Raw genomic sequence first — 69,936 nt, 5'->3', positions numbered from 1 at the left:
AAGCGCATGTACCGGAAACCAACAAATGCAGAAAAACTAGTCACCCTCTAACAAACATATCTGTAAAGGGCTGTGTGGCGATGATTATTACGAGTACAAGAAGTGGTGGCATATGATCGAACACACCATCATCCAGTACGTTAACTAATAATTAGCAGTGGTCAGGCATTTCATAACTTCTCGGCGTCATATTCTTAAAACCTTACCACCAATGTCCTATGTTTGTGCAGGTAGTCATTATTTCGTCCCATGAAAACGGACCACGGTAAATCTCACCATGGTTGCTTTTGAACGACAAACTCAAAGGACGGGCTCCACAGAATCTGAGAGACAAGATTCATTATACCAATCGCGCCAAATACTGTATGAAGCGTGTTCAGAAACCTTTTAAGATGAAGTAAGTTGAGAAAAATATCGAGATTGCACATTTCACTGGTTACGGACTCACCAAAGGATTAAAACCTGTCCAATAGCACGCGATTCAGCATCACTTGTTGGGATCATGTGGATTTCCTAGACGATCTAGAAGACCTTACTGTGCTACGGAGAAAGAACGAATCCCTCCTGGATCGTCGAAAGTAATATACTGTCTGGTATGTGGTAAGGCCATACAGACTAGGTAGTGACGGAGTCAGGTGTGGTGCAAATCGGTTACCATGCTAGTGAGAACCCACATCGCGGACAAATAGATCCCAGTAAAAAGGCCATTTAACGACTTTTGTACCCTTTGTGGCTGACCTAAATCACCGAGGCCATCCATGGCCTATGCAAGGGAAGATGGACTGTAGGTGAGGTCCCCTGGTAGACCGTAGACCGGAGAAACGGCCGAGAAGAAAAACACTGTCACCAGTCACTGTAAATGACCTGTTGTATTATATATCAACAGTCACATATGAGAAATTCGATCAATCCCCGCTCTATTCCATCTCCCGTGCCCGTAATTAGAAATCAACGTCTTTTGATTGGACATACACGACGTTACGTACAGGCGTTCGCTTGGGCAATTAGTGGCTTAGAGGCCAAGGAATAATCATCCTACTTCAATCTTCTTCAAGACTTCAACGGAAACAGAGGGCTCCCAACCGTAGTGCTCTATCTTTTAATTAAAGAAATTTACAGGAAGTGTACTGGTTAGCATGCTCTACATTCAACAACGGACGAAAAAGATGGAACACGATGATGATTCAAACATGGTTGAGGCCACGATCCGTCTGGAAATGATGTACAGTAGATCGGGCTGTGCTAAAGCCATCTGAGAAGAACCTCACCAGTACTGGACTCGGTCACATTCAGAAATGTAGAGTTAGTCATACGTCGAAGCATGAGCACACTGACACCCTTAAATTCCAGAGTAAATTGACATCGAATATCATTTGCATGTTAAAAATCTAAGCTTTCCTTAAAAATTTGTCGCAGCCTCTATAGGACAGTCTCCTCTCACTTCAAAAACAGTCGACGCGAAGTGGTCCAATTTACATGGCCAACGCAACATGTCGTTTACGATGAACACGAGGCAAGTTCGCTTGATGTCCGCCAAGCCCCTTAAAGTTCGTCACTTCGGGCCGTGATGATTACAAATGATGTTTGTTTACACCCTGACATACAAACATGCCCTATCGATGCGTAGTGAAAGCTCTTTACCTTCCTTATACCATCTATGATGCCCTAACTCTTAATGCATAATGAATTAATGGGTAGTAAATTTCTTTTACCTTTTCACTAATGAATGATAGATATTTATTACTATGTTCTCCAGAATGCATACCGCATGATCTCATGGCGGAGCAGTCTCTTTAAACGAAGCAGGCTTTGACACCAGCACTCGTCTTTGGGCGACCAAAAATCGATGAACCAAGCTCTAGCACAAATTAACCGATATCAAGCTGCTTTTTTGTGCTTATAGACCGGAGGATATTAAGGTCTGCTTTCATTGCAATTGAATGACGTCGACCGGATCGTGAGAAGATCCAAGTTAAAGGATGAAAGCGCACCGCCGTCGCCCGACGCGTGAATTACTTTGAAGTCATTGTTTCCTGATTGCACGCTTGCGCTTCAATATGCTTTATGCCTCATTGCTAAATTAAATATGCTTTCACGACTGAAAGATGGTGCCACTATTTACAACAATAGAAATGTTGTGAATGACTTGCGCTTTCATCTGGTGTGACCCTTGGACTCAATGGATGAGGACAGTATGAGAGTATAGTAGCCTAGTAGTACTGATATAAGTAATGGGTTCCGTTGAGCAGCAGTAAGTATCATCTTAAATCGAGTCCAAAGTACGATACCCCTAATCACTAATATCTTTGCATCTAAAATGGCATCGTAAGTTCTTCAGTTCGTCGTTAATACCATTTATCGTTTCTAATAATCGTGATACTATCCAGAAAATCCGGCCTCTGCGTCCTTAACTCCCGATGCCCCAACAAGATGTACTCCAGCGCCATCGACGGCCCGACACGCCGCGAGAGCATCCGCTCGCACCTTCACCAGTGTCACAATATCGTTTGCAGCCCAGGCGACGCTACTCTCATTGCATGCATGGCATGCCCGCCAATTCATGGACAACCGACTTATATTGAGAAGGGGGCTTTTCCAGAACATATGAACCAATGGCATTGAGGGATCCGCTATGATATTTTATTCGACGACGATAAACACATAGTATATAACAGAATTAATGCTTATATCACGCCGGACAAAAATGCTGACCAGTTAGCCTGGGTCAGAAAGTCGGATCGACTGGGTCACAGGTCCAACATGGACCGTGGCCCAGACTTGGACTTGGACTTCGGGGCTTGACCGAGATAAAATCTCACCGTGGCCCACATATGGCCTTTGTGTAAACCTCCAGTGGACTAGATATGTTCCACATATATTCCTGTTGTTGTACCATGAGTGACAAACATGGAGCTTAAGGGGAACCTGTGGGATGAGTCACCTGATTGGATCAAACTCGAAAACTCAGCCGAAACTCAGCTTGAACTTGGAATATTTGCGGCATATTGAGACTCATTCAACTGCATTTAACATCATTTGTGGTGGTGCATTGCTCAAAAAGATTTAAATGGTTCTCTATCACCAGAAGAATTATTGTTTAGATATTTATGAATATTGACCAAATCTCTAGTGCTTTAAACAATATTAGGGCTCTTCAGAATGATCAATGTTATATCAAATTTATATAGGGAGTTACTTGGATTACTTAGAAAATTAATGCCATAGTACCATGCTAGTTTATAATGAGTTAGAGAAGCTACTTAATCCAATTTTTTAAATTCAGTGGTAATTTACTGGTTATTTATCAGATTCTGTCAGCTGTGGCACAAACACAATGGCAATGACGGGCAAAGGTAACACTAAAATAACACCTACGATGGACCTTGCCTTGGACCTTGGGAAAATCTGACAAATATTCCCAGATTCATGTGAGGGCCAAGTCCAGGTCCAGGTCCAGGTCCATTTGGCCCTCGCTCCCAGTCGATCCGACGCTCTCGCCTGGGTGTTGTCCTGACCAGTGACGTGACTAGTACGGTGACCAATTACATAGTGTCACATATATGTTGTCACGCTAATTCATTATTAGTAGACTCAACAGTAAATGGCAAATTACTTGATTGTCTTGCGTTAGAACTCAGTGCGGAGTAGGAAGAAATATTAAACAATCAAGTAATATGTTATTTACTGGTTGAGCCTACTAATAATGACTTAGCGTGACAACATATGTGTGACACTATGTAATTGGTCACCGTACTAGTCACGTCACTGGTCAGGACAACACCCAGGCTAACTGGTCAGCATTTTTGTCCGGCGTGTATTGAACAACACATAGTATTGGAGTTAGGTCATGCCCAAGAGATAATTAGTAACACACAAAGGCGCCGTTTAGATTGCCGGCGAACATTTTTTTTCGGAGATTTGCTTTGTGTTCCAAAGGGTGCCGGATTATCAGTCGCTTTGACCTTCAGAGCCGACGCCTACGTCTTTTCTTGCCAAGTCTACCAAAATAGCTTCAATGCGGCGAGTGGCTGAAAAACGCAGCCCATCCTAATTTGTGCCACTCAACGCATTGACGGAAGGAATATAAATGTACCTTTTCCAAATGGCTAGATAGCAAGAACTTCATCGACAACTCAAAGATACCAGTCTTGCATCCGACAAAATGAGCTCCTATCAAGGGTGAGTAATATCCGACTCAACGAATATATTTTATGAGCTAATTATGAAATCCCAAGCATCACTACTCCTTCTGCAAGCCATGCGCTTCCGAAAGAGAGGCACCCAGCATCCTGTGTCCTGAACAAGGCCTGCAAGTACAAAATGTACGGATCCGTCTTGTTCATGAAGCCTCTCACAAAGGCGCAGTACTACGAATGCAGGTACCAAGCTATCCTCCGCCACCTCCGGGACTGCCACGGCATCGATTGCACACCAGGAAACACAACCCGCATTCAATGCCTCGGGTGTGCCATGTTCGGCAGAGAAACCTGGGTCGAACAGCAGAATCTCGCAAGGCACATCAACCAAGACCACCAACCACCTCCCTACGCCATTGGATACTGCCCTATTGACGATAACTGTCCCGAGATGGTGTACGGAGACAATCTCTTCGCACATATCATGTCTGCAGAGGATATGTACGTCAAGCGCTATGGCTTCTTTGACACCCACACGCAGAATTGTCACGGCATGAATTGCGGAGGAGAACTGCGGTACTTTCTCTGTCCAGACTGCCAGAAAGTGGGCAAACAAGTGAGTATTCGGGAGGACGAATATGCGCAGCACTACAACACCTTCCACCAGCCTCCGCCATTCGCCTTTGACCCGAAAAGGAGGTGAATATTTAGATGGATATGTTTCTGGCCCGTCTACCTGGCTAAATAATATAGATCAATTTAATTATCAAGCATTTTATCAACACTTGCCGCAGAATCTCACTTTGAAGACATCGTATACATACTCGAAAATACCTATCAACTGTTTATCCTCACTGGCATACTTCAGGCAATGATAAAATATGTCTCGAGCAAAGAATCAAATTGATTATATATATTTAGTATCAAGTTTAAAGTCTGCATGGATAATCCCTTTACCCAAGAATCGTCAGCTGTAAACAATATTTAATGGTCAAAAAATGTCATGTCAAAATGTGCGGACAGCGTACACTGTTACCCCATGTCGGGTCCGGGGGTATGATGGCCTTCAAAGAATGCAAGCAATGGTGCACGATGTATACGCCGTGGTGCACTGTGGTATAGCTGTGACAGGATTGGAAGAAGAGGAAGCCGCAGTGGTGCAGGCGGTGAGTGCGGTGGTGCAGTCTGTCGTATGATATGCATGTCAGTCAATCACTTCCCCTGTCTAGACTCGACATATTTACCAGTGAGGCAACTCGTCAGGTCGGCGGCGACGAATTGGACCATGAGTGCGCATGATACGAGGGCAAAGGCAGCGGAGGTGAAGGTCTTCATTGTGATATCGACTTGCGACTTGAGAGAGTGCTGAAGCAATGAGAGATTCCGGATTATAACCCGCCTTTTATGCATATTCTGGAGGCTTGGTTCACGTATAAATGGAATTGTGTTCCTTTTCTGTCTTCTTCCTTCCATCTCTACGCCCTAGAATTTTCATGCTATTCCATTTGTGACTATGCACGTTGATCTGAACCTTACATGTTAGTAGAAACAAAATGTTCCAAAACATAATATTATTCCCTCATGCTCAACATATAATCACGTAAATCAGAGCTTAGCAAAATCACGAATAAAGTTCATTACGGTCCTTCAATTCTAAGTTTTTTCTATGAACAGAAGCTTTCTTGATGCCTGAAACAATTAATTAACATAAACAAAACGATAACTCAGTACACCAACGGTACAATGTTTCTCAGCCACAACCCGACCAACTGGGACTCCACAGAATAACTGTATATTGCATGCGTCCCTGTATTTCTCTCCGCCTTCGCAATGGGAACCTACGTCCGGAAGGTGAGGAGAGTTTACATGTCGTAATCACAGTTGGTCTCCGCAGATGTCATGTTGCGCCGAAGCGAGTAACACCTTCAATGTCGCATACGATGACTCAATTTTCGGCAAGAAAGTGCAGAGTTTGTTGTACTTGTATAACGTTATAACATCGCTGCCGCAACAAGACGCATAGGGTATGATCGAGTCCCCCTGATGTGGCCATAAAATGATAGTTATCCTGTCAATTGTCTATGCCATTATGACTCCACTTCGACACCGTTTGTGGTACCATGCAAAGCGGGGATCAACTGCTATGACTAGCATCGCAACGTTTACTAGAATCTGCCGCTCAGATGACGGTTGGGACCTTTCAATGGTACGTGGCCGGTGGTCCCACTTACAACCATTCTAACGTAAATTATTGTCCTTTTCGGAGTTGAGCCTCTTCCCGCGATCGTTGCAATCAATGCCACCTGTCCTGTTACTATTAGCCGAGTGTACACTCCCTTTGACATCATAGACCCCATTGAGATACGAGCAACGGACTAACTGATCAGGAATAGTTTGGACAACTTGAATGTGTACATTCTCGATGTTCTGAGGTCAGGACGACAAGGCTCTTCCTTCATATAGAATAATCTGTGATGACAATGAAGTCATGGTAGATCTTGCTCCCCATTTGTTAACCAGGTCAGAAAATGAGCGCCGAGGACATCCCGCTATGTGGTGGCACGGAACGCTCCCACCAAGGGCCACTAAGTCACTCAATCGCTGAAGTACATCATCGAATCAATTCGATTATAGTACCCTCGTTAAATTAATCAATGAGAGACTCAGCATGCAGGCACAGAACATACTCCCATTCGACTTGAGAACAATGGTATCCAAAGGAAGGAAAGCCAGATCATACATTATGTGGCTAGAATAACAAACTCATTCATAATCTGTGCAGTGGAGCCTCAAACTCAAACTGACATTTTTCTCTGTAGTGCCAGTGTGTAAAGAGGAATGCCATCGAACACCGTGTCGTAACATTCATGCATGCATATCTTTGCACAAAGTGGTCTATGTTCAAAGTACACCGTGTGCGGCGCGAGCATGTATGAAAAATGAAATTGCATAATCTCAAAAAGGCGCACCAGATGTTCATAAAAGGGGGAACACAATACAAAATCCCTCATCCCTCATCCCTCATCCCTCATCCCTCATCCCTCATCGCCTCAACAATCCCACAACTCGAAAAATCAACCTCACAATGAAAACATCCACCTCTCCTCCCCTTATCCTCCTATCACCACTCTCACGCTCCCATTCGTCGCCGCAGACCCAGCAAGTAGCCTCACAGATAAGCACATCAAATTTCTATCCCTAAAAATCAATTGACTCAAAATATCCCTTGTTCAACAGACTGCACGACACCGCTGACAGCTAACACCCTACACCCTGCACAACCGCAGCGTCCTCTTCTCCTCTTCTCCCAATCCGCAATCCGCAATCCGCTTACGGCTATACCGCAGTGCACAACAACATATACAGCATGCACTATTTCCTGCGTTCTTTGAAAGCCATCACATCCCCAGTCCAAGCTGAGATAGCAGTGTACGTCCTCCCCAAGTTGTGATACGGACGTTGTTGACCATTAGACCTTGTTCGCAGCTGACGATGTGGTGTGCTGGAAGAACCACGCAGACTTTAAACTTAATTCTAAACCTATACATAAAATCAATATTATCCTTCCCTTAAGAGCATTGTCAATGTTTATACATGTGTGACCGGTTGTTATATTCTCAACAAGTTTTACACTTCCGGTACTTGTTACAAAAAATAATTCGTACAGTAACTCGAAGCAGCAAGATATAAGTACAAAGGTTGTGCGGCACACAGAATGAATAAAATTAAAAAACGACGCCAGCAGGATTTGAACCTGCGCCCTCAAAGAGGAACAGATAACATTAACCAGTATTCAACTGACAATTCGAATCTGTCGCCGTAACCACTTGGCTATAGCGCCTTGAAGCTGAGCGTCTTGGTAAACATTATCATGCGATGCTATCTTTAACCTGCCAATGACCACTGACCAATGACTGGATAATTTGGACTTGGATCGTCCCCCCAGGTAAATCTCGATGTTGACCTTAGTTGACAGACCTTGCGCATATAAAAAAAGCACAAGCACTACCACAAAAACACAATAAAAAAGACGGCACTTGAAACCGAAACTCTACGTACAATACATGTATACACACACACAGAGAGAGAGAAAGAGACAGACAGACAGACAGACAAGCAGATAAACCCGGAACGTGAACATACGTATACAAATTATAATGGCTACAAAGAGAGGGGTCAGAGAGGAGGCACGGAAAGCAGGAGGGACGGCAAGCAGAAGGGAAGGAGAGAGGGAGAGGAGAGGGAGGGAAAGAAGGAAAGGAGAAGAGGGGAGGGGAAAGGGAGGGGAGGGGAAAGGGAGATCTATCTATGGATACAGGATATCAACCAGCAAACGAGAGTCATAGTAAGAAGCAGAGGCAGAGATCACACAAATAAGAAACGAAACGAGTAACCGAACAAAAATAAAGAAAATAAGAAATCAGGGAAAGAATGAAGGAAGGGAAAAAGCAGAGAGCAGAGAGCAGAGAGAAGAGAGAAGAGGAGGGAGAGGATCAAGTCGTGTATAGATCAGATCGCATGTACAACACAAAATAAACCGAGAAAAAAAAGAGAAGAAAAACACAGAACAGAGAACAGAGAACAGAGAACAGGGAACACAGAAACCAATAGAAAACACACGAGAACTATACCCACCCCTCACTCACTCACTCACTCGTACACATGATACCCACTATACTCCCCCTTCCCCAGCGCGTGCCCTTGCCCCTGCCCCTGCCCCTGCGCGTTCTGGTGCACCGCATACACATCCAGATCACCACTGGCTCCCTGCACCATGATACCCATACCAGACCCCATTCCCATCCCCGATTGCATGTCCAGCCCTGCACCGAATCCCATCCCGCTCTCAACCATCCCCATCCCGTTCTCAACCATCCCCATCCCGTTCTCAGCCATACCCATCCCCATACCCATACCCACACCCGAGTCCAAGCCCACACCCAAATGCATCCCCATACCCATTGCAGAGTCCATGTTCATGTCCATGTCCATGTACGCGCTCATATCGAAGCTTGGCAGACGCGGGACGGTGATAGGCGAGTTTGCGTGCGTGCTCGAGTTTGAGTGCGAGTGCGAGTAGACGCTCGAGTAGGAGTTTGAGTTCGAGTGCGAGTGGACGCTCGAGTGGGAGTTTGAGTGCATGTGCATGTGTGAGTTTGAGTGCGCGTGTGCGCTGGAGTTTGAGTGCGAGTTCGAATGCGAGTCAGAATGACGATGCGACTGCGAATGCAAATGCGAGTGAGAATCCGGGTGCACTCCGATGTCTCGCGAAAACGAGGCGTATGTCGGCGTAGTGTTCTCTTGCGCTTGTAGGTGTCCCTGGTCCTCCGTGTCTTCCACCTCCCCCTCCCGCTCCACTTCCCGTTCCTGTTTCCCTCCCCCACTCACCTCACCTCCTCCCCCACCTCCCCCACCTCCCCCACCTCCCCCTCCTTCCGCTCCCCCAACCGCACCCACACCTCCTCCCCCACCTCCTCCCGCACCTCCCTCTCCTCCCTCTCCTCCCCCTCCCGCACCCCCTCCCGCATCCGCACCCCCTCCTCCCCCGCCCCCACCCCACCCCCAACGCATCAACCGCCCCTGCGCCGAACTCGCTCTCCGATGCCCAACGAACCCCATCTCAAACGCGACGCTGAGGCGGAGCGAGGGGCGTGGGGTGTATTGCGTGTATTGCGTGTGTTGTGTTTGTTGGTTTGCGTGTGGGTATGTGTAGGGGTATGTGTTTGGGTTTGGGAAGTGGGAGGGGTGTTGGGAGGGGAGTTGTGTTGGGTATCGGTGGGAGTGATGTTGGAATTGGGAAGGGTATTGGTGGGAGGGGTATTGGGTTTGGAGGTGCGCTTGGAGGTGCGCTTGATTTTGGAGCTGATTTTGGATATCCGGATGGAAGTGCAGGTGGCTGTACTGCGAATGAGTCTGGTGAGACTGATACTGCGCGTGGTCCGCATACTGAGCTTGAAGATAAGATTGACTGCGAGCTTGATCATGCTCATGCTCATGATCCTGATCCTGGGCTTGATCCCGACCGTGATTCTGGGTCTGATACCGAGTCTGACCTTGAGCCTGATTATGCTCCCGATCCCGAGTCTGATCCTGATCCTCGTATACCTGTCGATCAACACCAACACCAACACCAACCCCGCCACCAACACCAACACCAATCCCGAGCCCAAACGGCATCGCGCGCACCGGCGTCGGGTGGTGCACACTCCCGCCCCCACCCCCGCCCACGTCTGCAGTCGATTGGTGGGTATATGCATGCGCGTGTACATCGCGATCGATGTCCGGCGTGTAAAACTGCTGCTGCTGATTCAGGTGGCGTTGCCGTCGAGGATCGACATGTTCATCACCGGATGGTGTCGTAGCTGTATCCAGAGCCGTGGATTGAACCGTAGCTATAGTCGTAGCTATAGCTGTCGAGGCAGATGCAGATGCAGCTGTAGCTGCAGCTGCGGACAGAGCCGTGGATGTAGATGCAGACGGTGCAGACGTCGACGCCGACGTCGACGCCGAATCCGCCAACCCCGTAGAAAACGGGTTCGTGAATTGAGGTACACCCCGAACCGCGATATTCCCTGTCGCACCCGCACCCGCACCACCATGGAAAATCTGAGCACCCGACCCATGCCCATGCCCAAAAGTATTCCCATAATTATATCCAGACCCATACCCAAAGCTATGACCAACGTTATGACCAAAGGTATGTCCAAAGGTATGACCAAAGCTATGACCAACGTTATGACCAACGTTATGACCAAAGTTATGTCCAAAGGTATGACCATGGGTATACACCCCCCACTCGTTAGGTAGCGGCACAGACGACGAGCGGCGGTGTCCGCGGGGTATGATCTCCGCGTCTGTGTCCATGGCTCCGGTTATGCCAGTGTTCGCGTTGGTGTTCGCGTTCGTCATTCGTACCGACGTGCAGTGGGTCCATAGTGGCGTTGAAGGTATTGGCGTTGAAGTTGAAGGTATTGGCGTTGAAATGGACACCGGTGAAGTTACTGGCGGTGAAAGTGTTCCCGTTGAAGTTGTTCCCGTTGAAGTCATTACCATTACCGACATTGTTTTCATTGCCGACATCGTTGAAGCTCCCCTCCCCGTATCCGTATCCGTACCACGACGACAACGCCATCGGCGCCGTAGCAGGCCCATTTCCATACGCAGAACTATCGTTGGAGTGTGCGAACGGGTTGATGAACACCGGTACAACCCCCAGGACCAGGTCGAGGTCCAGGTGTTCGCGCGCTTCCTCCTTCCACTTCCACTTCCACATCCGCGTCTACCTCGAGATCTTGTCCTAGCCCACCGTCGAACTCACCCTCCGGATCCCCCATCCACATCGAAGTCCAAGTCAACATCAACATCAACATCGTACCACTCCCCACCCCCATCGTCCACCCCACCCCCACCCCCACCACCATCACCATCGCGAGCTACGCCCGAGCCCACACCACCGTCGAGATCGAGGTCGAGATCGTCATGAAGAGAAAGCGCGCGCTCCATGCGCTGTACGGCGTGTGCGATCTCATCTGTATCTGTTCGCATAACCCTTTCCTTCTCTTTACCCTTCTCTCGCTGTCCCTCCCCCTTCCGCCCCTCCTGCCTCGTATCTTTATCAGTATCCCTCTCCTTCCCCTTCCCCTTGTCCCTATCCCTATCTTTATCTTTACCCCCCTCCCTCCCTTTATCTTTATCCCCCTTCCTTCCTTCATTCCTCCCTTTATCTCCATCTTTATCCCTCCCCGTATCCCCCACCCCCACCCCCACCCCCTCCTTCCCCCTCCCCCTCCCTTTCCCATGCACAGGCCTAAACCGATAATTCGGAAACATCGCCTTATGCGCCGCCTTCTCGTGCTTCGCGCGCACTTCCCATATCTTTTTTTGCTCGAGGGGGAGTTGGTGCCAGAACGTGCCTATTTGGTTTTTGTTTGCGATGTCGCGTTGTGTAGTGCAATGTACCGTACCGTATCCGTTAAAAAAAAACACACGAAAAAGGTAGATAAATGAACGACGTACCAACAACCCTCGACAACCCTCCTCCCCCTCCCCCTCCCCCTCCCCCGTTCCCATTACTCAAACCATCAATACCAATACTCAAACCATCAATCCCAATACTCCCAGGCACATGCCGCCGCCTCACAAAGTCCGCGCGGAAGAGCATGAACGCGTTGGGCGGGCGCGGGATGTATCCTTGGCTGCGGCGTTTGTGTGGGGGCGCGCGTTTGCGTCTTGGGGCGGGGGCTGGGGCGGGGGTTAGGGCTGGGGCGGGGGCTGGGGCGAGGGCGGCGGTTAGGGCTGGGGCGGGGGTTAGGGCTGGGGCGAGGGCGGCGGTTAGGGCTGGCGCTGGGGGTGGCGCGGGGGGCGTTGGGGTGAGGGTGGTGGTGGTGGTGGTGGTTGAGGTTGGGGCGGTTGCGTTCGTTGAGGATGTCGGTGGAGCGGATGATGGTGTTGCTATTGTTATTGAGGATGAGGATGAGGACGCTCCCGCACCGAATCCCGCTCCCGCGCTCGTACTAGCACTAGCACTAGCACTCGAGCCGGCACCAACTCCCGCACGCAACTGAGAGCCCGATGCACCGTTGAACCCAGCAGCAGACGGATTGCCGATCGCAGCTGCGAGCGCATAGGATACGTAGCCTTGCCCTTGTCCATATCCATATCCATGCGTCCCTCCACTGCCCATGCCCACCCCCATGCCCACCCCCGTACCCATCCCTGTACCCATGCCGAGCTCGAAATCGACCTCGAGATCGACATCGTCGGATCCAGCGGCGTATGAAGTGGGCGTTACGTTGGGTGCGAACGTTACTGTTGTCTGCTGCTGCTGCTGCTGTGGGAGAGGGAGGGGGAGTGCGGGTGGACGGTGTGTTGTGGAGGTGGGGATACCGTAGGTGCCTGGTTTAGCTTGGGTAACTGTGTGCGTGTGTGTGTGTCGGTGAGAGGGAAGCGGGGAGATGGAAGATGGAAGATGAGATGAGTAAGCCAATGAACGGATAGGCAGAGCAAAGGACGACGTACAAACACTATGCGACGAGCGCCTGCGCTGGCGCTGGCGTCCCGCGAGATGAAGCGAGGGCATCGGTTATGGTTGTCGCTGGTCTCTTCTGTCGTTCTATTCTATTCTAGAGTGGTGTGTGCGGCGAATCGAAAGTTGTGTGTGTCTGGGTGTGTCTGGGTGTCGTGAATCGCACTCGGAAGAGGAAGTAGTGGGCACCCGAACTCGTACCCGGACTCGGAACGGAAAAGGTGAAAAGTAGCCTGAGGCGCTCGAAACGATCGCAGACTCCAAAATCGTATCGAAATCACAATCACAGGACCCCACCGAGATTCGAGTAGAGTCTGTGTCTGTGTCTGTGTCTGTGTCTGTGTCAATCCAACACAATCCAATCCAACCGTCGGCTTGTCTGTATCAGAATCAGTATCAGTACTCCATGCACAAGCACATGCGCAAGCCTAACAGAAAACAGTGGGGATCAGTAAAAGGTGAGACGAGGCGAGAGAAAGCGCTGTGAATGTGAGGTGATACGATTATGATTATGATATCCATCATTCACACCTCCAGTGTCGGTGAGCCGACCCGAGTACATCACATTTGATACACGTGGCGTGGCGGGTTCATAATCATAATCAGAGCCAGCGTGGGTATGTTTCGGTCGGTGATGATCATGATGATGGGCCCCGCTATTTCTCCCAATGCGTTGCGTTGATCATAGTGGTTCGCGAGTGCAAGTGCAAGTGCGAGTACAACTGAAACTACAACTACACGAGCAATCACTAATGCCCTGTTCAGCACAGATCCATCGACAATGACATCGACATCGACAACAACAACAACAACACCATCAAGTACAACTCAAACAAACCAAGTACATCTCAAGTTAAAACAAGGCGCTATAGCCAAGTGGTTACGGCGACAGATTAGAATCTCCTTCTTCCTTCCCTCCTCACCCTCTTCTCAGGGTTGGGTGCGATCGCGGATTCTAGGACTTCACATCTGTTCCTCTTTGAGGGCGCAGGTTCAAATCCTGCTGGCGTCGCTTCTGTTGTGTTTTGTGTCGGCACATTTATTGTAGTTTCTTTGGTGGGTTTTCAGACTTTTGACGAGTGTTATCCGACACGACATCCAATGTTCAGATTGTTGATTTACCAGTGTCTGAGTCTCCCGCGGGGATGGTCCAATAGTTGTATTCAAAGTCGAAAAGTGCACTTGCGCCATTGGTGTAACCGCATCAAAGCACCCACGCCAGCAGCTACAACCTAACTTTAACAGGTGTACTAGGCGCTATAGCCAAGTGGTTACGGCGACAGATTTGAATCGAGATGGATTGTTTAACTTCGAAGAAACCTTTCATCTTTGTGATACAATATCTGTTCCTCTTTGAGGGCGCAGGTTCAAATCCTGCTGGCGTCGCATTGTCTTTTCTTTGCCTTTTGTGTGTTTGGAGTTTTTGAGTTGGCTGATTTTTGCTTTTGCAATGATGGAATTGGTTGTAGTTGGCATTGAATCATATTTCTCTTTACACGTTACCCCTCGGGACTCGATGTATTACATTTGCATTTACATGTTACAATGCAGGTGTATCGGCGAACAAGAGGTTCATCATCCTTGAGCGTCCGCCGATAATTGTTGGGTTTATTGTGGTTGCTAATGTTCTGATGGAGGCGATGTCTTCGGGTGAGAGGGTTATGTTCAGGGATTCGATGTTTTCTTTGAGGTACTGCATTCGAATGGTTTGCATGAGTCAGCATCGCAAGATCAGGCAAGATAAGGTAACTAGGGGTGAGGGGGATGGGGAGGGACACTGGACACTGGACACTGGACATGGAACTAACCTTGATCTTCTTCGTACCGGGAATAGGAATGATATCGTCCCCTTGAGCCAGCAACCACGCAAGTGCGATTTGACTTGGAGTTGCGCTGTATTTTTTCCCGAAAGTTTCGAGGCCCTCGACGAGTTTGAGGATGTTGGGCATGTTGGTGTCGCTGTATCTGTGGTGGGTGGATGTTAGTGGAAGTGTTGATGTGGGTGATGTGGATGTGGAGGGGGTAATGATAAACGGACTTTGGGATCGCCTTTCTCCAATCGTCGTCTCCGAAATCCGCATTTGATTTCTAACACGACCAGACGTAAGACACGCAAAACTCAAAACTCAAAACCCAAAACTCAAAACTCAAAACTCAACACGCACAATAGTCCCCGTCAACAACCCCCTTCCCAGGGGCGAATACGCAACAACCGCGACACCCAGCTCTCTGCACGCTTTGAGCAACCCAACGTGCTCCTCCTCGATGTCGAGGAAGAAGGGGGAGTACTCGATTTGCACGGCGGCGATGGGGTGCACGGCGTGTGCGCGCCGCAGGGTGGAGGCGGAGCATTCGGAGAGGCCGAGGTAGCGCACTTTGCCTTCTCTGTGTGGGTTTGTGGGGGTGGGGAGGTGAGGGGTGAGGGGTAAGGGTAAGGGAAATGGTGGGTGAGTAAAGTTACGCACTTTACGAGTTCGGCCATGGCTTTGACTGTGACCTATCGTCATATACCATCATCATCATCAATACCTAGCTATGAAAGTTCAACATGATCAACACGACTAACCTCAATCGGCACCGTCTGATCCATACGCTACAACCACAGACACAATTAAATCACCGAAATCACCAACACCCGCAACTCCTCATACAAAACAAAACCAAAAAAAAAAAAAAAAAAAAAATAAGGCACTCACATGGAGATAATACAAGTCAATCTGATCAACGCCCAACCTCCGTAAATTCGTCTCAATCGCACTGCGCACGTATTCAGGTTTGCCATTTGGACCTTGCGGTGTGATCCCGAATTTGGTGGCGAGGAAGATTTGGGAGCGTTTGCCTGTGCGTTTGAACCTGTTGCGCGCAGGCATCATCGTCGTGTTTGTATGTGTATGTGAGAATGACAGAAATATTTGGCTGCGCACCATTTCCCGAGGAGCTCTTCGCTGTCGTTGTACATCGCGGCTGTGTCCCAGTTCGTGCATCCCATCTCCACCGCCGCGTCAAGGAGCTGATACGACGCAGACGCAGTTTGGTTAGCGCGTCTGTTTATACACAGACCATAGACGGCCACGAGCAAGTTATAGTGGGGGTGGGGGTGGTAATCGTACCTTGAACCGCTCCTCGTCGGTATCTACTGCCCCGTAGAATCCAGATAACCCCATGAGCCCGAATCCGATGGCTGTGACGTCGTCCGTGCCGATTTTGCGCGTTGGGAGGGGCATGTTTGTGGTTTTGTGGCTTCGAGTTCGTTAGTGTGGGGTATTGCAGGAAAAGAGAGAGAGAGAGAGAGAGAGAATGTCGATGGGAAGAATGCGTAGGTTTGTGTTGATAAGCACCTTCTTGAGAGAGCGTGGGTAGGCGAGATCTGATGTCATGCATCATGGGGTTTGGTTTGTTCTCGGATGAGAAACCGTCTCTCACCATCGCGTCCGCGTCCGGGGCCCAGACACAATGCTGTCATGATATGACCACACACGTGATCCCGCGCTGTTATCCTCCTTCGTAGATACAGTATATCCTTTAGCTTTGACCACTTCGTTATTAGGTATGTACTACTGGTACATACTCCATTCTTTATATAACTTCGTTATTAGGTTACCTTTCGTGCTGCATTGCAGACCACAGTGAGAACCTTACACTTGGTCAAAGCTCTTATACGTTCAACCCGTTTCCTTCCGGAGAAATTTTTTTTTTCGGCATTTGCGCCTTTGGGGCTTCTTTCCAGCATGCCGGATGGGAATTCCACTACGATAGGAGAGGGCGAGCATCCGCCGCCACCCCCCACGATCACCAATCCTATTGCGCAGGAGGTTTATACGGCCTTGGAGGTGTTGCTTGCACCCAGGTTGTCCGAGTTGGAGCGAGGCCTGGAGGAGGCGGCAGAGGGTTTTTCTCGTCTAGAGGTGCAGAACCAGGAACTCCGCGCTGCGTTGGCGGCAACCGAGCAACGACTTGATGCCGTGAGCGCCGCTCGTGCTCGTCCCTCTCGGATGCCGAAAGTTAATCCTGCCACGGTGTTTGATGGGACAAGCAAACAGAAAGCGGAGGAGTGGGTTCAGCAGATATCGGTTAACCGCCACTTTGAGGAGTTTTCCAATGATGCGCAGTGTATTCTATGGGCGCAGTCTTATCTATCTGGGCAGGCATACTCGTGGTCGGCAGTCATTACACTCGGCGACGCAGAGGGTGGAAATTCCGAACTCCGTGAAAATTGGGATGCATATCTGGCAGCATTCAAGGCCACATTCTGCTCTCGTGACTCGGCACGCGATGCTACACAGCGCCTCTTGGGCTTCAAGCAGGGCCAGAAATCCGATACCCAGTACATTACTGAGTTCCGCGAGTTGGTTGCTCGGTTGCCAGTAGCAGATAGGACTGGGACATTTGTGGATGCGTGTTTCTGGGCTGGTTTGTCTTTACAAACCAAGCAGCTTCTGGCTCACTCAGACTTCAAGGGGGCAGAGGAAGCCCAGGCAATTCTTTTGCGTCGCGAAACACGACATGCAGACATTGCAGCAGAACTACGACGTCACGCTCCTCACCCACACCGCAGTCCTGCAGTGCCTACACCTGCTATTGCACGGTCAGCTTTACCTTCAGGAACTCATGCTGTTCAACCCCGCCCTGCTCAGGCATCCCTTCCTCCTGCTCCACGTGATCCTAATGCTATGGATGTTGATGCGGCCCGGCACTTACCTCGGAAATGCTATCGATGTGGAGAGAGTGGTCATGTTCGTGCCAACTGTCCATCTACTGTTGCTCGGCTGCGGGCAGGGCTTTTAGAGGAGGTCACAAAGGTGCTTGAAGCACATGGATTGGGAACAGTTTCCTCCGAGCCACCCATAGCGGAACCTGCAGCCCCCGAGCCGGGTTTTGTGTAGGGTTGCCTTGCCTTGTCGCTGCAAGTGCAACCCAGAACAGGTTTTCTGTACTTACGCCTCCAAATAAATTGGTTTTGACTGGTCCAAATCAGACTGTGCCTCGCCGCCGTCGTTGTCGGACCCGCCGTGCAGCTGTGATTCATGCTCGTTCTCCTCGATCACAGTTTTCTTCCTTTGAAATTCCAATTACTATTCATGTACACAAAACCGCGACACCCAATGTGCCTACCATTATTGATACTAGGGCAATGCTAGATTCGGGCGCTAGCTGCTGTTTCATTAATCCACGTTTTGTGGAGCAACATGGCCTAATTTCAATCCCAAAGAAGAGGAGCCTCCGTTTGCGCACAATTGACAACTCTGAAATCAAGTCGGGTCTTATCACTCATGAAGTCCACCTCAAGGTTTTCATCGACTCACATTCGGAATTGCTAGTATGCGATGTTACTGATATTGGGGATGACAACCTTATATTTGGGATTAACTGGCTACGGCGACACAATCCGGTGGTAGATTTTGACCGCTCTACCTTGGATTTTACTTCGGAATACTGCAGGCAGAGGTGCTTACCTTTGCCGGAGGCCATAACTGCTGCAGCTGCTTCACCTTCACCTGGAAGGCTGCGTAAGCGACTGCTAGAAAGGCAACGCCGCCGTGCACGCCAGCACGCACGGGAGGCGAGACGTACTGGGTTGGAAGTTGAGGCTGATGATGTGGAGAGGTTGAAGCTGTTACATCCAGTCCGGCAAAAACCAGGCCGTAAGACACCTCACACGCATAGCCAGTGCCGCCAAACCAACACATGTGGCGCTACGGGCCGACTTCGCATTCGGAGGGAATCTCTGCACCTTTTAAAATGTTCGCGTGCAAGTTGGACACAGATGACACGTGACCTACAGGCAGATGCACTTCGTGTTGCACATGCAGAGATTGCAAAAGCTTTGGAGCATGCAGTGCAACAAGAAGAGGCAGGTGGGGTGGTTGAGGGTGTGTCCTTGGAACAGTGCTGGGATGGAGAATCACACCGTGGATGCCAGGGGCCAGGTATTCGTGCTGCCGCCAGTCATTCAGTATCACAGCGCCTGGCAGAGGCTGCAACTCCTGCAAAAGCTACTGGCTCAGTTGAAGATTTAGTGCCTGCAGAGTTTCACGAATTTTTGGATGTCTTTGATAAGGGTCGGTCCGAACGGCTTCCGGCCCATAAGCCCCATGATTTGGCGATTGAGTTAGAGGGCAATGTGCCACCTCCTGTTGGCAAGCTATACCAGATGTCAGCAGCAGAGCTTCGGGCACTGAAGGAATTCATTGATGACAACCTCAAGAAGGGTTATATACGGCCCTCCAAGGCCCCGTGTGGAGCTCCTGTTTTCTTTGTCAAAAAGAAGGACGGATCTCTCCGTCTTGTGGTGGATTTTCGTGCACTCAATGCCATCACGCGGCCCGATGCATACCCAATTCCTCTCTCCGCTGAACTCCTAGACCGTCTCAAGGCAGCAAAGGTTTTCACTACCTTAGACATGCGATGGGGTTACTACAATGTGCGCATACGGGAAGGTGATGAATGGAAGACTTCTTTCCGGACCCGTTATGGCCAATTTGAATTTTTGGTTATGCAGTTTGGTCTTCGCAATGCTCCGGCTGCCTTTCAGCGCATGGTTAATGATCTATTCCATGACCTTGTCGACATTAATGTGGTACTCTACCTGGACGACATTATTATCTTCTCTCAAGACCCTTCAAAACACGACGAACAGGTTAAGGAAGTCTTGCGTCGCCTTCGGAAAGCAGATCTGTTTCTGAAACCAGAGAAGTGTCAGTTCCGCACGACAGAAGTGGATTATTTGGGATTTCGTATCTCACCTGGTTGTGTTGGCATGGACCCAGTCAAGGTCAGCGGGGTAACGGATTGGCCAGTGCCACGCAATGTTCGGCATGTTAGTCGCTTCCTTGGCTTCTGTAACTTCTATCGCCGCTTTATTGCAGACTATGCCAACATTACCCGCCCACTGGAGAATTTGAAGCGGAAAGACATGGCTTGGAGGTGGGGTGATGTGGAGCAAGCGGCGTTTGCACAGTTGAAGCAAGCATTTATACAAGCACCAGTATTGATGCTGCCGGAAATGGAGGCGCCATTCCATGTTGAGACGGATGCATCAGATTTTGCTGTAGGAGCCATCCTGTCGCAGAAGGATGCAGCTGGTGATTGGCGCCCCGTGGCTTACTTTTCAAAGGCTATGCAACCCGCAGAGCGCAACTATGATGTTCACGACAAGGAGTTGTTAGCTGTTGTGCGTGCTCTTGAAGTCTGGCGACCATACCTGGAGGGCAACCCCTTCTGTATTGATATATTTTCTGATCATCGCAACCTGGAGTTCTTCATGACAGCTCGTGATTTGAATCGCAGACAGGCGCGGTGGAGCCTTTTTTTGAACCGTTTTGTCTTCAAGATCCACCACCGGCCTGGCCGTTTGAGTGCAGGTCCAGACGAGTTGTCTCGTCGTGCTGACCACATCCACGGGATGGCCCGTGACAATGCTGCTATGGAGATCTTGCCAGCAGAGAGGCTGGGGCAGGATTCCAATGATGGTGGTGGTGGTACGGTGTTGGGAAAGCGAGGTGTGGTGCTGGAGCTGCGTTGTTGTGGTATGTCCAAGGTGGTGGCTAGGGTGGGGCAAGTTATACGTGCCGACAAGGAGATTATGGACAGGATACGTACAGTGTCTCGTAAGGACCCCAAGTTGGATCTCATGTGGGATTTACCTAACGCTCCCGGCCTTGTTCAACGTCGGCTGAAGGACTTTGTGGTGGATGATGGCGTGGTGCGGTTTCGTGGGCTGGTGTATGTGCCCAATGACGAGGAATTGAAGCGTTGGATTTTGCAGCTGTATCACGATGCGATCCCGGCAGGCCACCCTGGTATCTCAAACACGCTGGAGCTGGTGTCACGGAACTACTATTGGCCAAGGATGTCAGAATTTGTTGCTCGGTATGTTGATGGATGTGATACTTGCCAACGCACCAAGCCCCGTCGACAGAAACCCTATGGAAAGCTACAACCCCTTGAGGTGCCTGCAGGTCCTTGGCAGCACATTTCCACCGATTACATTGGGCCGCTGCCACCATCGCAGGGATACGACGCGGTTCAGGTGGTCTGTGACAAGTCAACAAAGCGTGCCCACTTCCTTCCGGCACACACCACCGATGGTGCAGTAGAAATGTGTGACACCTTCATAGACCGGGTATGGTCTTTGCATGGGACTCCCAAGAAGATTGTGTCGGACATGGGGCCACAATTTATTGCGAAATACACAAAACGTTTGTGGGAACGTTTGGGTATTAAGCGCGCGATGTCATCCGCTAATCACCCACAAACCGATGGTCAGACAGAGAGGGTTAATCAGGAATTGGAAATTTACCTGCGCGCGTACGTCGACTACTACCAGGACGACTGGGTGCAGTGGCTTCCCTTTGCAGAGTTTGCCTACAACAACAGACACCATACAGCAATAGGGATGTCCCCATTTTTTGCTGAATACGGCTATAACCCATCGTTTTCCGTGGATCCTGTGAATTCGCAATCAGTTCCACGCGCCGACGAGAGGCTGGAGCGCATCCACAGGGTGCAGGGCGAGCTGCAGGCAATTCTGACACTCACCGCGGAGAGGATGAAGAAATTTCACGATGATTGGGTGGATGAGGCACCCGACTACATCCCTGGTGATCGTGTCTTCTTGGAACGCTCTGACCTGCGCTCATCGCGCCCTAACAATAAATTGGATTTTCGTCGTTTTGGGCCTTTCCGTATTGCACAGAAAGTCTCCGATTCTGCATATCGATTGGAGTTGCCTGCTGGTTGGGCCATTCACGATGTTTTCCATGTCTCGTGCTTGATCCCAGCTCGTACGGACACCATTCTGGGCAGACGACAGTTGCCGCCGCCGCCTGTGTTAATGCCCGGCGGCGAAGAGCGTGAAATTGAGCGCATACTGAGGGAGCGGCGGACGAGGGGTGGTGTTGTGGAGTTTTTGGTGAAGTGGCTTGGGTTTGACGAGAGCGAAAACGAGTGGATTCCAGAGTACGGCATGCAAAATGCACGCAGATTGGTGGCAAAGTTTCGTCGGGAGGAAGCTACGAGGGGTAAGGTCAAGATTTCGCGCAAACAGGGAGTCTCACGACGGGTGAACACAGAGGGAGGGGCTGTGGAAGGGGTGTTGCAAGGACGTCGTCGAGGGCGTCCTAGGACAGTTGGCTGACGTGGCCTGTGGTTCTTTTTTTTTCTCTTCCTCTCTTCTTTGGCGTGCCGGCCGTTCGATCTATTTTTAGTTTCTTTCTTTCTTTGATATTTCGTGCTTTCTTTTGTCTTTCTATTTCTCCTCTTCATTTCTCTGTCTTCAAGAGGGGGTGTGGTGTCATGATATGACCACACACGTGATCCCGCGCTGTTATCCTCCTTCGTAGATACAGTATATCCTTTAGCTTTGACCACTTCGTTATTAGGTATGTACTACTGGTACATACTCCATTCTTTATATAACTTCGTTATTAGGTTACCTTTCGTGCTGCATTGCAGACCACAGTGAGAACCTTACAAATGCGACATTGCCATTGCCGCGGCATATCGAGCGTCGGCAAGCGATGAACGTTGGATGGAGGTGATTCTGCGGTTTTTTGACCATACTATATATCCTGGAACCGATGTTGAGAATGAGAATGTCGGCACGGGCACAATGCTCTTCGTGAAACCTGGGGTGTTTCATGGACGATAACTCAACTTGACGAAGAGGGCGACTGATGATAGGGAATGATACATACACATGCACACATCCATGATACAAAGCTGTAATCAACAACAAATTCCTCCACTGCGTCACAAATGCATTCAAGACCGAGTAACTTAGCGTCCCATTACAGAGAAGACATCGGCAAACGGAGACATTCGGAGGCTGAGTTGAAATGAATTAACAGGTAGGAAAAACGATACAGCGACAGGATACCTGCACGTCCGTTCTGCAAGCTGACTAGGGGAAAAAGTAGTCTCTGCGAGGATGTGTGAGAGGCCGTCGGTCTAGGAATTTCGTTGCTGGTCCGTGCGGCATGATTTGCGTGTAAATTGATTTGTGGAGAAAAATTGACTATCTAAAGACATTATAAATTTTTTAAACCGTCATCCTAAGGCGCTATAGCCAAGTGGTTACGGCGACAGATTCGAATTGAGTTAGTGTCCACCAACTCGTTGTTATCTGTTCCTCTTTGAGGGCGCAGGTTCAAATCCTGCTGGCGTCGTTTTTGGTCCTGTCTAGCAACCCATTTATGTTTTGCTGCATCAAAGTACAATACAAATTTCAATTGCAACAAGGACCCGAAGTATGGATAGCCTGATTCAACCAGGGACATATGTATAAGCAATGGTTTCGAGGAAATAATAACATTAATAATATGTATAGAATTAGTATCAAGTTTAAAGTCTGCGTGGAACGTCCAGCACACAATGCCGTCAGCTGTGAAAACAGCCTATTGGTCAAAAACATGTATATCATAACATTGAGGAAGAGGACGTACACTATCATCCCAATTTGGGACGAGGTTAGGATTGATCCGCAGGGCAGGAGTGCCGGCATGAGTGATACGGTGCGACGCACTCCTTTTCCAAGAAAGATGGAGGCATACGGCCATTGCCAATGCAGTCGAGCAACTTAATCCCGCATTCTGTTGAACAAGGCTTATTTGAGTCAACGAAATCCTGTCTAGTCTTGACATACTGACTAGTGAGACAAGGGGGGTCGGCAGGGGCGGCGACGACGAATGGTACTATGAAAGCGCATGATACAAAGGCAAGCACAGCGGAGGTGAAGGTCTTCATTGTGATATCGATTTGCAACTTTAAAGAGTGCTGAAGTGATGGGAGACTCATGAATATGCCCTGCCTTTTATCAAAATCCTGAAGACCTAATTCGCCGGTTCGAGCGGTTCTCGTTCTCGGTTCTTGCCTCAATTCGGAACCGAAGTTGAGCATCCCTAGTTGATCCTGTCTGAAGAATGAGTGATAGTTGGCACTCTCTTTTCGTAAATGCATTTGTCCTACTTTTCGCAAAGATCTCAGCCACAGGAAACATCTCAATTTGAATCCGAGGTTCCACAGACTATAATTGATATTGTTACCTAGCCACATAATTTATGCCCTGATTTCACTTCCTTTGAATACCATTACTTTGGAGTAGAAGAGGAGTGTGTTCACAGTCTAGCTGCTGATTATACTGTGGATTATTGGAACGAAGTCACGATGATTTGATAATGTACTTCAATGACCGAATGACATAGTAATCCTTGGTAGGAACGTCCAGTGCTACCACATAGCGGAATATTCGTGGAATTCAAGCCCATAAATCGGACTCATAAGACACGTCAGCGTAATATTACAATCGGCTTATTGGAAGGAATGGGGTAATTTCTTCCTTCTAATATGGTTAGCGAATGTGGAAGAAAATCTACTGAGACTCCATTTTCATCACGGGTTATCCTATTTGAAGCAGGCGCCTTGTCATCCTAAACTCAGGAGATTGAGATTGTACAGATGCAAGTTGTCCAAATTATTCGTATTCAGTTAGTCCATTGTTGATGTCTCAATGGATGTCAAAGGGACTGTACATTCAGCCAACTAAATTTTTACTTACGGTTCGATTCTGAATCCAAATTGCATGCTACAACAACAAAGTAACTCGCTTCGGCACAACATGTCATCTGCGGAGACCAACAGATACGAAGGAATGGAGAAACCAGAAAAGGAATACAATTCCATTTATACATGAGATACACCTTCATAATCTGCATACATGGCGGTTCATAATCCGGAATCCTTCATTGGCATTCAGTACTCCCTCAACTTGAAAATGGATATCACAATGAGGACCATAAATTTGCTGCTTTCGCCTCCGTATCACGCGATCTTGTGGTAGCATTCGTCGACGCCGACCTGACAAGTTGCCTCACTGGCCAGTATGTCTGTTCTAGACAGGAGATTTACTTGATGCCATTATATCTGATTCTTTACTCGATATAATTTTTTACCATTGCCCAAGGATATAAAATGTTAGGTTTCTGGGTTTCCTCCTTTGCGATGTAAAATTTCCCCACTTAGTATTTTTGAACGTGTATACAATGTCTTCGAAGTTAGATTCCGCGGAAAATGTGGATTAAAATGCTTCATGATTAAACTGCTCTATATTATTTAGACCGGTAGACGAGCCAGAAACATATCCATCTAATTATTCATCTCCTTTTTGGGTCAAAGGCGAATGGCGGAGGCTGGTGGAAGGTGTTGTAGTGCTGCGCGTATTCGTCCTCTCGAATACTCACTTGGTTTCCCACTTTCTGGCAGTCTGGACAGAGAAAGTATCGCAGTTCTCCTCCGCAATTCATGCCGTGACAATTCTGCGTGTGGGTGTCAAAGAAGCCATAGCGCTTGACATACATATCCTCTGCAGACATGATATGTGCGAAGAGGTTTTCTCCGTACACCATCTCAGGACAGTTATCGTCAATAGGGCAGTATCCAATGGCGTAGGGAGGTGGTTGGTGGTCTTGGTTGATGTGCCTTGCGAGATTCTGCTGTTCGACCCAGGTCTCTCTGCCGAACATGGCACACCCGAGGCATTGAATGCGGGTTGTGTTTCCTGGTGTGCAATCGATGCCGTGGCAATCCCGAAGGTGGCGGAGTATAGCTTGATATCTGCATTCGTAGTACTGTGCCTTTGTGAGAGGCTTCATGAACAAGACGGATCCGTACATCTTGTACTTGCAGGCCTTGTTCAGGACACAGGATGCGGGGTGCCTCTCTTTCGGAAGCTCATGGCTTGCAGAGGGAGTAGTGATGCTTTGGGATTTCTTAATTAGCTCATAGAAATATAATCGTAGAGTCGGATATTACTCACCCTTGATAGGAGCTCATTTTGTCGGATGCAAGACTGGTATCTTTGAGTTGTCGATGAAGTTCTTGCTATCTAGCCATTTGGAAAAGGTACATTTATATTCCTTCCGTCAATGCGTTGAGTGGCACAAATTAGGATGGGCTGCGTTTTTGAGCCACTCGTTCACGCATTGAAGCTATTTTGGTAGACTTGGCAAGAAAAGACGTAGGCGTCGGCTCTGATGGAGGTCAAAGCGACTGATAATCCGGCACGCTTTGGCACAAAGCAAATCTCGGAAAAAAATCATTCCCCGGCAATCTAAACGGGGCCTTTGTGTGTTACAAAACAAAACCAAAGCGCCTACTAATTATCTCACGGGCATGACCTAACTCCAATACTATGTGTTGTTCAATATAAGCATTAATTCTGTTATATACTATGTGTTTATCGTCGTCGAATAAAATATCATAGCGGATCCCTCAATGCCATTGGTTGATATGTTCTGGAAAAGCCCCCTTCTCGATCAAGGTCGGTTGTCCATGAATTGGCGGGCATGCCATGCATGCAATGAGAGTAGAATCTCCTGGGCTGCAAACGATATTGTGACACTGGTGAAGGTGCGAGCGGATGCTCTCGCGGCGTGTCGGGCCGTCGATGGCGCTGGAGTACATCTTGTTGGGGCATCGGGAGTTTAGGACGCAGAGGCCGGATTTTCTGGATAGCATCACGATTATTAGAAACGATAAATGGTATCAATGACGAACTGAAGAACTTACGATCCCATTGTAGATGTTTTTTTGACTCTGGAGGTATTGAAGCTTGAAGGTGTGTTGATACTAGATGGTGCTCATTTCAAACCAATATTTATAACGCCAATGATACGCTTCTGTAGGTGCAGAGAGGTCCCTCAGCCTTACCATAGTATGCAACATCTACAAAAATGAAAGATTAGTTTTTTGAAAGCACACCAAGCGCTCAAAGTCGATCACAATCTTTTCTTTGCAAAGTGTTGAACGACTATTATTAATAAAGTTCACATTCGACCGTGTGACTCTCAGAGTCATATGATAAGTCATGTGAATAGATTACTAAGTAGATAGATGACTAAGTACTATACAGTAGTTACTGTCACTAGTCACATGTAACGCACTCTAGGTGTATATAAGGGCGACGCTAGTGCCCTCTAATGACAAGCGGTTTTAACAACCCACTCGAGTAGCTACAACTCAAGTAACACGACCCAAAGGGTAAGTATTAAGTCAAGTCCTTAGCCACTGCGTACATAGACTGTGTAGAGTAGTTTTGGGCACATTATGCTGCTCAACAGGTTATGGGCCCCGTAGCCATAACGACGCAGGCTTGTTAGCCTTGCTGTCGACGGCACTGGCCTAGGGACAATACTTGCCCCCATGCTGCTCTGAAAGATAACGCCTATTTGGCGATCTAGATGAGTGTGCAAAAGATCTTAATCTCGATTGGATCTTAGAATCTGATCTTGAGATTGATCGGGCCTGACCAGCCCAACTGTTTCCTTCTATTTTAAGTTCAGGATGTGAGAAAAGCCTTGCTGACTTATTTTTGTCACAGGCTCAAGCTTTAAGCGCACTAAGAATGTCTTCCAAAGCAACCGTATCTGTTTCCGAATTCCCCAAATTCGATGGTTCTAACTATCGTAAATGGGCTGACAAAATGCTTCCCATATTCCTCCTGACTGGCGTTGATGGGGTTATTTCTGGAGATGTTGTGGCCCCTTCTCCAATTGAAGGAGAGCCTGCATTCCCATCCCCCGTTGCTCCGGCAACAACTGTTAACGCAGCTCAAATTGAGCTGTGGAAAATCCAATTCCAACGCTGGTCGCAAAGATCTTCGTCGTTTGAAAAGGCGATGAAAGATTTTAAGGAGCAGAATTCCAAGGCACTAGGTGTCATCGCGAATTCCTTGATCCCATCTATTTGGGAAACAGTCAAGGGAAAGACCGCGAAGGGGGCATGGGATGATCTGAAAGCAAAATACGATAAAGTTCAATTTGTTGAAGTGATGGAGGACTTTAAACGTCTGACCACCTTCAAATTTGATCTTTCGGATCCTACCCCTCAGCTGGCCCGTTTCAGAGCCATCTACGAGCATGTTAAAAAGGTCGAAAATGCGGATCTAGTATCCGAGACCATGGCATGTCTCATCTTATTCTCACGTTTACCCCTTGCGGTATCGCCCAATCAACCGCCCTCCATATATCAAGACCTTATTAATGATTATGGAGACAAGACCAAGATTGACGACATGAAGCTGGAGGCTATCTCCGCTGATATCCGCAATCGTTGGGGAGCGCGGTTTGGTAATCTGGATGACAGGCAAAAACCTAAAAAGGGTACGACATATGACCCTAAGCCTGCACCAAAGACCGGCCCTTCCCGGGCACCGCAACAGTCGGCTGAACGCAATACTGCGATCCGACCAAAAGGGGAACACCCCCACTATCATCCTTCGAAGACCCCTAATCAGGGACAGTCTCAGGGTGATAATCAGGAGAAGAGGATTCGTAAGCGTGCCCCACGAGGCAAAGGCAAGCAGCGTGCACAAGGCAATACAGCCTTAGCGGATGATGTCTTTATGGCATCAACATTGACGGTTCTCGAACCGGCAATTCCAGCTCCCACCACGTCAAGGATCATCGAGATCAACGGTAGAGGAAGTATTTCCTCCCGTACCTCTGCTCCGGCTGGGCCCTGGAGAAATCCGGACACACGCATGGCGCCATACCCGGCTCCTGCTGCCGCACGCAGCCTAGCTTCCAGAATTGGTGTAAAGCCTACTTCGCAGGCACTCCAGATCATGGAAAGCGTTGCCACGAGCAGCTTACAAATTCCTTCGGATGTCTCCCTCGCAGAAAGGTTGAAGACTCCGCCCGTCAACTCTGAAACTATTGACGATCACATGGTCGTTGATGGTGAGATCACATCTCCGGAGATCGAAAAGCTTAATAATGAGCTATTCGGACCGGAACCAAAGCAATGGGGTGATATCCCAAACTTTGATGATCAGAGAGAACGGTCTCCTGATGTTCCTATTGAGGAACGTGTGGATTACGGAGAAGACGATGAGGATCTCTATGATGGTTACTACGATGACCATTTCGTTGATAGGCAAGTAAGTTCTAGTTCTAGCAATTGGACCATAAATAACACTGAGATTCCCACAGGGACTACCCCATCTAGAGACGACAACGACTCAACAGTCGACCGGCCGGAGGAGGAGGAGTTCCCTGTAGATATTTACTACTCATTTGTACATGATGTATACCAAAAATATCTATCTCATTTCGCGTGTTGTCCAGATTGCAAAGGAAAAGGAACTGAAAAACCCAAAAAGGGGAAAGAAGCCATAACGGCTTGGTTAATGGACAGTGGTGCTAGTGTGCACTTTACTGGCGATAAGTCTGATTTCGCAAGTTACCAAGACTTTGCTGAGAATAATCGACCTATTTCGCAAACTGCCACTACCACAGTGCCTATCACCGGTTTTGGAACAGTCTTCGTAGAAGTGGTTTCACACTCCGAGGATCTGGGACATGAAGTCCGCCGACTCCATCCTGTTCTATACATGGAACAATTGCATGTCCGATTAATGTCGATGGGACAACTCCTGTCGTCCGGCATGACCATAGAAGGAACAGCTAAAGTCCTTCGGTTCTTTGATTTGCCTGAGAAATCATATGGCCTACAAGCCAGGGCAGATTCAATTGAATCAAACAGACATCCAATGTATTGGGTGCATACGCGCATTGTCTCTGGAGAAGACATTAGCACGTTATCTTCGACTCTTCAAGAGTCAAGTGACCTTTGGCATCGACGCCTTGGTCATCCCTCTGACGATGTTCTAAGACATTTTAGGGACTCCACTAAGAACTTTCCCAAAATAAGTGTACCCAAGGACAAAAATGTCTGTGAAGGCTGCGCGAAGGGAAAAATGACTGATAAGTCATATGACGAAAACCCCAAACGCGCGAAAAAGCCTTTTGATCGCATTCATTGTGATCTCAAGACATTTTCTGTTTATTCCTACCAGAAGTGTAAATACTTCATATCCTTTTTGGACGATCACACCCCACACGTATGGCTCTACTTTCTTAAAAAGAAGAGTGATGCCGCTGCGGCTGTGAATTCTTTCGAGAAAATGGTGGAAAAACAGTATGGTACCTCCGTCAAAGAATACTTCTTTGATAATGGCGGAGAATTCGTTAGTACCGAGTTCTTGGAACGGCTACAAAATGCCGGTACACGTGCCTGCTTTACAGCTCCCTATGCTCATCAGAGCAACGGTCGAGCTGAAAGACTAAACAGGACAATTATGGAAAAGTCTGAAGCGATGAGGCATTACGCCTGTCTACCGGATAGCTGGTGGCAATTTTGCTGTGCCCACGCTGTCTTCCTATACAATAGGACTCCGGTAAAACGCATTGAGTGGAAGACACCCCATCAGGCCCTTAAGGGGGAGTTACCTGATGTGTCTAAAATTAAAACTTTGGGATGCGCAGCTTATGTGTACCTACACAAGGAGCAGCGTAAAAATAAGTTATCACCGCGTTCCGAGTTGATGACATTCCTTGGCTACGAATCTAATTCGGTGATGATCTTTATGAGATCTCCAAATAATGTGGTCTTTCGTGCGAACAAGGCCCTATTCGATGAAACCTTATTCCCAAAGTGTGAATCTAAGAGGAAGATTCCACCCAACACACGCTTTAATCCTCCAAAACCAAAGGGACCCTCCTTTGAAATCGGCTATGGAAGTGAGTCGACCGATTCCGATAACGACGACTTTCCAATGCCACCTCTGCCGAAAGAGACAGGCGATCAACCGAGCCCACGGTCCGCCAGTCCTCCAAGTTCTATGCCAGGGCCTAGTTCACGTCCTCCTCGTGACGATGACGATGATCAGGATGACGATCAGGGATACGTAACACCTCCCACGTCAAATCAAAGACCAAAAATGCCTGATACACCTGTCAAGCCTCCGCCCAGAAGGTCGGATAGAACTCGGAAAGTACCAGAGCGGGAAGGCAATGTTTACCGACCCGGAACAACAACCGATAAAGATCGACGTAAGAAGCTGCAGACTGTTTCACACGGAGTGGCATCCGTCCCTGATTACGTGCCACTTACTCGATCTAGTAGCAATCGCAATGTTGAATCTGGTATCCCTAATTCAGGGACGGAAGGGGGAGTAGCAAACAGTCTTTTTGCGACATTACTTTCCAAACGGGTCTGCGAAATTATCTGCGCTGCTGATTATGGTCTCACAAAGGATGTCCGTGACTGGACCCTGCGTGATTTGCTGAAATTACCAGCTGACCAACAGAAGGAATGGAGACAAGCCATGAAAGACGAGTTAGAGGTCCTCGTCAAAAGAGAGGTCTATGAGCTTGTCGATCTCCCTAATGGCCGAAAAGCCATCAAATGCAGATGGGTCTACGACATCAAAACTGATGGTCGGAAAAAGGCTCGTCTGGTAGCCAAAGGCTTCTTACAGATAGAAGGCCTAGACTACGATGAGTTATTCTCACCTGTGGTCATGCTACCAAGTGTTCGCACAATATTTGCCCTTGCCGCACTCGAAGGGTGGAAAGTCTGGTCCCTTGACGTCATATCGGCCTTCCTTTATGGGCCGTTAGACGAGGAGATATATATGGAACAGCCTGAGGGCTTTGTTCTAAAGGGACAGGAGAAGAAAGTACTCCGGCTTAAAAAGGCAATTTATGGGCTCAAACAAGCCGCACGAGCATGGTGGTTCGAGCTAGACAGAAGTCTAAAAGAGCTTGGATTCACCAGACTATACTCGGACGCCGGCATCTTCATCTCACGTCATACCGACGGCACGTTAGCAATAATGTTTGCCTATGTCGACGACATCCAGATCACCGGACCTAACTCCGAACCCTCACGACAGAAGAAAGATCTCTTTATGAAAAAGTGGGATTGCCGGGATCTCGGAGAATCACGGGAGTTTCTCCGCATGGCTATTGATTATAAAGACGGCAAAATCCTCTTGAGTCAAGCCAACTATTTGGAGAAGGTTCTAACTCGGTTTGGCATGAGCAATGCTAAAGCTGCTAGAACTCCCTTACCCACGGGCTATCGCCCAATGCCGTTCGATGGTACTAGTTCGGCACAACTTCGCTCGCAGTACCAATCAGTGATTGGTTCCTTGCTTTACCTAATGCTTGGAACTAGACCTGATATTGCCTATGCAGTGACTCAGATGGCGAAGTTTGCTTCCAATCCGTCTGAAGACCACATGAACAAGGCTAAATATATTATGCGGTACCTTGTTGGCACACGCAAATATGCCTTAGTTTATGATGGGAAGTCTCGCGCAGGCCTATATGCCTATTGTGACGCCTCTTATGGAGATGACCAATCAGAGCTCGACCTTAAGCGTCGGTCTGCACAAGGCTATTTCTTTAGCTTGGCAAATGCTGCGGTCATGTGGAAATCACAGACACAGAAGTTAGTCTCAACGTCGTCTACTATGAGTGAATACATGGCACTCTCCGACTGCGCCAAAGATTGCGCATGGATTAAAAATCTATTTGCGGAACTGGCCAAACCAATTTCCCACGTCCCAGTCTATGCGGACTCACATGGTGCAATATTCAACGCGCAGAATCCCGTGACACAAAAAGGGATTAAGCACGTGGAGATTCGCTATCATTACATACGGGAACAAATAGAGCAAGGCACACTCAAATTATATGCAGTTCCGACTGCTGATAACGTTGCCGATATGTTTACCAAGAATCTAGGTCCTGATCTATTCTTGAAACATAGATCCGCTCTTGGCCTTGAGTTTTACCCACTAGATTAGTCCGTTCATTGAAACAAGTAGAGTCCCGCCTTATGGCGCGCGCACCACTTGAGGGGGAGTGTTGAACGACTATTATTAATAAAGTTCACATTCGACCGTGTGACTCTCAGAGTCATATGATAAGTCATGTGAATAGATTACTAAGTAGATAGATGACTAAGTACTATACAGTAGTTACTGTCACTAGTCACATGTAACGCACTCTAGGTGTATATAAGGGCGACGCTAGTGCCCTCTAATGACAAGCGGTTTTAACAACCCACTCGAGTAGCTACAACTCAAGTAACACGACCCAAAGGGTAAGTATTAAGTCAAGTCCTTAGCCACTGCGTACATAGACTGTGTAGAGTAGTTTTGGGCACATTATGCTGCTCAACACAAAGGTGGATCATCATTGACAAGTAGCGTACAAAGCACAGAAAATGTATGCCTGTAAGTAAATTGATGCGCTAAAAGACGTCCAGCAGGGATTTCTCGCATTGAACGTCGGGGGACAGAAAGGCACTTTCATCTTTTTGATGCTTGATATGTTGTTATCTACGCGATGAAAGACAAGTCATCGCACATCATGATCAATGCATCAAAGCCGATACCGGTGTTCTCCGGTCTCTTAGTTTGATTAGTCATCTGGTGTAAACTCCCTGCCTTTTTATTGGCCCTTGATCCTCAGTATGTAACGGCAACGGCATTTGGGGCCTGTTCGGTGATCTCCGATCACTTTTTTAACTTGGTAAGTGATCATTCAATACAACATTTGTACAAGGAATTCACGACTCCTGTAAAGCACAAGGAGGACTCAAGGTTGTGGAAGAAGACTGCCTACATATATCACCTAAGCGTGCGTCAACAAGCAAACCAAGAGTGAGCGCATGCAACACTTTAGCATTCGCACACCGTGAACGAACCTTCTCTCAGGCTTGTCATACTTGCATGCGGAGTTGACAACTTTCATTATCAAGAGAGAATTTCTCAATCATGAGGATATCCCATCAAGAAAATGTGTTGAATAAAGATAACTATTGGTGCGGCCATATTGCTCCTTGCGGTCTGGTAAGAGTAGAGTAGGGAGAATGATGTGTAGATCAATTGCCACAGGTAACGGGTGAAAGTATATGTACTTAAGCACTGCATTCTAGCAGAAGTATATCATAGCCAGCATTCACAAACAGAATGATAGTTGCATATGCCTTCCTCGACACACGAACATAATATCAGTTCTCCAGACCTGCTATACGTTTTTGTGATTGTTATGGTAATTTCATAGAACAGGGCGTTTTTGTCAAATATCTTGTGCAGTTGGTGGATATTTCATCAAAAATCCAACGCTGAAGCGTCCTGGTGAGGATCAAATGTTGTAATCCAGGATCAAGCAAAATCGTATTGGAAACACATTAATTATGATAAGGCGATACACCTCATTCCAGAATAGCATATTCGACGACAAGCGTGAGGTCAATCACACCAAGCTGTGAGTTTTGTCTGTATTAGTCATTATTTGCCCACGATACTTTCATTGGATCCGATATTATCAACTCCCTCTACCCCAAAGAGTAGCAGTGTTGTTGATATCATTGATCTCTCTTCACCCTTCTACAGTGCGCACCCGATGCTAAGCATCAATTCCTGCTCCATCACAATTGCATACCATATCTTTCATCAATAAATATGGACAAACCTCTGATTTGAGCTCATAGAGGCTCTGATTATAATTTTTCTGGGCTACTCGGAACGGTACACGAATTGTACCGGAGTTTTTCCAGAAGAAAATATTCATGGTTACCAAATAAATTGGCATTTTTTTATATATAAAACATTTGAGGGCCTTTACCTCACTCTATTCCCTGGGTTTACACAATTGTTTGACGTGCAACTATGTCTGTTGTCCTGATGTCGACCCTCAATCCGTCGAATTTTCTCTCCTTGATAAAGACACTTTTTAACAGCATTTTCGCTGCGATATACATCTCGGGAATGTACGGATTTAATTGGTCTAAAATCTTCTGGAAATGGTGTCATATTCAAACCAACTCTATCTCAGATTATATGGGTTTACAACACACCAAACCGTGACTTACTTTTAAAAATGGTGGTCTAAGGATTCCATATCCACTCGACTTCTGGTAGTTTATTTAATCTTTGCGATTGACGTTCAAGGCTCATTGATGATTCCAACGATAGGTTTTCACAATCTGGTAATTTTCCTTTCAAAGAACTTTAAAACCACTGAATAAAAGAACACATCCCAATGCACAGGTGTAACGGGCGGGAAACAACCCCTATCTCATTGTGTGGTGATGTTTGACAAGGGCACCGGTGCAGGGGATCATTGCGCCGACAATGTAGATAGGCTGGTTAGATCTTTGTTTGATACGACGTAAACTACCAATACTGATTGGTTCTGGTTTACTACGTGTGAGACTGAGATATATCGTAAAGCGAAGCTTTACACTTTTTTAAACCTACCAACGTTTTGGTAGCGAGCGCAGGAAAAACCGTAACAAGCACACGCTACCCGAGAAATCCCGAAAGACATGGACCTAACAGCATCGCCCGCACCTCCTGGACACTACGACAATATCTGGAACCCATGGAACCCTGGACGAGCTCCGACACCAAACCCGGACTGGCACAAGAACTACGAGAGCGAACACGGCGAGTCGGAAGGATTTGGGGACGATGAGGATGAGGAGAGGAGTGAGAAAGGGGTCGAAGGAGTGGAGGACGATGATGAGGAAATAATCGCGGATTTGGATACACGGTTGGACCCAGTATGGGAATTGCACAGTGTTATCCTGTTCAATAGACAGAAGGAAATCAAAGAGAAGGCCGTGGAAGTAGTGGAGGATGCCTTCTTACATGCTGACATGCCTATCAAAAGGAAGTCCGAGGACTACATGCAAATGGTAGTGAAAATCGCCACCAAATTCGCTCGTAAGTACCACGAGATAAGACTTGAGAAGGAAAGTCATCGTGAACGCACACCGATGGGTAAGGTATTCGATTCGGCGAGTTTATCATCGCGATCCGGAAACTCCAACAAGAAATCAAGCACCAAAGGGACCGTGTCACCAAAATTCGACATACATCCCAACATCACGATGCGACCCAACCCAGTGCCCCGAGTGAATAACTGGGCGGATCGCGTGGCGTACCAGAAGATGCGAAACCAGATGCTTGCCCAAAAAGGAGAATCGTATATTGAAGATCAAGGCGTTATATTTGAGGGCCATATCGCCAAGGAAGCGCCACCACATGCAAGCACAATACCAAATGTCAACAATAAGCCCACTAAGGTAATACAATCCAAGGCTAGCGAGAAGTTACCCAATCAAGAAGTTACAACCCACAAGGGAGGATACAAGCGAGGATTTTCGATGCCACTTTCGACTATAGAGAATATCGACACCCCAGGACAACCAAAAGCGAAGATTGAACATAAACGAGCTATGGAAAATCGGCTGATCCGTATCATCGACGAGAACCTGGGTGCACGGATGGAATTGCCAACAGGCGTTAAGTTGAATTTGAAGTTGGACACAAATGAAAAATTTGGTGGCTCAGCGAAGTTTTCAACTTTAGAAAACTGGCTTTTGGCAATATGCCATAGTTTCGCAATCCGGCAGCTGGGAGGAAACGATATGGATACAATGAGGACGAAATTAATCGGCGAATTCCTCAAAGGAGAGGCACACAACTTTTATAGTCGGCATGTCGCAAGCCCGCAACGATCGAAGATCAAATGGACATTCAAAGAAGTGATACTGGGCCTGTATGAACACTTTGTGCACCCATCATCCATGCAAGACGCACGAGAAGGGTTCAAAAAGGCGAAGTATAACCATGTTAAGGGAATTCAAGCATTTTACAATTCGTTAATGGAATTTGCACAAAACATGTACGACTGGCCGGACAAATATACGATACTGGAGAAGTTCATGGACGGAATACCCGAGGATATGAAAATACACCTACTCAAAGATATCGGGTTATCCCCAGAAATGAACTCAATCACGGAGTTTGTAGGGTATGCCATAAGATACGAGAAACGAGTCAAGACATTGACATATTATCAAAAGAAAGACACACTCGGACATAATGAAAATATTCGCAACCCAAACATTGTAAGACGTGGTTTGCGTGTATGATCAGGTAATAAAATAATGGTGCTGCGATCGGCACTGAGTGAGGAAGCCGCGGTGAAGACAACGGACAAGCCACTTGAGCAGGCCAATCGCGAGCAACCAAAGGCATCTAAGGACACCAAAACGGACAATCGTGCGCAGACAAGTGGGAATAATCGTAGAGGACCTAATGTTGTCAAGTGCTACAATTGTGGTAAAGAAGGCCACATGGCACGCGAATGCCCGATCCCACGCGAAAAACGATTGCACCTAAAGGCGGCGAGGACAGCAATACCGGACGATAATGACGCCGACGTATCTGGATCTGAGGAGCTTGAAGAAAATATGGATATCGATGGTATGGACACACGATCGCAAGCGAGTGAATACACTGAAGTTGAGATGGTAGGGTCCGAGTGGTACGAGAACGACGAGTATAGCGAAGGAGATCACGTTGCAGCCATGCGCGTACGAGCGATTCACAAGATATTCAATTGTGACAGTGACGGCGATGACTCTTGTCCAGAGCTCGACCCTATATCAGATTCGGATGACGAAGATCCTTACCAAAATAAAAGGGCGATGGCACTATACCCAGAGCTTGAGCGCATAGAGAACAATGAAGACGACCCCGAGGTGGCGAACGGGGATGCGGTGTTCATGACAGCTATGACTGACATACCAGAGAAGGATGCAAAATCATTGAACGGCATCAAAATGCGCAAGGTGAAGATACGTACCATACGCAAATGTCGTATGCGACCACAGGTGAAGCCCGAGCATAAGCTATGCCTAGCAACATTCACAAACATTGCGGGGATGGATGCATGGACTTTGTGGGATTCTGGGAGTACGACAACAGGAATCACGCCTTCATTTGCTCAAATAGCCGACATATCGGTGGACACACTTTTGGACCCGCATATACTCCAATTGGGAACAACGGGTAGTTGCTCTGTGATAAAATACGGCGCTGACGTACAGGTCGTGATTGGGAATAAGACCACTACTACATATGTTGACGTTGCAAACTTCGACCGATACGACATGATAATGGGCACCCCATTCATGCACGAGCACAAAGTTGTACTAGACTTCAATAAGTTGGTCGTCCGGGTGAATGGAGAAGAAATACCAGCAATCAAAGTGTCACGCCCGGACGCGGACAGCAGGCTTTGTCGACAACGAGCTACGGAGGGACAAAAGGAGCAACTGGACTGACGGATACCAGAGCAACCTGGGGTTGGGAAGCAGGTGTCCATGGAGGAGGTGGCAGATGAAGAGCCACAGACTGGGGAAGAGCTTGAGCGCAGAAGACCCCAGATTGCTCTGTGAAGTGGAGGATAAGCGGGACACGAACGAGTGCGAAGTAATGATCAACGAGGTGGCATATAAGTCCGAGACAAAGGGTAGAGATGGCAGTAGCGACTCACCTGGGTAAAAAATACCACCCGGCAAGACACCTGCAGGGGATACTGCGATAACAGCAAAACACAGGCATGTTAAGAAAAATATGGGCGTCGATAACAGTTTACTATGCGAGCCCACGTCATCAGCTGTCAAACTGGAAGACCTAGTGACAGACCAGATGGAGGAGGATATTATGAATGATGAGGCTCAGACTGATGAGCAGCCAACAAAGACAGTTTGGCGTTTTTGGGACACGCCAGTCCCACCACCGGATTTGGGATGGACCTTTGACCCAAGGATGCCCCGCGAGTGGAATGAAATGGTGTGCTCACTGAGAAACCACCAGTGGGGGGCAGTAGAGAAATTTAATGAGACTTACCGATTGCCCAGTGCGGATGAAATATCAGCACCTTCTGAATTTAATAATCGCCTGAGACTTCCCCAATCGAAGGCAATGTTGAGGCTTCGTTACATCGACGACTCGGCATCACGACTGCAAAAGATAGCAACTGAGAGTGATGCAGCGGCCAGGCTATGTCGGATGGAGACACGCAAAGGTGTGAAAGGGAAGGCTAAAGCCAATAACTTTCACAATGATGACATCCCACGCCTACGACAACAGTGGCACAATGCCTATCAGGATATTGTACAAGGAACCAGGAATGAGTTACCACCATTCCGGGAGGTGAATCATGAGATACACCTCATCGATGAGAACAAGAGATATATGTATCATTTACCTAGATGTCCACTTGCGCTGAGAGGGCAATTCTATGACAAACTCAACAGATATCTTGACGCTGGCTGGTGGGAGGCCCGTGCAGTATCACAAGCAGCACCACTGATGTGCATTCCGAAGAAAGATGGGAAATTGCGAACGGTGGTGGACGCTCGACAGCGCAACGACAATACCGTGAAGGATGTGACACCGCTCCCCGATCAGGATGTCATACGCGAAGACGTTGCGAGGGCGAGATACAGGTCAAAAATTGACTTAGCAGACGCTTACGAGCAGGTGCGGATTCGACTGCAAGACGTACCAAAAACAGCATTTGCCACCATTGCGGGGACGTATGTTAGCAATGTGGTCCAACAGGGTGACTGCAACGCGCCCGCTACGTTTCAGAGACTGATGACGAGCATATTCCGAGACGCAATTGGACGGTTCATGCACGTATATTTAGATGACATATTCATATTTACGGATTCGATTGAGGAACATGAACGAGCGCTCAAATTTATTTTTGACAAGCTACGAGAAAATAAACTATACCTGAAGTGGTCGAAGTGCGAATTGTATGCGGAACGCGTGGATTGTTTGGGACACATTATCGATGGAAAGGGCATCCACCCTGATGCAGACAAGCTGGCACGCATACGCGAATGGCGTACGCCTAGAAATTACAATGATATTCAGAGATTTGTGGGGTTAATCAATTACGTGGCAAACTTCTTACCCAATATAACAGCATACACAGGACCGTTACTGGCTATGACACAGAACGGGGCCCCATTCTTCTGGCGACCCTTGCATCAACGATGCTTCGATATGATAAAACGGATATGCTGCAAGACACCTATCATACGGCCTATTGACCCACGACGTGACGAACCCATATGGCTTATATGTGATGCATCTAAGACTGGTGTGGGAGCGATGTATGGACAAGGCGAAGATTGGATGAATTGCCGCCCGGCTGGATTTATGTCCAAGAAGTTCACGAGCGCTCAGCAGCATTATGCGGTCCATGAACTTGAGACTATTGCTATCCTCGAGGCATTGATTAAGTGGGAAGACAAACTAGTCGGACACAGAATCCATATAATAACCGACCACAAGGCATTGGAGTTCTTCAAAACACAGGTGAACTTGTCCCACCGACAGCGGCGGTGGACCGAGTATATGTCTCGGTTTGATTTTGACATTACGTATATCAAGGGTGAATTCAACAAGGTGGCGGATTGTCTGTCCCGGTACTTTGAAAGCGATACCAGTGCGGACGTTCATGCGGCTCATGATTATGTATCCGCCGATGCGCGTATTGACCCCAAAGGGGAAGATTTGTCAAAGGAGAGATTTAGGGAGATGACAGACCACGTTGTGGAGTTGAGAGCGTTGCGTGCAGTAGAGCTACGACGCAGTCAGCGTTTGCGGGAACGTGCTGAGGATCGAGCTTTGGAGGCTGAGATATTGGCCATACCCGACCCGATACGCGCTAAAGATATTGTGGGCAACGATGATGGCGGGCATGCAGAGCTGGAAGAAATACGACTAGCGGATGCGTTGTTGTCAACGGCGGACGCATACCCACCGCCCTCGTGGATGGACACTATGATTGATTGGATCGTGCAGGGATACAGGGAGGACTCACTGTTTGCAGAAATTGTGGCCAACCCGTCGCAATACCGAGCGTTTACAGTGACGGATGGAGGGGTGATTACCCATAAGAATTTTTGTGGGGATGAGGTAACCTGCATCCCTCGCGATAGGACATTGATTACGGACCTCATAACAGACGCACACGTAACCCTCGGCCACTTTAGCGACCAACGGACGACTGAATACATCCGGAGATGGTATTGGTGGCCACAGATGGCAAAAGATGTACGCGAGTTCTGTAAGATGTGCGAATCGTGTCAAACTGCAAAAGGGTCGAACAAAAAACCAGCTGGCAAGATCCACAGCCTACCAGTGCCAACCAAGCCTTGGGACTCGATTGGGATGGACTTTGTGGGGCCTTTCCCCGAGTCTAATGGCTACAATTACCTATGGGTGATAATATGTCGGATGACTAGTATGGTGCATTTGATTCCGGTACACACCAGTACTACAGCAAGCCAACTGTCATGGATATACATGCGGGAGATTGTGAGGTTGCACGGTCTGCCTAGTTCAATTGTCAGTGACAGAGACTCGAAGTTTACTGCTAAGTGGTGGCAAGAATTGCATAAAATACTGGGTGCAAAGCTGCTTATGTCGACGTCGTTCCATCCGCAAACTGACGGCCAAACGGAACGTGCCAATCGGAGCATTGGACAGATATTCAGGACGGTTATCCGTCATGATCAGAAGGATTGGGTCTCTAAGGTGGACATGACCAAGTTTGCAATCAACGCGAGCGTGTCGGAAACAACAAGATACGCACCTTTTGAACTGAACGGCGGATACATGCCTTCAATGATCAGGGAAATCCGTGCCGATAATGCTGTATCGCGTGGCATTACAGACTTCGCGAGTATAGCATTGCAGAACCTTGCCGAAGCCCACGATGCGATTATAGAAGCTAGAGTCTTGCAGGCTAAACGGGCCAATACAAAGCGCAGTGAGGACCCCGTCATTGCTGAAGGGTCACTGGTATACCTGTCCATGAAGAACTTGAACTTACCAAAGAATCGTGCACAGAAATTGTGTCCTAGATTTGTGGGCCCATACCGTATACTAAAAGCGTGCCCGGAACGGTCCACCTACACGCTCGAGTTGCCTGCCGCGTTAGTGAAGCGACGAATCCACCCCACATTCCACGTGTCGCTACTACGACCCTACTTTGCGTCGAGTGATGCGCTATTCCCAAATAGGGCACACCCTGAACCATACGATTTTGGTGCGGGCGACAAGCAGGAGTGGTTTGTTGACAAAATCGTGGGCCATCGATGGACCGACCCGAAGAATGTGGAATTGGAAGTTCGGTGGAGTCTTGGGGATACGACATGGGAGCCCCTGGCTCATTGTAAAGACCTCGCTGCCCTGGATAGATACCTGGCGCTCAAGGGCGTACGGCGGCCGTCGCAATTACCTAAAAGGCCTTGATGCATGCTTGGCCTTCCAAGGGGGAGGAGGCTAAAGGACTAATACAGCAATCAACCATGCAATAGCAACGTTAAGCGAAATGAGCAATATTGACGGTATTACCTAGTTGGGAAATCACGAACATGGATGACCTAATGCGGAAGTCACCGGCGGAGATACAACTCACTGAGGAAATTTTTGGACGCACACCCTAGCAGTTGATCACTACCCCAATACTATACACAACAACGATAATCTATACTAGGATAATCAACTTAATACAATGTCAACACACGACGACCACCACCACCGCGAAGGAGCTACCGCAGACCTTGTAGACATACCAGTGGAACTGAAACGGCAGCTGGTGCGCATCGGAATTGACGTCGACCGTGTAGTGGCGAGGATAAAAGCGGGCGACCTGCCCCTGATCAAGGAAGTACTTGCACATGTAAACAAACTCCAAGCCAAAGTTGACCGTATCCGAGCCAGCAACTCAGTCATTGAGAAGGAAATATCATCGAACAAGCGTGCGCTTGAGGACAGCGAGGACGAGGGTACAATCCAGAACAAAAAGCGCGTCAACACCGCAGGAAACACAGGACGTGATCTGAACGCCTCTCGCTGGGCCAACAAGGACGTGGAGATGACCGGAAAGGAACAACCAGCTAAGGAACGAATGGTTGCGGGGATACGCACGCCCCACAAGTTATTGCCTGGCCCAAGGATTGTGGTTGACCCGACACCACCCGACGCATCAGGCAATAATACAGATGGCGGGCACAAGAACGCGAAGGAGGACGACCACTCGGACGATGAGTATGACCACCGTCGGGGCCGTTGGAGGTCGCCTTTGGAGATAAAGACGAGGGTGGCCAACAGAGAGAAGCTGGCACGCTCGGGAGCACGGGCAAACATGGAAGTAGTGGGACGGATTCCTGACCTATTCGGCGTAGTGGTAAGTCCACATCATACGCCCCAACAAAACAATTACATGTATGGGATGACAAACGTGAACGCATATGTCTCGATACAAACCAACACGGTGTACGTACGCTCGACCGCCGTAAACGCTGAAAGCTGGGAGCATACCAACGCTACTAGTTTCCGCCCAAGCCCACAGCATACGCTCTACAATCTTGTGCCTCGGGGATTTCCAAGAAACCCACTGGAAGTCGAACACCTTGTGGACATCACTCAAAATACAGGCAATGCGCGAGGGTATGCGTCGTGGATTCGAATTGAGGCCCATGACCTACTGGAGGAGTTCAGGAATATTGCCTTAGCGGTGACACCCAGCAATCGAGACCGGGCAATGTCGCACGCCCTAACATACAAGCGCACGGCGTATGTCCCGGACCTCACTGATAAACACTGGACACACGCACCAATGCCAATCGAAGCAAAGAAGATGCACGGCCTGGTGGAGGACGTAAGGAACGAGACGGTGAAAATACCACCGCCTGAGCGATTGCTGGAAATCGAGGGATTTGCGAAATACATCCTGTACTACGCAAGACCGGGTAGTATCAATATGCTTGTTGGAATTATAATGGATCGGTTTCTGCGCCTTGACCGTCGATCCGTGTTTGGAGGAGGATTGCTGAGGATTATACGCCCCGTGGACCGTGGTGCTCATAGCGCGTTCACGAGGCAGTATGTCATCCTGGTGGCGCATAGCAATCGCTACCGCGAGGCCATAGCGCGTTACAATCAAGAGAACCCGAACGCGACATTCAAGGTGCAGCGAGGCCCACCGTTTAAGGTCATACGGTCCAGCGCGGATGAGCACTCTGCGCGTAATCTCACGGTAGACGATGTAATCAATGTGCTCCTAGAAAACGGCATACCACCCGAATGGGTCGATCATGCGTACAACTTTGGTTACCAATACATGAACCAGAAGTACCACGCAACGGCGATGGATGACGACCTGTGGGCAGAGGCCGACACCGAGCAATTGCGCAGAATAATGGAATTTGGTGAGCCGAAAGGAATACCTGAATGGTCGGGATGGAGATACCCATCCGAGGACGACCGCATACGTGTGAAACTCATCATGGAATGTGAGGCAGCGATGAAACCGCCCATCATCAGCCTCAGACACACTGCTTGGTTGCAAGCCGGAATGGAACCAACCGCACTATACCTCAAAGAACGCCCGCAGGCCATAGTCGAAGCATACCGTTCATTGACGGCGTCTAACGCGCAACACGCAAACCCTATATTGCATGCAAAAGCGCAGGGGGCGCAAGGATTACAGGCTGCTGACGCCGCTAATGCGGCTCTCGCTGAAATGACTCAAGGGCTCAATCTACAGGACCAGAAACATGAAATGCTTGACTATGGATCGGGGGACGACGAGGTCGATGACAAAACTACCGACGCGAACATGTCAGCCGAGGAGTAGGGTACTGGTTAGATCCCGGTACGCGATCTGAAGGGGGGGTGTGTAACGGGCGGGAAACAACCCCTATCTCATTGTGTGGTGATGTTTGACAAGGGCACCGGTGCAGGGGATCATTGCGCCGACAATGTAGATAGGCTGGTTAGATCTTTGTTTGATACGACGTAAACTACCAATACTGATTGGTTCTGGTTTACTACGTGTGAGACTGAGATATATCGTAAAGCAAAGCTTTACAACAGGGCTGTATCCACTCTTCATGCCATTACGGGAGGAGTGGGGTTTGCAGAAGTGTTGGACAAGTCAAGTTCAGATCCTTTGAGCCTTGAAGCCAATGGACTACCGTGGTAAGAGCACGAGCTCAACATCCATGTCTTTCGTACTAGTTTATAACCAACGCAATTCCAGGACGCTTGTGGTCAGTTGTATAAGACGCCTGATCAGTTTGAACTGCACTAACTCCGCCTGCTCCAGTGCGCATTGTACCTGATAGTGAGTCACAACCTATACCTCATTAATGTATGCTACCGCCATGAAATATTGATGTATAGTTACTTCTTACAGACTGTCAGCAACGCCATCGTTAGAGGGTAATATATTTAAAATAGTCACAGTCTTGACATTAACACATATTTTGGCTATTGTAGATTCTATTGCTTGAGAATTTGGAGACGTAGGTCTATTTATCTTGTTCCTAATCTTTTAATATTTAATATTATACATGTAGTAAGCAACAATAATGCCATTCTAACTGGTATCGCAGTAAGCATCTTCAATCCCTACTTACTAATGACCCAATTATTACCGCGGATATTAATATGCATCATACGCCTCTCTCTAAGGTGATAACCAGTGCCGGAACACTGGCAAGCGCTGTCTGTGCGTACTTCATCATTCCAATATACATTTCTTTTTCTAATCGCAGAATGTATCTCTAGACTTCACCGTAAAACTGTGCGATTCTTTCTTGAACCGTATACAGTGCAACATCTTACCATTATATATTTTCATAAATTTACTCTTAGCGTCAGCGATTTTGGCAGCTTTGAATTCACCACTCGTGTATGTTCCACCATTCAATTTTAGGTTCTCCCTAAATTACCCTTAATGAGACCAACCCCAGGCGCCTGTATACGCCACCGTCACATGTGTTTTTGCCACAGACACCACCATAGCCTGCATTTTATGCGTGCTGTTATGGAAAAGACGATCTCGGGCAACTGTGAGACGGTACGTACCTCAGAATGCTGACCAACAACCGTCCTTGACCTTTTAACAGAACATCCTCAATGATCAAGACATTAATGGTGTATACTGTGACCACTGGGCTTCTAACCAGTCTTGTAGCCCTTGTTTTACTAATAGTGGTAAGCGCGTGGTATATATCCCTCCTCGGTCCGGAATCTGCGTGGCTGAAGTGCACCGCGACAGGCAGTAGCACTTCCAAAATCACCAGCATATCTTTCCGTACCTAACTGGCTTGAAAACGGTATATCTGTCATTTTTTTCAGAGTCTTGTCCATTTTCTAACTGTTACCACTGGGGCATAGTGTACGTCAGTGCCCTGTTAGCCACTCTCAACCGTCGTGACGAGATCAAGAAGGAAGCAATGCCAATGACAGGCGTCATCACTTTGCCACTGGAATCTCTAGGGACAAATGCTACCAGTGAACAGGGAATAGTTGTAATGGGATCAGAGGATACAGGCACTTCATACAAATCTTGAAGAGTTTCCAAGTTTCTACCAAGAGGTGTTCTCAAATTAAATTGTACTTGTTCAATCTAAGTACACCTGAATGAAGGCACATATTAGGCAACTAAACCGTGTCCCACCCTCGCCTGCATCCAGAAAACTACAGTAGTCATCGAGATCAACAGAAGTGTCAATTGTCTGGTGGTCGAGTTCATTATCAAGCAGAATGTGGGATGGAAATTTAGCTGTTATGGTTAGCACACAATCGCTTAATATATGCCATCAGGAATTCGGGGAAAGTATGATATGATCAATATAAGCACTGTAAGTAGGGGTAATGTGGTATATGTGGTCTCGGGGTGGTATAATATTATACCATGCCTTAAACTGAACTGCGAAAAATGATAATTTGATGGTATATGGTATCTTGTGGTATAATGTTGATATAATTCTGACATGATGCTACAGGAAGAAATATAGTTATACCTCATTATAGTATCCATATCTTAGAATATATAACATATACCACTAGATTTACATTATACCTTCAGCTAGCTTACCATAACTGATGCCCGTTATCTGGCGTTTTACTGGTTGGTTGACAGATAGCACGTGATTGAAAAATCAGATGACCAGATTAAAAAAATGACATTTCGAGCGAGCAACTACTGGTCGATTACAAGATAAGAAGAATTAAGTTGAGAAAGTAGTTGAAGCGGTAGCACGAGAAGCTTCTAGAAGTGAATAAGAAGCATTTGTAGATGCTTCCGTTCTGTCAATAGCAGCGCCGACACCATTGGGAAAAACCATGCTAATAGAATATATTAAGCTAAAATAGAAAATTATCATAGAACCTTGTACCTATTCCACCATCGCAGAAGATCCTCGGATTCTGGTGTTGATTCCCGGAAATAGTCCACGATGAAATCATAGAGTGCATGGAAGTTGAAGTTATTGTATTTCGAGGTCCAAAACAAAGCATCTGTAAGGTTGAAGCCTGTCTATATTGAAATTTAAGATGCTGTGAATGCGAAAGACAAAAGAAGTAAACATACCATGATAACAGTATAGGCAATGCTATGGGCTGTAACACTGGTCATTCCTATCAAGCGGGCAACATTTGTTTTAGTCGATTTGGTTGATGGAGCGTAGGCTCGATTTCGAATAGGAGGTCCGCCATTAGGATTTTTGATAATGGCTTCGGCTGATCCTGGTGAGGTAAAAATATAGCACCATACCTAGACGGACTAATATAAGAATTAGAAAGAAACAAAAGTAGATTACATACCTTGACCAAGATCAGACTTCGTAAAAACAAATGCTCAACTCTACCATTAGGCGGCAGCTCATATCCATCAGGATACAAAAACCAAAGATAATAATTGACAAAAATCGGGAATTTCGGATCCATAATATTACCCGCACGGATACGTGTGCAAACACTAATCGATAATCTTAGATAGAGTACAAGAAAAAAATAAGCAACTTACCTGGGGTCATCCCAGTTGTAATGAATCGGACAAAGATATTTACCGGTTATGTCATTCTGCACACCACGTCCAGTCCGTTCTTTTGTAAACAAAACCTCAGGGCGGTGCTCGGCATTGAGGAAGTCTCTAAAGAATTCCTTAATGTGGTTGCAATCGTCTGAGCGGGCTGCATTTCCACCCTGATCAATCTGTAGAAAAATGACATTTAGTCATTCACATTTCATCAAATAATCACATACCTTGTGTAGATATTCCCTTATCTCTTGGCTGCTGGCATCTCCGTCTATCATCATTTGAAGCCTTGGAATGTATTCTAAGAGCTTATTGAAGCTAGAAACATTACGATCGAAGCTAGACTCAAAAGAGAATATAAGTATTAACAATATAAACAAAAAAGAAACATACTTTCGTTTGGTGTCAACATCCCTAAACTTTGCCGAAGCCATACCATTCCTTTCTAAATAATCATCGTTCCAGTCTCGATACAGTTCTTGTGCGCTCACATAAAGGCTGACAGCCTTTCGAAAGCATCGCTCGGGGGGCTTTTCCCTAAAAGTTATAATGATGAATGTGACCGCAACAGAAAGTTTGGTTATCAACAAACTTGCCTTGTCTTTGCCTTTTTGGACTTCCGGGACCGCTCTTCATCGCCCATTTCATACTCTTCAATCCGACGCTTATAAAAGGCCAGCTGTGTTTGAAGTGTTGAAGTGTCGGGGGCTGAGATTTCATTCTGAGAAGTGGTGTCGGATGACATGGATAAAGATGACGCATTGGGTTCGAGGTGATGGCCATATCGTGCCTGATAGCCAGGTGTTGAAGCGGTTGTGGGTGCTGGCATCTGAGGCTGGGAATGACTTGGATAGAATGAGTTATCCGAAGTTGGCATACCTAAATCTAAGTAGTAAATCAAGATATATAAGAAATGTGACTTCAAACATACCTCCGCCCAGTGCATGATTGCGCTCATTCTGTGTATACGGAGGCCCACCGTTAAATCCTACTGGATAGGTAGGTGCATTATGGCCATGCTGAGTCACCACATTAGATTGCTCTGGTGTGCCAGTGACATGGCCATGGGACGAAGATCCTTGTGCACCTGGATGAAATGCACTACCAGGTTGGTACGAGTAAGAAGACATATAGAAACGTATTGCATACCTTGGCCTTATTAGAGGGAAAAAAGCATGCACGGCAGAAAAATGAGGCAAAATCAAAAAACGAGCGGATGAAAAGGGGTACAAATGGCTACATTTTGAGGAACGTGGATGCCCTGCATTGCCAACACTGATCAGTGTATGTCCTGGCTAGAATATTCCTGAGCCAGCATTGACAAATGCGAAGAATGCTAGTTGGAAAGTGTGTGGTTGAGAACAAGAGAATGACAGCCTGGAAAACACGAAACAAACAGTGACCGTCACACTAGCACATGATATGCACCTTATAATGTAATTATATGCCTTTTTCAACAGAAATTTAAAGAACGGCGGCTGAAATGTTCTTTTAACTCAAACCTACTGCTTTTGTAGTTCTACAACAGGCTACAGCTATTAACTCTTCAGCTACTATGCTAGAAAATACCAACGAAGCACCACCTACAATGGTCGGAATACCATTAGCATTTATTGCTGATACTCCGGAAAAGCCAGCACCACAACCAGCTCGGGTCGACACGGACAGCTCCTCCAAAGAATCTGAGGTTGAATGCAGCCATTCTGAATGTGAATCGGAATCAGATGAATGCTGGTGTCAGTATGAACCAAAAGTAGTCAAGATAAAAAAGGTACGTGCCTTTGATCTGCAGAATTTTGTTATTGCCGCTAAAGCATACTCTGCAGACTGCAGAGGAAAGGGCAAAAGAACGCGCTGCTGCTGCTGAGCGGGAGGCCAAATGGCAAAATTTTATCACACAGCGGGCGCAGCGAAAAATGGCGGCCAGGGCAGTTGAGGCCTCAACGATAATCTGTACACAAATTAATTCAGACATCGGACACGACAAACCAAACACTCAACTTAACGAGATCAATAACGAGGGCAGTGGCAGTTGTGAGGTGGTGGATGAGCCAGCAGCAAAGGTCACGGCACAAGCACAATAGAACTCTGTAGCTAGTGTACATCCTTCTAGACACGTTGGGCAGCTCATCAAAGCGCTCAACGTTGCGGCCATTAATTTGTGCGTGCTGTTTGATGTCTTAGTCTATGGGAAATTGGACCTATGAGGAATACATATCTTTCCTTCTTTGATATCTCCCAGTTTGATTTGTGCGACAGCAAGTCGATGTCTGGCATTGTCGTCAGGTCGTAGTCGATATGCGGTCGAGCTGCAGGTACGTTGCCCATGTTTGTCATTATGACAAGGTGCGAGCCGTACGGGTGCGGTGGGGTTTCCGTGGTGGACTGCGTAATTGCCATGGGTCGTCTGCCTTTTGCCACCATCTCGTACCCTAATTATCAACAAAAAAATGAGAAAAAAATGCGGGTTGAGAAGAAAAAAAATACGTACATCGAGCGGGTTCTTTGCCGCCTCCCGCATTTGCTCAAAGTGCTCCTCAGCCCACTGAACACGCTCGTCGAACCGGCCTTATTGTACCCAAACAGATTCGCCCTGTGGATCTTAAGGCGGTGGAGAAGTCTTGCACTCTCCATTATGACAGTGTAGCTGGGCCCACGGCAGATGCACGTCAGCCGGACCTCGCGTAGGTGCTCTGCGCGACACATCGCCATGCGCTACAGACAGTGCCAATGAGTAGTGGGCGTGTAGGGCCCGACTTGCCTCTCTGCGCAGCGACGAGCGAGCGTTGGCGTCGCCGCGTCATTGACTCAACATCTATGGAAACGGGGTTAGCAGCAGTGCACTTCCAAGGTGCGTCAGTAGCTCGTTGTGATGCTTACCGTTACTCATCGCACCACTGATCCCTGTAGCCTGCTCCTGTATCACTACTCCTGCCCAATACTCATCAACCCCTCCTGCTCAGCGTCAACACTCTCCACCGCCTCGTATCCTCCGCAGTTCTGCGCATCATATCCACTTTGACGACGCCTTCAGACGTTAGCATTTGTCCGTCGATGAGCGGTGCAACTTACCATCGCAGTCTACCCCTGTCATTGCATCAATCCCATCGTGGTAGTGCCAGAACTCGATGGAGAACGCTTCGTCGGTCAGTAAATTTTAACAGTTATTGGGCTGCTGCTTACCGTCTTTCATCGTGTTGCCACCCTATCCAGCCAACATCAGATCAACCACCACCCGCTCCCTGTGATCGATGAGGCGCCACCAATTGATTTTGCTGAGTCGATTGCTGGTCTTCAATGTCGATGTCGACTAAAGGAGCGACCGGTAGGTACATGCTGCGAGGATGAGGGCGAGTATAGTGAAGAGGTAAGTTAGGAGGAGGTGTGTGGAGAGGTAGGTTGCGGCGTCGGAGATGGGGTGATGAGGTCGAGCCAGTCAGGTGGGAGAGGGGAGGTGTGGTTGGTGTTTGGGTTGGAGGGGGGTTTGGAGAAGAAGAAGAGTTGTCGCCGCCTGGCCAGTCGTCGTTGTCGTCGTCCAGTAGATGTTTGTTTCGCTATCATATCATATCAGTGACTGCGCACTGCGCAAGACGATGCGATGCACCTTCCAGTTGATCCGTACGCACTCCGACAACGTCAAATTGGAGCGATGGTGGCCAACCGCAAGCGACGCAGATGGATAGTGGTGGCCAACCGCGAGTGACGCAGATGGATAGTGGAGATTCTTGACGTTGGCTGGAAAAGTCCAAATGCGGGCAGCATGGCGGCGCTGTACCGCGCAGAGGCGATTCTTTGTGGCGTTGGTGGTCGAAGTGATGTCGTGTCTCAGGAGTGCAGGCTGGATGAGCGGGTCGTACTAGAGAGAAAGTGTTCAAAGGTGGGCAGCAGCCAGCCATCTTAGATCACATGACGGTGACGCGCGACCCGCGTCTCAACTGCGCGTTAACACATTTTTCACCATCGTCCCTGCCTTCTTGCTCATAATTCAAGCATTAGACATCCTCAGGCGAGCAACCAGTACAGAATACTGATGTACAAATGCCCAGCTACACTTTGCAAAGCAACGTATAGTCGAGAAACTAGCATATCCAAGCATGCAGCAAAGTGTGTGCACGTACTTGAGATGAACGAGAGGGCCCTGGCACTTTCCCGCCAAATAAAGAGAAATCGGGCAAACGGGCACAGCAGTGAAAAACATAGAAATAATGTGAGCTTTTTCTATCATACTTGCACTTGCCTGACTTTTGTTGTGAATACAGTTCACCAACCCATTTTATGCACAGGAAACCAGTGCCATGGATGATATCTGTCCCGCTTCACCAACCCCCTCCATACACGATCCGAGCCCGTTATCACATAGCGAGATCTCTATGCCCTCCTAGTCTGGCTGCCCATCACGCCAACACAGAAATCCGCGTAGGAATAATCAAACTCTGCCTGAACCTGTTTCATCTTTACCACCATTACCACTGTCTGCTACACGTCGGGTTACTCTGTATGTTCTCGACCGATTCACATCCGTAATCAATGTGTTTGGTGTTTGGCGCTACTACCCTCGACGCCCACATCACGATCCCGACTCTTTTCTTTCTCTGGAAGACCTGGCATCCAAACCAGCTACCTTCAAGCAGCTATCGTCCTCAATTCTGGATGGGATCACATCATATATCTCCAATCTTCAGCCTACCGTACGTCTTCTACTGCAATGGGCCAATAACGGCCAAACATCGAAGTCTATTGGGCAGATCAATGAGCTCGTTGATACGGTTTTACTTGCACCCAATTTCAATGCCCAGAACCTGATTGGTTTTGATGCTAGACGAGAGCATGCTCGAATGGACAAGGCAATTGCTACATTGGGGCTTGGAGCTCATTTCCGAGAAACCTGTGTACGAATTTGGGTGCCGTCTGGAATCCCACACTGTCCACCTCTTCCTTATCTTGTTCCAGGCCTCCTCCATCGCTCCTTCACCTCTCTTATCACTGAAATGTTTACGGGCCCTCTAGCCAAGCATATGCATTATGCTCCATTTGAGCTTTGGCATCAATCTCCCCGTACCAACAAATCTGAACGTATCTTTTCCGAACTCTATAATTCTGATGCATTTCTTGCCGAAAATGAAGCAATTCAGCGTCGTGGTGCATTACCTCCTGACAACCCCGATTGTAAACGTGAAAAGGTTGTGGCTGCTCTTCAAATTGCCTCTGATGCAACTCACTACACCAATTTCGGGAATGCCAAAGGATGGCCCATATATGTGATGGCAGGAAATTTGTCTAAATATATTTGTGCTCAGCCCGGCTCTGGTGCATTGCATCATCTAGCATATATTCCTTCGGTGTGTATGCTTTATAACTTTACTTGTGATTTTATATTTACTTTTCCGACAGCTTCCAGACTCGTTTAAAGATTTTGCATCGGAAAATCACCCCAAATGGAAATCACAAAGCCAACAACTGCTCACACATTGTCGACGCGAGTTAATCCACGGTGTCTGGAAGATTATATTGGATGATGACTTTAAGCATGCATACCTTTATGGAATAGTTATTAAATGCCATGACGGCATTGAAAGACGATTTTATCCGCGTATATTCACATATTCAGCTGATTATCCTGAAAAGTGTGGTTTTATTTGCTGCTGTATGTTCTTTACTGATTGGACCTTGGTTGTAGGGTTCTATTGGTCACGATTAGAGATAAGGGCCTATGCCCTTGTCCAACTTGTCTTGTGCCAAAGTCCAAGCTAGACCAGCTTGGATTGAAACGTGACAAGAATCTCCGAACTGATAATAGAACAGTTCGTCGATACATTGTCGAGCAAGTTGCACTCGCCCGTGATGCCATTTATCGTCTTGGGCATTCAATAAAATCGGAAGTTGTCGATCGCCTCCTCAAGCCGTTTTCTGGTGTTCCAACAGAAGTATGTATATTTTCTTAATGATTAAAAACCAAAAATGATGATTGTCACAGAATGCTTTTGTTGCGCGTTTGGGCCTTGATTTTAACCCGTCTGATATGCTAACTGTTGATTTGCTGCATGAGTTTGAAATCGGGGTCTGGAAAAGCTTATTTACTCATCTGATTAGATTACTATATGCTGCTAGAGGGGGTTCCGATGAACTTGTAACAGAGCTAGACAGACGGTACGTGTGCAAACTATGCCTGAATACTAATAATTAATATTCAAAATATAACAGATACCGACAGGTCTCAACCTTTGGCAATGGTACTATACGTAACTTTGCTGAAAATTCTTCGGAAATGAAAAAATTGGCAGCACGCGATTTCGAAGACCTTTTGCAAGTAAGAATCTAAAGCTTTACACACCTACATTCCATGCTAATACCTACTATAGTGTGCTATTCCTATATTTGAAGGACTGTTTCCAGATCCACATAATCGACAAATTTCAAAGCTCTTGTACCGTACCGCCGAATGGCACGGTTTGGCCAAGATGCGAATACATACCGAAGGGAGTTTAAAATTGCTTGACGAGCTCACTTTTGAATTTGGCAAATTAATGCGTGAATTTCGAGATGTAACTTGTACTCATTTTGAAACTTTTGAGCTTCCTCAAGAAACAGCGTCGTCAAGCACAGAAACAGGCGTCTACTGTGGAAAATAATGCACCAGCCAAAGCACCTTTGAGCCGACGTTCAATAAAATTCAATCTGAACACACCAAAGTTTCATTTTTTAGGGGATTATGTCCGACATATTCGAAATTTTGGAACCACTGATTCTTATTCAACTCAACTGGTATGTTTTGAATAGTATCGTACCCAATCTGTCTAATATAATCATGCAGAGCGAAGTGGCCCATCGTTTGCTAAAATCATTGTACAAATTGACAAACAAAAAGGATGCCAACAAGCAGATTGCTCAAAAGTACAGTCGCATGATGGCCTTGCAGAGTACAATGCCCTATCAACAGGATTGTTGTAACGGGCGCCCCTATCGAGTGTTTATACATGTTTAGCATCGGCCTGGACGATGCTGTTTTATGCGAAGTTTTCATCCTTAGTTACTTAGATCTTTATTTTGTACAAGTAAACTACCAATACGATTGGTTCTGGTTTACCTTGTGTGAAACTTGAGGTCTCTTCGTAAAGCAGAAGCTTTACACTTTTTTAAACCAGCCCGACGATTGGATCAAGACCAGAACTCGTGCAACCAACCGATACCGGAGGAAGAAAAATTTTCAAACACTCGCCACACCGAGACCACCACGGAATGTCGAACCAACAAAACTCACCAGCACCACCGGGACACCTGAGCACCACCCAGAACCATGGGGGTCAGCCAGACTACCACCAACTGGGAGGATACCAAGCAGACAACACTGGAGTAGAAGGTTATGAAGGTGAAGGTGAGGAGGATGAGGTTGAAGAAGAGGACCAGGGGAATGGAGAAGACGATGTAGGAGAGATAGTCGACATCGACATCCGACTCGGGCCCGTGTGGGAACTCCACAACGTTAACACACCGGCAAGACGAGAGGAGATAAAAGCCAAAGCGGTTGAGGTGGTTGAGGACGCCATGGAACATGCAGGCGTACCGACACAGCATATCAATCGAACACATCACGAGTACGTGGCATTGGTACTACGAGCAGCCACTAATATATCCAAGAAATACCAACGGGTTAGGCTGGAAAAAGAGTCCGTACGAGGACTCACCCCAATGAGTCAAGTACTCGGTGACAACGGCTCAGTACTGAACTCAGGATACGGAACGTCTGGGAACAGGACACCACAAAGCAGCTCACCCAACCCGCTCGTAAACCGGGCCAACGTGACGCTACGAAACAAGCGCATAGGGCGGGCAAAGACGTGGGTCGACCGAGTAGCATTCCAACGAATAAGGAACGCAGAAATTACCGAGAATGGGAAGTCCAATATCGACGACCAAGGCGTAATTTTTGATGGCCACATTGCCAAGGAGGCACTAGGCGGTGAGCAAATTCAAATGCATGGACAATTACCACCTAAGGGAAGTACATCGGACAACCATCAGACACCACAATTATCGCCCGCACCACAGGAAGGGGGACGATACACACGGGGTTTCTCCCTACCAGCGGCTGACAACCTCAAGGCCGACGCCAATGGGGCTATTGAGGCGAGGTTAGCACACAAAAAATTAATGCAGGACAGGCTGATCAAGCTTATCGATGAGAACCTGTCCACACAGATGGTACTCCCCCAGGGAACAAAGCTGAACTTGAAGCTAGAAACAGATAACAAATATAGCGGATTGCCCAAATTTGCCGCACTGGAAGACTGGCTAGCGAGTCTTTGCTACAGATTCGCCGTGAGGCAACTTGGAGGACCCGCATTGGACGCCGTACGCACGACATTACTCATGGAATACCTCGATGGTGAGGCACTACAGTTCTTCTCGCGACACGTAACAAGTGTGAACCGAACGCGGAAGGCATGGGACTTCAAAGGAGTCGTCCTAGCGTTATACGATAGATTCGTACATCCTACGTCGATGCAAGACGCGAGGGAAGGGTTCAGACGCGCCAAATATGTACCATCTAAAGGAGTACAAGGATACTATGACACCCTATTAGAGTGCGCACAGAATATGTACGAGTGGCCTGACGAATATACCATTTTGGAAAAATTCCTAGATGGCATCCCAGATGAGATGAGGACACACTTACTTAAAGACCGAGGACTGTCACCCGAAATGAATTCTATAACTGACTTTGTAGCCTTCGGCATACAATACGAGACAAGAGTCAAAACGCTAGACTACTACAAGAAGAGGACCACCCCAAATCAGGACACATACCAACCCAACGCCAACACGAACAACCGACGAGGTGCGATACGTGTAAGAGCCGGGAACAGGATTATGGTGCTCAGGTCCGCCCTGAGCGATGACCCAAAGACCAAACTAAATGATGGAATAAAGGTAAACAGTAAGGACTCACCACAACCAGACAAAGGTGACAAAGGTGGTGAGAGGAGAAACGAAATCAAGCAAGCATCCCCACCGAGGGCCACACAAGGAATGCGATGCTATAACTGCAAGAAAGAGGGACACTTAGCGCGTGAATGTCCGCTACCCAAGGAGAACCGAGTACATCTTCGCGCGGCGCACACCGCGGTACCTGAAGATGACGAAAGGGAATCAGACAGGGACGACGACCCACCTGAGCAGGAACCCACCGACGAACAGAATAGTGGTAATGAAGACGCATATACCGAGGTTGAGGTCATGAACTCTGACTGGTATGAGGAATACGCATCAGACAACGAGGATAATATGTACGCTATGAGGATCATAGGGTTGGACGAGGATACGCACCATGATGCCGCCCAGATACCCCAAGTGGATACTGACACAATGATGAAGGATAGTGATATCGGCCTGGAAACAACGGACGAGAGTGTCCCAGACCTACACTCCGTTCCGGACCCGGATGATGAAGGAGAATTCGCTCAATATAACGCTGCAATGACAGAAATTCCTGAACGAAGCGCTAAGAACTACGATGGGGCGAGGATGCGTAAAGTGAGAATGAAACTCACATCTAAGAGTCGCGTGCGCCCGCAGGTCAAGGCAGAACACAAAATCTGCCTGGCAACCTACACAAATGTGGGCGGTGTAGATGCCTGGACACTTTGGGACTCGGGCAGCACCACGTCAGGCATCACCCCAACGTTCGCGCAGATCGCGAACATCTCTGTTGACACGCTGCTAGATCCTCATATACTGCAGTTGGGAACGACAGGTAGCAGGTCGATGATCAAATACGGGGCCGACGTCACTGTAACGGTGGGAAGTACAACCACAAAGACATACCTTGATGTTGCCAACTTCGATCGATACGACATGGTTGTAGGAACACCGTTCATGTACCAAAATAAGGTGGTACTCGACTTTGAGAAAAGGGAGGTGCGGGTAAACGGCACCAGGATCCCAGCAGTGATAGTGCCACACCCCGACTCTGACTCAAGGCTTCGCCGCCAAAGGGTCACCAATAAAGCCACTCAGGAGTGACTCAATGGTAGGAAAGCGACCGTAGAGGATGTGACAGAGGAAGAGGAGCAGCACGTCGGAGAAAAGTTGAGAAACAACGACCCGCGCATTCTGCGCGGTATAGACGACGACGACGAAGACATGATAAGAAAAATTAAACCTAAAAACGATATTAGAACAACTACAAAAAAACCAACTGTGAAACAGGAAAACAATGGCGTACGTCGCGAAAAACGACCACCAAAACAACAAATAAAGGACAGACCTAAAGGGAAGACCGACCCAATATGGGATACACAGGTGAAAAAGGAACGAGAATATTGCCAGCCCACATCGTCCAAGGTAAAGGTGGAGGATCTAATCACCGACGAGGAAGAGAGTCGACTGGCTGCAAAATCCGACCACGCATCGGAAGGGTCCACGGGATCCCATCGACGGCTTTGGGACAGACCAGTACCGCCTCCTGACCTTGGATGGATATACGACCCGCGCATGCCGCGCGAATGGAATAAAACTGTAGCACGCAGTGGGGCACAGCAGTGGGCAACAAAGAGGGCAAGGGACGAGAGGGATGAGGTATATAGGCTACCCCGAGCCGACGAAATATCCGAGCCTTCGGAGTTCGAGTTTGACAGGCCTGGGAAACCAGATACGCGCACTAAGGCAGCACCATTGCGCCTGCGCTACCAAGACCAGTCTGAGAGAAATATTGACAAGCTACGTGAAGCAAGCAGTGCATCAGCGCGACTATGCAGCATGGCAACACGACCAAATGATAAAGGAAAAACGCGCGCTGTGGGACTCACAGATGAAGACATCCCACGACTGCGGCAACAATGGCACGATGAGTTTGTGGACATAGTCCAGGGAACCCCTAACGAACTACCACCCTTCAGAGAGGTTAACCACGAAATTCACCTCATTGACGAGAATAAACAATACACATACCACTTACCGCGCTGTCCACTATCGTTGAGAGATCAGTTCCATGAGAAACTGAATAGATACGTGAACGCAGGGTGGTGGGAGCTACGGGCAACATCGCAGGCCGCGCCGCTGATGTGCATACCTAAAAAGGACGGGAAACTACGTACGGTTGTTGACGCTAGGCAACGGAACGATAACACTGTCAAAGACGTGACCCCGCTGCCGGATCAGGACGTCATACGAGAGGATGTGGCAAGAGCAAAGTATGTATCGAAAATTGACCTTGCGGACGCATACGAACAGGTGCGAGTGAGGCTAGAGGATGTACACAAGACAGCGTTTGCCACTATATCTGGAACATACGTCAGCAATGTCGTACAGCAGGGCGATTGTAACGCCCCGGCCACATTCCAGAGACTAATGACAAGTATATTCCGGAGCGCGATAGGGAGGTACCTACACGCATATTTGGATGATCTATTCATAGTCACAGACACAATAGAGGAGCATGAGGAGGCACTGCGCTTTATGTTCAACAAGCTGAGGGAGAACAAGCTGTACGTGAAGTGGTCCAAGTGCGACCTGTATGCTACCAGGGTTGACTGTCTGGGACACATTATTGACGATAAGGGTATCCACCCCAATGCCGACAAACTGGCAAAAATCAGGGATTGGCGCACGCCACGCAACTACAATGACATCCAGCGATTCGTGGGCCTCATTAACTATGTTAGCAGCTTTCTACCAAACATAACGGCATATACGGGACCTCTGCAGGCCATGACACAGAACGCGGCACCATTCTTCTGGCGACCACTGCATCAGCGGTGCTTCGACATGATTAAACAAATCTGTTGCAAGACACCAGTACTGAAGCCCATTGATCCTAGGAATGGAAAGCAGATTTGGGTAATATGTGACGCATCAAAGACAGGCGTGGGGGCCATGTATGGGCAAGGCGACTCCTGGACAACCTGCAAACCCGCAGGCTTCATGTCAAAAAAGTTTACAAGCGCACAGCAGAATTATGCGGTGCACGAACTAGAAACACTGGCAATCCTCGAAGTGCTAATGAAGTGGGAGGACAAACTCGTGGGGTTTAAGATCCACGTCATTACAGACCATAAGGTGTTGGAATTCTTTAAGACCCAATCTAACTTGTCGTACCGACAGCGCCGTTGGTTGGAATACCTGTCCAGGTTCGATTTCGATATCACATATGTCAAGGGTGAATACAACAAGGTAGCGGACTGTTTGTCGCGCTACTACGAAAGCGACACTAGTGCGGATGTACACGAAGTCCATGACTATGTCTCGGCAGATGCGCGCATCGACCCTCAAGGCGAGGACCTGTCAAAGGAACGCTTTAGGGAGATCACAGAGCATGTTGTCGAAATAAGAGCAATGCGGGCGATGGAGCTGCGGCGCAGCCAGCGCCTGAAGGAGTTACGGGAAGAAAGAGAGGTGGAAGCTGAGATCTTGGCGGACGGACCAGTGCCGCCTGACAACCTCGACGAGATGACCAGTGTGAGTGATAGCCACGCGGGGGAAATCCCCGATATGACACTGGGAGAATGCATCCTGGGACAATCCGTCCGGTCAGCGCCCGCGCCACATACATTGATGATGCAATCGGACGCCTTTGTGGACGAGATCAAGAAGGAGTACAGCAACGACAAACTATACGAGGAGATTTTGCGTAACCCGGAACATCATAAGGCATTCTCGGTGTCGAACGGTCTCATCACGTATAAGAACATACGAGGAGACATTGTGACGTGTATTCCACGCAAACGCGCGCTAATCACGAGGGTGATTGAGGATGCACACCGCGTGTTGGGGCACTTTGGAGCACAAAGAACATCGGAATATGTCCGGCGTTGGTACTGGTGGCCGCAGTTGTTCAAAGACGTGGACATGTTCTGCAGAACGTGCGCCTCTTGTCAACGGGCAAAGGGTGCAACATCCAAACCGGTGGGTAAACTGCATTCACTGCCTGTACCAACGAAGCCGTGGGACTCTATTGGCATGGATTTCGTTGGACCATTCCCGGAATCGAGAGGTTATAACTACCTATGGGTGATCATATGCCGCATGACGAGCATGGTACACCTAATCCCTGTACACACGTCGACTACAGCTTCACAGCTGTCATGGATTTACATGCGAGAAATTGTCCGGTTACACGGACTTCCGAGCTCGATAGTCTGTGACAGGGATTCAAAGTTCACATCCAAATGGTGGACAGAGCTGCACAAACTGCTGGGTGCAAGGCTGCTCATGTCCACATCTTTCCATCCCCAGACAGATGGCCAGACAGAACGCACAAATCGCACGATAGGACAGATCTTCCGGGCAGTGGTCAGCAATGACCAGAAGGATTGGGTGGCCCGGGTTGACATGACCGAGTTTGCAATTAATGCGAGCGTTTCGGAAAGCACAAAGTACACACCCTTTGAGTTGAATGGTGGGTACATGCCATCCATGATAAAGGAGATACGCAGCGTGGACTCAGTATCACGGGGTATTACTGATTTTGCGCAAATGGCACTATTGAACCTAGCTGCGGCCCACGACGGCATTATCGAGGCGCGGGTGATGCAGACCAGGGCAGCAAACGGGAGACGTGGACCTGAACCCGACATACAGAAGGGATCGCTGGTCTACTTGTCGTCCAAAAATCTGAACCTACCCAAGAACCGCGCTTGCAAGCTCTGCCCAAAGTTTGTGGGACCTTACAGGGTGTTGGAGGCTCACCCAAAAACTTCAACATACACGTTGGAACTGCCGTCTGCATTGACCGCGCGCCGCATACACCCAACGTTCCACGTGTCTCTGTTGCGCCCATACCTTGCCTCGAGTGATGCCCTCTTCCCCGACCGTACGCAACCTGGGCCATATGATTTCGGCGCACCCGACGACCAGGAGTGGTTTGTTGACGAAATCACAGGCCACAGGTGGAATAGACGAGCCCTCGAGTTCGAGGTACGGTGGAGCCTGGGGGACACTACCTGGGAGCCGTTAAGTCACTGCAAGGATCTGGCGGCGCTAGACCGATACCTTGCACTGAAAGGCGTGGATCGGCCATCACAATTGCCGAGGCGTGATGCGACACGGTGATTGGCTGGCGACATGACCAAGCGGCTTGGCCGAACAGCCGGCGCCTATGACTTACCATCAGTTGGGTGGGTTGGAAGGTGTGAGACACCTCACCTCTGACCTTGACTCAATCATTACCAGAATCACCAACCTGCACTCTCGCAGCGAATATGCAACCTTCAAGCCTGTCTAACGACGTTGACTCCGGCGACTTGGCAGCGTCGCCGGCGGGGGAGGGGGACCTACTGAAGGAGATACAAGAACGCCTACAGAAATCCGGCATGGATGGCGGGCTCATCAACGGCGAAGTCTCAGGAGGAGCTCTGCTGCTGATAAACGACCTGGCACACGAAGTTGGGAAACTACGTACGCGCAATGCAATCCTGGCACAGGAATTACGTGGGACCAAGAGGAGTTGCGAGGATAATGAAAGTGAGACTGAGGGCGGACCCAGCAAGCGCCTTGCTCGCACAATTAGTGACCAAGAGCAGGCTAAAGCAGTAAACCGGAGGCTCAGAGTCATATCAGGGGTAAAGGTACCAGGGCCGTTGTTGCCGAAACCGAGAATTATAAAGGACACCAGCAACGACGTGGCGCCGCTCCAACAAGAAGACGAGGAACTAGTCCCTGTCCCGCCTGATTCCGACGGAGAGTTCTCGCCTAGTGGACGCCAACGCAGTCGCAAGGAGATGGTGACATACGTACATGCGCGAAGGCAGCAGAGGGAGAGGGCAATGCGACGGAACCGCGAGATCGAGGATGCGAGGCGTAGGGCTGAAATGGAGTTCACGGGGCGCACCCCAGACTTATTTGGGGTGGTACATTTGCCCCGACAGGCACCACAACGCGACAACACACTGCGCGGTATGGCATTAGCGTCCACATACATATCTACGAGGAGCAACACAGTGTTTGTCCGGTCTACAGCGCTACTGGCTGAAAAATGGGAGCGCAAAAAGCCGTCAGCATACAGGGCCAGCATGGGCTCTAACCGACACAACGTATACGAAAAGGCCCCTCATGGGTTCCCCGAGAGTCCCTTCGAAGCCACACAACTGGTGAAAATCACACAGGATGTGCGGGTACCTCCATGGGTGCGGGTAGAGGCGTACACCTTGCTGGACATCTTTAGGGATATTGCAGGGCGCGTTATAGCAAACTGCCGTGACAGGACCATGAATTACGTGCTCACCATTGCTCTTGTGGACTACATCCCTGATGTTGACAAGAGTTATTTCGCAAAAACGGCCATTGCGCGTGACCCCAGGAAACTGGAGGCAGCAGCTCACGATATATCACCCAAGTACCCCAGCCATCATCGACTCCTGGAAATTGACGACTTGGGGAGAAGCATACTTCTTTATGGGCACCCTGGAGGAGTAAACCCCATTGTGGGTGCAATACTCAACATGATGTTTGGTGCGGACAGACGCTCAGTATTTGGATACGGACTGTCGAGAATGTTGAGCCCTGCAGACCGGAATGCACGCACAGCGTTTGTGAAACAGTTTGCAATTATAGCAGCCCATAGCAACCTCTATCGAGAGGGCATTAGGCGATTCAACGCCGATAACCCTGGAAAGGAGTTCAGGCCACAATCGGGACCAACATATCGATTCACTCGATGTGAGATTGACCCGGATCACATTCGTAACATGTCCACAGGCCTGGTTATCGATGTACTCATCAACAACGGCATCCCACCCGAGTGGATAGACCACGCGTACAACTTCGGGTTCCAGTACTTCAATCAGAAGCATTCGGGAACCACCATGGACGAGTCACTGTATGCAGATATCGATAACGAACGCCTACGCCGGCTGGACGCATTCGGAGAACCAGCCCCCATCGCAGAATGGGACGGCTGGCGCCCAGCGACAGAGGGCGATCGCATTCGCCTTGCGTTAATACTAGAACAGGAGGAGGGGTTACAACCACCCCGATTCAGCCTCAGAGATTCAGGATGGCTCCTCGCAGGGCAGCCACCGACGTCAAGGTTTCTCGTGAATCGACCGGACCCCATGATTGTCGAACCTGGAGAAGCGCCGGCCTTGACCACTCAGCCCACTCCTATCACGTCGACAGCAGCGGGCGCTAGCAAGACGCCCAGCGCTAACGCGCCTGAAGTTGAAGCGTCCCTTGCTAGCGCTGCCAGCTCAGCCCTCACAATAAGTGAGGAACCCAGGCCGCACAGCGCTAACGCGCCTGAAAAGTGTGGTTTTATTTGCTGCTGTATGTTCTTTACTGATTGGACCTTGGTTGTAGGGTTCTATTGGTCACGATTAGAGATAAGGGCCTATGCCCTTGTCCAACTTGTCTTGTGCCAAAGTCCAAGCTAGACCAGCTTGGATTGAAACGTGACAAGAATCTCCGAACTGATAATAGAACAGTTTGTCGATACATTGTCGAGCAAGTTGCACTCGCCCGTGATGCCATTTATTGTCTTGGGCATTCAATAAAATCGGAAGTTGTCGATCGCCTCCTCAAGCCGTTTTCTGGTGTTCCAACAGAAGTATGTATATTTTCTTAATGATTAAAAACCAAAAATGATGATTGTCACAGAATGCTTTTGTTGCGCGTTTGGGCCTTGATTTTAACCCGTCTGATATGCTAACTGTTGATTTGCTGCATGAGTTTGAAATCGGGGTCTGGAAAAGCTTATTTACTCATCTGATTAGATTACTATATGCTGCTAGAGGGGGTTCCGATGAACTTGTAACAGAGCTAGACAGACGGTACGTGTGCAAACTATGCCTGAATACTAATAATTAATATTCAAAATATAACAGATACCGACAGGTCTCAACCTTTGGCAATGGTACTATACGTAACTTTGCTGAAAATTCTTCGGAAATGAAAAAATTGGCAGCACGCAATTTCGAAGACCTTTTGCAAGTAAGAATCTAAAGCTTTACACACCTACATTCCATGCTAATACCTACTATAGTGTGCTATTCCTATATTTGAAGGACTGTTTCCAGATCCACATAATCGACAAATTTCAAAGCTCTTGTACCGTACCGCCGAATGGCACGGTTTGGCCAAGATGCGAATACATACCGAAGGGAGTTTAAAATTGCTTGACGAGCTCACTTTTGAATTTGGCAAATTAATGCGTGAATTTCGAGATGTAACTTGTACTCATTTTGAAACTTTTGAGCTTCCTCAAGAAACAGCGTCGTCAAGCACAGAAACAGGCGTCTACTGTGGAAAATAATGCACCAGCCAAAGCACCTTTGAGCCGACGTTCAATAAAATTCAATCTGAACACACCAAAGTTTCATTTTTTAGGGGATTATGTCCGACATATTCGAAATTTTGGAACCACTGATTCTTATTCAACTCAACTGGTATGTTTTGAATAGTATCGTACCCAATCTGTCTAATATAATCATGCAGAGCGAAGTGGCCCATCGTTTGCTAAAATCATTGTACAAATTGACAAACAAAAAGGATGCCAACAAGCAGATTGCTCAAAAGTACAGTCGCATGATGGCCTTGCAGAGTACAATGCCCTATCAACAGGATTGTATGGCTGAAAGGGCAGAAGCAGCAGTATCTGGGCATCTTCAAGACACGCACTATATCTCAAAATCACGAAATACGCCAGTCCCAATTTTCGCTTTTATGCAAAATGATACTGATCCTGCAAAGAAGGTAAGTCATTGTTTGTGTTCGAGTCACTTTAATAGTTCATATAGCTGTTTATAGAACTTTTTGCATCTCCTCAAGAATCACCTACTAGGCCGATTGACTGGAAGAACATTTGACGGCGACGACACAGATTCTCTTTTTGATGATGAAGATTGTAATAATCTTCAATTTATCAACAATACAATGTTTCGAGTTAATACTATGCGTACGTATTATACTACGTATGACATGCGACGGGCATATGACACCATCAGCACACGAAGCCATCCGTTTGTCATGGTGCTATCTCCAGAAACGGAACCAGGTGCCCATCCCTTCTGGTATGCATCTGTGATAGGTGTTTTTCATGCAGACGTTCAGCACACGGGGCCAAAATCACGCAATTGCAGCCCAAAGCGAGTGGAATTTCTGTGGGTACGTTGGTTGGGGGTAGAACCTGGGTACAAATCTGGTCGAAAACTAGCATGTCTTCCCAAAATCGGATTTGTTGTAGAAGACGATGAATTTGCGTTTGGATTTTTGGACCCTTCTTTGGTTGTTCGTGGATGTCATCTACTTCCATCCTTTGTTGACGGGCGGACAAATGAATTGTTGCGCACAACAGGTCCAACTCAGGCCAGACCGCCCCAGGAAACCGATGACTGGATGAACTACTATGTCAACATGTACGTTTCTAATTGTTTGGTCTTGCACTGTGTTGACTTCAATTTTACAGCTTTGTTGATCGTGATATGCTATCTCGATATCTCGGCATTGGAATCGGTCACCAAGAAGCCTCAGGAAGATTTCAATTTGAAGAGCCTTCCGACATTGCAGAAGAACTTGAGGCAGCAGAAGATGATGGACCTGGGTGTCCCGATGACATGTCTGATGACTCAGAGTCCGATAATGAAGATATCGACAGTCATTCAGCAAACGAGGACTTTGACGATGACACTGTTGATAACGACGATCTTGGTTTTAATGATTTGTAAAGTGTCTGTAGCTTTCAATATGAACATGTACTCTACTACAAGGCTTGAGCGACCACCCGAGGCAATACTAAATAATCCTAAGTAGCTACATGTGGTATATACAAATGTAATGCTGGTATATACATTATTCCATACCATATTATGATATCGGGCTGGCAGCATAGGTATAAGCGGTATATAAGGTTATATATTTCTGATATCATTGGTGTAATTGTGGTATTATTTGGATTCCACATGTGCGACATTATAAGATGGTATAATGTATATAGCATCAATATATTATCATACAAGGACAAATAAGTGTCGACGCCAGATTACATGTGGTATCTGATTTTCCCCGAATCCCTGATGGCATCCGTACCATACCTGGCATCACAAATTTCACGGTAATCATCGAGAGCATGAGAATTTCACCTTGTGAATGTCCGTCAAGATCCGCACTGGTGAGAGTATCATGGTGCAACGCACAAGCCGGACATAAGATGGATGTTAGGAATCGACTTAAGTCAAGAGAGAAGAGTGCCCAAAGACCAAGTTGATATCGAAGCTGGGGTCTGACTACTGACCCCAGGACCCTATATATACATGGAGACCGGAGTAACTACTTCCCGGACCAGAGTACTCGACATATGACAACTATCAATAGATGAAACAGGAGAACGATAGACGTGGGACCGAACACAAAGATAGAACAAGGCATGACAGCGTGGGACCGTAACAGATAACGATAACGGATAGGGGTGGCACCAATACGTACCCTGACAATGGATATGAGTGAGAAAATTCAGGGGCTATTCTCCGGTTGGGAGGGAGGACGAATAAGACGGACATATATGTACACAGCATCTCGCGAAAAAGGGCACGCGTGAGATGAGTCGGGATAAGATCATGACAAAGGTGAAGCAGAGGGAATGCTAGAAGCGATAGGAGTATAAACCCTTGAAACAGAGCTGCGCTCGTCAGAAATCCAAAACCGTGTCGGGAGTTTGTTTACTTTGAAATCATGAATTTTGGTACATAAAATCACATTGCATAGGTCATTAGTTTGTAGGTCATAAACTGGACTGAAGACCAGCCTATGATACACCACTCCTTCGCATGCTTTAACACTTGTTATAACCTTCGGCTGGCGATGATTCATGACATGAAGAAGCGCTGGCAGAGTCGAAAGGCATGAAGACAATGGCGCTTGCTTGATTATTTGGTCTGTTAATTTCGCTTTGGACCTGTTGGAGGCGTCGGATCGGACTGCGCACGGAGGGATGGTGGTGGAAGCTTCCTAAGTCTGCGCTACACAATGTACGGGAGGCTATCTACGTAGTCACGTGACTAACGACCGAATCCCCTAGTACATGTTCCCCCGTCCCACAAAAGCAACGTCCGCGTTGCAACAAAGACACAAACCCAAAAATAAAAATAAAAATAAAAAATATACTAACTAGAAATCTCCTTCAAACGAGCCTTGACTCGGCGTATGAAGCTTCGAAATCGTGTGGCTGATTTTCTAAAAGACGGAAGACGGAAAGGGCGAACCTGCTTGCAGCTTTGCGAGTGCAACAAAGGGTTGTCGGAATGCGATTCGGGAACTTGAATTTGTGTGGTTAATAAAACTGTAGTCGAGGTGGGTTTGCTTGGTGGCTGAGAATAGGGAATACGGGTGGCTGACACCAAACCAGATGAGAAGTGCTCGGAAATTGGTGATGGACTGTGGCAACGTTGGAATCGGCGGTGAATGGAGCTGAACGGATTGGGAGTGATTCGGAGGGGTGAATGTGGATAGAATTGACCACCCGTAATAAGAAAGGAGGATCCAATGAACGTGGGGTGAGTGGTAGGGCATGCCTCTCTGGCCCACCTATCTTTTGGCTTTTTGTTGGCAGATGGCAACTGAGGGGTGGCGGTCTCAGGTAGGAAAGGTGGCGGAAGTGTGGAAGTGAGGGTGGGCGAAACCAAAGGGCCCAATATACCAGTCAGAGACGCGGGCCCCATGGGTGAAAATTTTTTGAGGGGTCCTAGGACCAGAATCTTGTGATGGTAAGGATACGAAGATGAAGGGACAGACTGTAGCATTCCAGAACCATATATTCCTGCAGCTCAGTAACCTGTAACCCTCTAACCCGTTTACTGAAACTGAATGCCGAAAACTGTAGACTGAAAACTGAATGCTGAAAACTGAAACTGAAGACGGAAGGCTGAAGGCAGTACACGGATAGTGCGGCTGGTCTGATACGGCAAGGTCGTGTCGAATCGCTCTGTTGTCACCATATGGAGGCGTCGGATCGGACTGCGCACGGAGGGATGGTGGTGGAAGCTTCCTAAGTCTGCGCTACACAATGTACGGGAGGCTATCTACGTAGTCACGTGACTAACGACCGAATCCCCTAGTACACTGTATGCTGATATGACCCATTGTCCCTATTGTGCGCATTGAGCTTCTAAGTTCTTCCCTACGGTTAAGAGAGGAAAGAAGTGCATTGAGGTAGACTATCCCACAAATGGTCAGTTTCCATTGGTAAGTTTGTTCAGATCTTAGGTGGTTACCACAGTATCTGACGTACGATTTCCAACTATATTCAAAACCCCAAGGTAAATCATGGTTTTCTTGACTAACAACGTCTGCAGAAGTATATTATCAGTTGAAAAAAAATGATCATTAATTCAAGAAAATATTATCAGAATTAGAGATAAACGTACCAATAGTAATCCAATAAAGGCTACGATGCCCGTTAATAAGCCAGTCGTGATAGTGTACAGCATCAACGTCTTGATAAGCGAGGTTGTTCTGTTCAATTTTCAGAACACTATAGGAGCATAGTGCGTTCCAACAGATCTACATACCGTTTCATGCCCGACCGTTTCTTCCAAAGAAGAATACAAATAATTCCGGCCATTATGAGATCAGATGCCATGATTCCGCCAAGGGTAAGATACAGAGGGGTCTATCAGAGTTGTGAGATTCACCAACTTCGTAAGTTTCAGGTAGAGTCAATACCGTCATGTTTAATTCCAACATTAGCGTCCCCGGCTGACTAAAAAGGTGTATACTCGCATGAGAAATAGAGAAGGATGGACGACATAGCCTCGAGTGCGTACAGTTCAACACCCCAATCTATTGACCTAAGTTTGAGGGAGGAAGTTTCAATTTAAAGACATAAGTACGTACATATTCCTCCAGCAATAGGCCCGCTATATACCAGAATCTGGTATGAACAGGAAAAGTCAGGAAACATCTGAGAAAGCCAAACGTACGAAGGCGTACTGTGAAAACGATCAGGGGAACATTCCTATTGCTTACTGTAATTCAATTGGTTAGTTGGAAAACCTGCTGGCTGGGTTACTGTCGGGAAACTCACGCGTCCAGATTCGTCCACAATAGAAACTAGGAAATGCGAATTCAGTTAATATCGTAGATGAGCGAAATAATGGGGATAGCTACCCTCCAATCAACAAATTGCTCAAAAACTGTGAACAATTTCAGAGATGATAATATTTGATATATAGTTAATTGATCAAGACAAACCGACGGCCAGTAGGTTGCCTATGATTCAACA

The 69,936-nt window shown here is 47.8% G+C and overlaps 13 protein-coding genes and 3 non-coding genes across 16 annotated transcripts; 9 read left to right on the top strand and 7 right to left on the bottom strand.

The window, feature by feature from the left end:
- Nucleotides 1-4,162: 4,162 nt before the first annotated feature.
- On the top strand, nucleotides 4,163-5,043 carry JR316_0007543 (uncharacterized protein; the record flags this gene model as incomplete). The annotated part of the gene is made up of 3 exons (XM_047893279.1): nucleotides 4,163-4,179; nucleotides 4,236-4,835; nucleotides 4,908-5,043. The coding sequence occupies 3 exons, from the start codon at nucleotides 4,163-4,165 to the stop codon at nucleotides 5,041-5,043; spliced, it is 753 nt and encodes a 250-aa protein (XP_047748561.1).
- A 2,826-nt stretch (nucleotides 5,044-7,869) lies between these two features.
- Nucleotides 7,870-7,977, bottom strand: JR316_0007542. The gene has a single exon. It is a non-coding gene; the product is annotated as a tRNA-Ser (tRNA).
- An 809-nt stretch (nucleotides 7,978-8,786) lies between these two features.
- Nucleotides 8,787-11,409, bottom strand: JR316_0007541 (uncharacterized protein; the record flags this gene model as incomplete). Its single annotated transcript, XM_047893278.1, has 2 exons — nucleotides 8,787-11,002; nucleotides 11,052-11,409. 2 exons carry the CDS (start codon nucleotides 11,407-11,409, stop codon nucleotides 8,787-8,789), a joined length of 2,574 nt encoding a protein of 857 aa, XP_047748560.1.
- A 41-nt stretch (nucleotides 11,410-11,450) lies between these two features.
- Nucleotides 11,451-13,215, bottom strand: JR316_0007540 (uncharacterized protein; the record flags this gene model as incomplete). The annotated part of the gene is made up of 3 exons (XM_047893277.1): nucleotides 11,451-12,049; nucleotides 12,153-13,049; nucleotides 13,161-13,215. The coding sequence occupies 3 exons, from the start codon at nucleotides 13,213-13,215 to the stop codon at nucleotides 11,451-11,453; spliced, it is 1,551 nt and encodes a 516-aa protein (XP_047748559.1).
- A 1,199-nt stretch (nucleotides 13,216-14,414) lies between these two features.
- JR316_0007538 lies at nucleotides 14,415-14,547 on the top strand. The gene has a single exon. It is a non-coding gene; the product is annotated as a tRNA-Ser (tRNA).
- Nucleotides 14,548-14,701: 154 nt separating this feature from the next.
- JR316_0007537 (Aldo-keto reductase str7) lies at nucleotides 14,702-16,385 on the bottom strand (the record flags this gene model as incomplete). The annotated part of the gene is made up of 9 exons (XM_047893276.1): nucleotides 14,702-14,854; nucleotides 14,970-15,126; nucleotides 15,200-15,249; nucleotides 15,327-15,546; nucleotides 15,627-15,658; nucleotides 15,728-15,754; nucleotides 15,927-16,014; nucleotides 16,086-16,171; nucleotides 16,272-16,385. The coding sequence occupies 9 exons, from the start codon at nucleotides 16,383-16,385 to the stop codon at nucleotides 14,702-14,704; spliced, it is 927 nt and encodes a 308-aa protein (XP_047748558.1).
- A 6,832-nt stretch (nucleotides 16,386-23,217) lies between these two features.
- On the top strand, nucleotides 23,218-23,327 carry JR316_0007536. The gene has a single exon. It is a non-coding gene; the product is annotated as a tRNA-Ser (tRNA).
- A 1,983-nt stretch (nucleotides 23,328-25,310) lies between these two features.
- On the bottom strand, nucleotides 25,311-25,989 carry JR316_0007535 (uncharacterized protein; the record flags this gene model as incomplete). The annotated part of the gene is made up of 2 exons (XM_047893275.1): nucleotides 25,311-25,914; nucleotides 25,973-25,989. The coding sequence occupies 2 exons, from the start codon at nucleotides 25,987-25,989 to the stop codon at nucleotides 25,311-25,313; spliced, it is 621 nt and encodes a 206-aa protein (XP_047748557.1).
- Nucleotides 25,990-35,343: 9,354 nt separating this feature from the next.
- On the top strand, nucleotides 35,344-38,154 carry JR316_0007534 (uncharacterized protein; the record flags this gene model as incomplete). The annotated part of the gene is given in 2 exon segments (XM_047893274.1): nucleotides 35,344-36,943; nucleotides 36,962-38,154. The coding sequence occupies 2 exon segments, from the start codon at nucleotides 35,344-35,346 to the stop codon at nucleotides 38,152-38,154; spliced, it is 2,793 nt and encodes a 930-aa protein (XP_047748556.1).
- Nucleotides 38,155-42,413: 4,259 nt separating this feature from the next.
- Nucleotides 42,414-44,540, top strand: JR316_0007533 (uncharacterized protein; the record flags this gene model as incomplete). Its single annotated transcript, XM_047893273.1, has 1 exon — nucleotides 42,414-44,540. The coding sequence occupies one exon, from the start codon at nucleotides 42,414-42,416 to the stop codon at nucleotides 44,538-44,540; it is 2,127 nt and encodes a 708-aa protein (XP_047748555.1).
- Nucleotides 44,541-45,826: 1,286 nt separating this feature from the next.
- Nucleotides 45,827-46,263, top strand: JR316_0007532 (uncharacterized protein; the record flags this gene model as incomplete). The annotated part of the gene is made up of 3 exons (XM_047893272.1): nucleotides 45,827-45,904; nucleotides 45,969-46,026; nucleotides 46,088-46,263. The coding sequence occupies 3 exons, from the start codon at nucleotides 45,827-45,829 to the stop codon at nucleotides 46,261-46,263; spliced, it is 312 nt and encodes a 103-aa protein (XP_047748554.1).
- Nucleotides 46,264-46,923: 660 nt separating this feature from the next.
- Nucleotides 46,924-48,862, bottom strand: JR316_0007531 (uncharacterized protein; the record flags this gene model as incomplete). The annotated part of the gene is made up of 9 exons (XM_047893271.1): nucleotides 46,924-47,041; nucleotides 47,092-47,231; nucleotides 47,286-47,468; nucleotides 47,519-47,672; nucleotides 47,721-47,908; nucleotides 47,960-48,071; nucleotides 48,126-48,269; nucleotides 48,329-48,617; nucleotides 48,664-48,862. 9 exons carry the CDS (start codon nucleotides 48,860-48,862, stop codon nucleotides 46,924-46,926), a joined length of 1,527 nt encoding a protein of 508 aa, XP_047748553.1.
- A 425-nt stretch (nucleotides 48,863-49,287) lies between these two features.
- JR316_0007530 (uncharacterized protein) lies at nucleotides 49,288-49,816 on the top strand (the record flags this gene model as incomplete). The annotated part of the gene is made up of 2 exons (XM_047893270.1): nucleotides 49,288-49,503; nucleotides 49,559-49,816. The coding sequence occupies 2 exons, from the start codon at nucleotides 49,288-49,290 to the stop codon at nucleotides 49,814-49,816; spliced, it is 474 nt and encodes a 157-aa protein (XP_047748552.1).
- A 101-nt stretch (nucleotides 49,817-49,917) lies between these two features.
- Nucleotides 49,918-50,366, bottom strand: JR316_0007529 (uncharacterized protein; the record flags this gene model as incomplete). Its single annotated transcript, XM_047893269.1, has 2 exons — nucleotides 49,918-50,164; nucleotides 50,224-50,366. 2 exons carry the CDS (start codon nucleotides 50,364-50,366, stop codon nucleotides 49,918-49,920), a joined length of 390 nt encoding a protein of 129 aa, XP_047748551.1.
- Nucleotides 50,367-51,855: 1,489 nt separating this feature from the next.
- Nucleotides 51,856-54,361, top strand: JR316_0007528 (uncharacterized protein; the record flags this gene model as incomplete). The annotated part of the gene is made up of 8 exons (XM_047893268.1): nucleotides 51,856-51,939; nucleotides 52,415-53,071; nucleotides 53,124-53,356; nucleotides 53,410-53,656; nucleotides 53,707-53,777; nucleotides 53,823-53,879; nucleotides 53,934-54,039; nucleotides 54,092-54,361. 8 exons carry the CDS (start codon nucleotides 51,856-51,858, stop codon nucleotides 54,359-54,361), a joined length of 1,725 nt encoding a protein of 574 aa, XP_047748550.1.
- A 7,566-nt stretch (nucleotides 54,362-61,927) lies between these two features.
- On the top strand, nucleotides 61,928-66,385 carry JR316_0007527 (uncharacterized protein; the record flags this gene model as incomplete). Its single annotated transcript, XM_047893267.1, has 9 exons — nucleotides 61,928-63,969; nucleotides 64,023-64,269; nucleotides 64,320-64,492; nucleotides 64,547-64,652; nucleotides 64,705-64,887; nucleotides 64,928-65,107; nucleotides 65,157-65,414; nucleotides 65,469-66,076; nucleotides 66,127-66,385. 9 exons carry the CDS (start codon nucleotides 61,928-61,930, stop codon nucleotides 66,383-66,385), a joined length of 4,056 nt encoding a protein of 1,351 aa, XP_047748549.1.
- Nucleotides 66,386-69,936: the final 3,551 nt, after the last annotated feature.

Source organism: Psilocybe cubensis, chromosome 6 (assembly GCF_017499595.1).
Source record: "Psilocybe cubensis strain MGC-MH-2018 chromosome 6, whole genome shotgun sequence".
In the NCBI taxonomy this organism is placed as follows: Eukaryota; Fungi; Basidiomycota; class Agaricomycetes; order Agaricales; family Agrocybaceae; genus Psilocybe; species Psilocybe cubensis.
This window is presented reverse-complemented; position numbering and strand designations above follow the sequence as displayed.